The following is a 63,146-nucleotide window of genomic DNA, read 5'->3' as shown; positions in this document are numbered from 1 at the left end:
AATAATTTTTAGGTATTTTTTTTTTATTTATAAAAATTCTTGTTTTTATATTAAAAAAAATTAGTATTACACTTGATCTTAGCCAAAAGGTCGAGAAAGGTTAGCGAAAAGACCGAGAAAAGTGTGATTAATATTTCTTTAGGTTTATAGTTTTATAAGAGGTTTACATCTAATCCTTTATAACTCAAAACCGATCGATGTGGGACAAGAAAAATTAATTTTATTTGGTACACTTTGATTTTGAGGGTGAACCAAAACATGGTAGTAGTGCAACACTAAGAAAATGTTAGGATCACTACAGTAGCAAGCTACTCTAATCGATCGGACTAAAAAAAAATTAGTACTACACTTGATCTTAGCCAAAAGGTCGAGAAATGTGTAATTAATATTTCTTTAGGTCTATAATTTTATAAGAGGCTTCCATGTAATCCTTTATAACTCAAAACCGATGTGGGACAAGAAAAATGAATTTTATTAGGTAATTTGTAATTTGAATTAAACTCTTTAAATTAATTTTTATGAATTTTATTAGGTAATTTGTAATTTGAATTAAATTCTTTAAATAATTTTTAGGTAATTTTTTTTTTATTACAGGTACATTATTCTTTGAATTGCATTAATTATGTTGATTTATTTTTTGTGTTTGTTTAATTATGTCATGTCAGAATTTATTAACTAAACAAATAAGTTTTGTAATATTATATATTTTCTTCTCTATAATTTATTCTTTAATTATATACATATTATACAAATAATTGTAACCCCTTAAACTTGAGGTTTTACTCTGAAATTTTAATTTTGAAAATACATTTTGCTTTATAAATATTTAAAATTTTAATTACTCAAAAAATTTAATAATCAATTATTTGAAAAAGTGAATTTATTTTAATAATTTTTTAATTAAGAATATAAAATAAATAAAAAAATAATACTACACTTGATCTTAGCCAAAAGGCTGAGAAATGTTAGCCATTCTTTAGGCCTATAGTTTTATAAGGCTTTCATGTAATCTTTTATAACTCAAAATTGATGTGGGACAAGAAAAATAAATTTTATTAGATACACTTTGATTTGGGGGATGCACCAAAACTTGGTAGTAATGCAACACCAAGGAGATCCTAGGATCACTAAAGTAGCAAGCTACTCGAGTTGATCGGATAAAAAAAAAATTAGTATTACACTTGATCTTAGCCAAAAGGCCTATAAAGGTAAGCCAAAAGGCCGATAAAGGTAAGCCAAAAGGCCGAGAAAGATGTTATTAATATTTCTTTAGGTCTATAGTTTTATAAAAGGTTTTCATGTAATCCTTTATAACTCATAATCGGGACAAGAAAAATGAATTTTATTAGGTATTTGTAATTTGAATTAAACTCTTTAAATTAATATTCATGAAATTTATTTCGTGTTAGAATTTTAATAAATATTTTATTTGAATTTTATTAGGTAATAATTTTTAGAATTACTATAATTTGAAATATATTTTGTGTAGCAAGGCAAAACAAAAGACTTATATATAGAGAGAGTATAGATATTTTTAGAAACAAAAAATAGATAAAATAGATAATTTGGATTTTATTAGGTAATAATTTTTAGAGTTTTATGTTAGAGTTTTAACAAATATTTTATTTGAATTTTATTAGATAATAATTTTTAGAGTTTCTATAATTTGAAATATATAATTTAAATATTTATTAAAACTCTAACTTAAAACTCTTTAAATAAATTTTTATGAATTTTATTAGGTAATTTGTAATTTGAATTAAACTTTTAAAATAATTTTTAGGTAATTTTTTTTTATAATTTTTTTTTTATATTAAAAAAATTGTGTTAGAGTTTTAATAAATATTTTATTTGAATTTTATTAGGTAATAGTTTTTATATTTTATTTGAATTTTATTAGGTAATAATTTTTAAAGTTTCTATAATTTGAAATATATAATTTGAATATTTATCAAAACTCTAACATAAAACTCTTTAAATAAATTTTTATGAATTTTATTAGGTAATTTGTAATTTAAATTAAACTCTTTAAATAATTTTTAGGTAATTTTTTTTTTTTTTTATAATTTTTTTTTTTTTTCATACTTAAAAAATTTAGTACTACATTGGATCTTAGCCAAAAGGCCGAGAAAGGTTAGCCAAAAGACTGAGAAAGGTGTGATTAATATTTCTTTAGGTCTATTGTTTATAAGAGGCTTCTATGTAATCCTTTATAACTCAAAACCCATATGCGCTAAAACTTGGTAGTTGTGCAACACCAATAAGATGCTAGGATCACTAAAGTAGCAAGTTACTCTAGCTAATCGGACTCAAAAAAATTTAGTACTATACTTGATCTTAGTTAAAAGGTCGAGAAAGGTATGATTAATATTTCTTTAGGTCTATAGTTTTATAAGATGCTTCTATTTAATCATTTATAATTCAAAATCGATGTGGGATAAGAAAAATGAAATTTATTAAGTAATTTGTAATTTGAATTAGACTATTTAAATAATTTTTAGGTAAATTTTTTTAAAAAAAATTATTTTTTATATTAATAAATAAATACTGAAAAATTGAAAATTTTTACACATTTAATAATAATATAAATATAGATATATATATAAATGTTTATTTTTAATTGCCATTTTAAAATTTTAATTTATGTGAGAAGTAATATTACCTTTCATTTGATTCCGATTGATGAGGGTTGTGTGGGTCCATTCATAATTGGGCAATTACAAAAACAGGTCCAAACCTAAAATCTTGAAAAAAAAAAAAAAAAAAAAAAAAAAAAAAAAAAAAAAAAAAAGTAACTTTGGGTTGTTCGATTTCACTTCTTACATTAATGATATCTCATATGAAAATTTAAAACGTCTGATGCTGGTTGTCTCCTCCATATAATTGTACGTTACCATTAATTATTGCAGAGCAGAGCATTAATTTGTTTTGACAATCTGAAAAGGCCTAGGCCTATGCCATGCCCACGTACAATTCACTGAAATTACGCTTATCTTTGTCTTATGCCCCATCATTTATTAAATTTACGCTTATCTTTGTCTTATGCCCTACAATTCACCAAATGCAATAAAGTTCAATTAATACAAGAAAAATGCACCGTATATCGGGTTCGTTTGGTTAGTATGAAGTAGATAGAAAAAAAAAAAAAATCATAAATTTTTTAAATTTGTTAAGGGTCCGTTTGGTTAGCGTCAACTAAGCAGAAAAGAAAAGAAAAGGAAAATATTTAAATTTTTTAGAAATTTGATTAGAGGGAAAGTGAAAGTTTTGAAGAAAGTAGGATTCCTGCATTTGAAAATTTTCCTCAAAATTTTTCGGGCAAAAAATAAAGGGAAATTCACTTTCTCACAAAACTTGTGCACTTTATATATTACTTTCCTATTATACCCATGTTAGTTGTCTCTCTTCTTTTTTACTTAATTACATAGACTTCTTTGAAAAGGAGAATTTCTTAAATTGTTTTTTTATAAAATCATGTATTACTAATTAAATTGTTTGTATTTTTTTTATATGTGCATCCAAAATTAATTAATTTTTTCTTTTTATTACTGAATTATTTTTTTTCATTATTTTTTTGAAATGTCTTAAATAAGTAAAATATATATTTTTTCTATAATTGATAATGATTAAGAGTTATTATATATATACATAACTATTGGTTGATAACAAGAGTGTTAGGTGAAAAGTAGTCTACATTATCTTAACACAATTTGTTTCATACTTAGCATCAAACATTGTCTTGAAATAAATAATTGATAATTCCTAAATAGTTTACATAATCTGTCTATGACTTTATTTTCTCAGTGAGAAAGTTGTAATTAAATATATAGTATTCAGTTACATTATTTACAAATAAATAATAAATAATAAAATTAAAACTAATATAAAGAAAAAATAAATACTTGAACTTTGATAATCCACTTTACCAAAAACTTATTTTTCTTACCTTAAAAAATAAAACATCAAGAATTCAAGTTTACACGGGAACAAGTGAATATATATAGAGAGAGAGGAGAAAGCAAAAAAAAAAATTGTATTATGATATCACATACTATTCTATTCCATATTTCACTATTTCCTTACTAAAATAAATAATGAAGTATAAATAATATTTATCAAACATAAATTTATTTATTTATTTACTATTTAAAATTATAAGGGTATTTTCGGTAAGTAGAATCATTTTCTTTTCCTGCTATCCAAACTAATAAAATAATATTTTCTTACAACTTTCTTCAAAATATTTCCTGTTAACCAAATGCATAATAGAAACTTGATTTTCTTTTCTTTTACTTTACTTTCTTTCACTTTCCATAAAATTTTCTATCTAACCAAACAAACCCTAGGAGTTTAGTTGGCGTGAAAGAGAAAATTTTTAGGAAAGTAAATTCTCGCAACCGCTTAATTTTTCTCAAAATATTTCTTGCAAAAAAATAGGGAAATTTTACTTTCCCGTAAAACTGGTGTCTTCACATCTTAGTTTCTTATTATGCCCATGCCACTTTCTCCACAAACTTCATTAATAGGTCAGTTCCTTCTTGCTTATATGATAATGTAATATTAATTTAATTGTATATAGTTTTATATGTGTGCATACAAAATTAAAATTTTATTATATTTTTTTCCTTTCATAATTAATAATGATTTAGAGTGATATATATATATATAAATCTGAATATTTAGGAACATAATGTAGGGTAAAAAACTAGAATTAGTGTCTCAACGTAAACAATTTATAATTTAATTCATACATAGACTTCTCTCGACTTTAGGACTCTAAGTAAATTAGATATACCAAACTAATTTAGTTTTAATTCTACATATACTAGATGTATCAAACTAATTTAGTTGAAGCACTATATTTCGTTTAGACTCAAACTTTTCTTTCTTTCTAACTTGTACCTATAATCACATATATCAAATTATTAAATATCATATTCATAGTTTCATTTTGAACTTAAAATTTTAATTTTGTTCATAATTCAAAAGATAGAGTAATGTCTCAAAAGAGTGCAAAATAATCTCATAACTAAAAGGGTAGTTTTGATAACTACAATCACTTTCTTTTCACTTTCATACATTCCAAACTCACAAAATAATATTTTCTCACAACTTTCTTGAAAAAAATTCTTGCTAACCAAATGCACGATATAAACTTAATTTCCTTTTTCTTTCGTTTACTTTCTTTCACTTTCACTTTCCATCATAATTTCCGTCTAACTAAATGGACCCTAAGTAGATTTATGAAAAAATTTCTCTCCAGATACTCTTTCACTAGATTGATCTAGTGAGGGAGTGAAAATCCTGAGACTTGGATCCTCTAAATTAAAATTCTTCTAAGTCATCATAAGTTGAATTCTTTAAAATATATCTACGACATATGTTAAACCACTTCAGATAATTTAATAAAATTTAAAAAATTACATCATTTTAAGATAAAAAGTTTTACGAATACGTAAACGTCGTTCTCCCTCTCTCTTCTATAAGATCTCTCCCTTTTTCCCAAAAAAAAAGATCGTTCATTCTCTCTCTTTTCTGAAATAATAATATTGGCTTTGATGAAGAAGGTAATTTAATTAAAAAAACTTGAGTAGTACGTTTTCAATTTAATAGTACACCGTGTCTAATTAGATGAATCTTGTGAAATTTAAGTTTTGAAAATAGTTTGCCAAACTTCAAAAAGCTAACTTGACAGTTGAGTTAAATTCATATTTATCAAGCTTTTAATATATACATACAACTTCCGTATATAACATATACATTTTTTAATGAATTTGACTTTCACTTCATGGGCTTAGTTAATTGAAATTTGAACATCCCTAAAAGAAAGAACAAAACTCCTAAAAAAGAAAAAAAAAAAAAAAAACACAGGAAACGATGCAGATAAGAAGAAGAACAATTAAATAAGGAATTCTTATTTCGATCAAAAGATAAATTTGTGAATATTTTTCTTTGATATGAACAATCATTCAGCTTTTGATAAGATTTGGGGCCAAAGAAAAACAAATGATATACCAGTTAGAAGCATAGGCCTATGCCATGCCCCACAATTCACCAAATTTATGCTTATCTTTGTCTTATGCCTTACAATTCGCCAAATTTATGCTTATTTTTGTCTTATGTCCTAAAATTCACCAAATTTATGCTTATCTTTATCTTATGCCTTACAATTCACCAAATTTATGCTTATCATTGTCTTATGCCCTACAAAACACTAAATGCAATAAATTTTAATTAATACAAGAAAAATGCACCTTATGCATCTTTTATCAACAAATTGTTCGCCAGATCCATGGAAAAAATTCCTCTCTAGTTACTCTTTCGCTAGATTGGTCCAATGAGGGAGTAAAAAAGCTAGGACTTGGATCATCTAAGTTAGAATTCTTTTAAATTATCATAAATTGAATTCTTTAAGATATATCTACAACCTATGTTAAACCACTTCAGATAATTTAATAAAATTTAGAAACTACACCATTTTAAGGTAAAAAGCTTTACGAAGACGTAAAACGTCGCTCTCCCCCCTCTCTCCTATAAGATCTCTCATTTTTTCCCAAAAAAAGATTGCTCCCTCTCTTTCTTTTCTGAAATAATAGTATTGGCTTTGATGAAGAATGTAATTTGATTAAAGAAACTTGAGTAGTAGGTTTTTAATTTAATAATATACAGTGTCTGATTAGATGAATCTTGTGAAATTTAAGTTTTAAGCATGGTTTACCAAACTTCAAAAAGTTGACTTGACAGTTGAGTTAAATTCATATTTATCAAGCTTCTAATATATACATACAACTTCCGTATACAACGTATACATTATTTAACGAATTTGACTTTCACTTTATGGGCCGAGTTAATTGAAATTTGAACATCCCTAAAAGAAAGAACAAAAATCCTAAAAAAAAAAAAAAGCCCATATGCATAACAGTAAAAAATAAAGAAAACGATGTAGATAAGAAGAAGAGCAATTAAAAAAAGAATCCTTATTTCGATCAAAAGGTAAATTTGTGAATCTTTCTTTGATACGAACAATCCTTTAGCTTTTGATAAGATTTGGGGCCGAAGAATAACAAATGATATACCAGTTAGAGGCGTAGGCCTATGCCATGCCCTACAATTCACCAAATTTATGCTCATCTTTGTCTTATGCCTTACAATTCACCAAATGCAATAAATTTTAATTAATACAAGAAAAATTCACCATATGCATTAAGCCTTTTATCAACAAATTGTTCACTAGATCCATGGAAAAAATTCCTCTCCAGTTACTCTCTCACTAGATTGGTCTAGTGAGGGAGTAAAAAAGTTTGGACTTGGATCTTCTAAGTTAAAATTCTTTTAAGTTATCATAAGTTGAATTCTTTAAGATATATCTACAACTTATGCTAAACCACTTTAGATAATTTAATAAAATGTAAAAAACTACACCGTTTTAAGATAAAAAAACTTTACGAAGACATAAACGTCGCTCTCCCTCTCCCTCCTATAAAATCTCTCATTGTTTCCCAAAAAAAGATCCCTCCCTCCTCTCTTTTCTGAAATAATAGTATTGGCTTTGAAGAAGGGGATTTGATTAAAGAAATTTGAGTAGTAGGTTTTTAATTTAATAGTATACAGTGTCTGATTAAATGAATCTTGTGAAATTTAAGTTTTGAGCATAGTTTGTCAAGCTTTAAAAAGCTGACTTGATAGTTAAGTTAAATTCATATTTATCAAGCTTCTAATATATACATACAACCTACGTATACAACATATACATTATTTAATGAATTTGACTTTCACTTCATGAGCCCAGTTAATTGAAATTTGAACATCCCTAAAAGAGAGAACAAAAATTCTAAAAAAGAAAAGAAAAAAAACCATATGCATAACAGAAAAAAATATAGAAAACGATGTAGATAAGAAGAAGAAGAATTAAAAAAGAAATTCTTATTTTAATCAAAAGGTAAATTTGTGAATCTTTCCCTTTGATACGAATAATCCTTGAACTTTTGATAAGATTTGGGGCCAAAGAAGAACAAATGATATACCAGTTAGAGGCGTAGACCTATGCCATGCCCTACAATTCAACAAATTTATGCTTATCTTTGTTTTATGCTCTATAATGGACCAAATTGATGCTTATCTTTGTCTTATGCCCTATCATTCACCAAATGCAATAAATTTTAATTCATACAAGAAAAATGCACCATATGCATTAAGCCTTTTATCAACAAATTGTTCGGCAGATCCATGGAAAAAATTCCTCTCCAATTACTCTCTCACTAGATTGGTCCAGTGAGGGAGTAAAAAAGCTAGTACTTGGATTCTCTAAGTTAAAATTTCTTTTAAGTTATCATAAGTAGAATTCTTTAAGATATATCTACGACCTATGTTAAACCATTTAAGATAATTTAATAAAATTTAGAAAACTACACTGTTTTAAGATAAAAGGCTTTACGAAGACGTAAACGTCACTGCTCTCCCTCTCTCTCCTGTAAGATCTCTCATTTTTCCCAAAAAAAGATCGCTCCCCCTCTCTTTTATGAAATTATAGTATTGGCTTATTGAAGAAGGTGATTTGATTAAAGAAATTTGAGTTGTAGGTTTTCAATTTAATAGTATACACTATCTGATTAGATGAATCTTGTGAAATTTAAGTTTTGAGCATAGTTTGCCAAGTTTCAAAAAGCTGACTTGACAGTTGAGTTAAATTTATATTTATCAACCTTCTAATATATATGTACACACAAATTTCGGAGTCTGCAAATAAAAGAATAAAATAGAGAAGATATTCTTTACAAAAGAAAGAAAAATATCCATTGATTCAATCTCCATTGTTGGTTGGATTCAAGGGGTGTTGGAGCTTGATCTTAAATCGGGTTGTTGACAATCTTCTTCAAGTATTTGTATTTGAAGAAGATCGTCGATGATTTCTGATTAAGGGTTGACGAAACTTGATCTCGAACAGTGTTGTTTGGTGATTCTTCAAACTTGTTGAATCATAGAGAAAGAATGGCACGATTTTGATGTGTTTATTGTTCTTTGTTGAATTTAAGGAAGAACGATACGGCTTTGGTGTGCTTGTTGTTCTTTGTTGTATTTGAGGAAGAACGGCACGACTTTAGATTAGATGTGCTTGTTGTTCTTCGTCTTCAGAGAATTTGTGGAAGAATGGCATGACTTTGGTTGTGTTTGTTATTCTTTACCTTTAGAAGATTTGTTGAATTTGATGAAGAACAGCACGACTTTGGTTGTGCTTTTTATAGATCATCATGGAATTTTGATGAAGAACGATACGATTTGATGTGTTTGTTACTCTTCGCTTTCAGGTTTGGGGATGAATGTCGACAGAACTTTTGTATTTCTCTCTGGAATTCTAAGATTTCTAGAGTTCTCAATTTATGTCCCTCTCGATTTCTGAATTTCTCTCCTTCCTCTATGCCTCTATTTTATAGGCTTCTTGGATTAATAGGATGACGACATGCGTCCTCTCCTGATAAGGACAAAATCATAACTGGGCCGGGCCACCTATATTGTGATGATTATCTATAAAATAATTATTCCAAATATATTTTATTAGGAATAATTATCTTTTTATTTAATCATCTGGGCTGGGCTAATTAAATAATTTAAGTGGACCAAGTTTGGGCCAATTAAATAATTTAATTAAACATGAGACCCATATTTAATGGGTCAATTTGTCAAAACAAAAGTTCATAAAATTTTAGTGTCTACAATATACATACAACTTCCGTATACAACATATACATTATTTAATGAATTTGACTTCACTCTTTGGGCCTACTTAATTGACATTTGAACATCCCTAAAAGAAAGAACAAAAATCCTAAAAAAAAAAAAAAAAAAAAAAAAAAAAAAAAAAAAAAAACCATATGCATAATAGAAAAAAATACAGAAAATGATGCAAATAAGAAGGAGCACAATTAAAAAAGGAATTCTTATTTCGATCAAAAGGTAAATTTATAAATCTTTCTCTTTGATACGAACAATCCTTCAGCTTTTGATAAGATTTGGGGCTGAAGAAGAACAAATGATATACGAGTTAGAGGAAAGAACAAAATAATAAAGAAGACTTACCAGAGTTAAAATGATTTCTTTCCCGATGCAAAAAAGAAGAAGAAGTAAAAAAAAAGTATTTTAATTTCATTCAAAAGATAAAGTTAAATGATATAATAATATACTCTGTATAATATATTGTATAAAGTATAACGTATAGATAATAGAGTGGTATTCGTACATATGATAAAATAAAGTGTAGTTGAGTAAATTTTTTTCTTCATTTGCTGACTTGACGATGAGAGTAACTGAAGAGAATTTTTTTCCATGATTGAATGACGAAATGGATTTTAATTCATACTTTGTCGAATTTATCCGTAGCTGTATTTTTCATAATACACTACATTTCAAGCTTGTATAGTTTTTGTCAACAATTTTTCCATAAAATTGAAAATCCTTCCCTGGGAACTTCAAATATGTTATTGAAATTCGTATATTTGGCAATTTTTTGAGGGAAAAAAAATGACATGTTGCCAAAAAATACTCAAGAACATCGAGACAAATTAATGACAAATCAAAATATAAATAAATAAAATAAAAGGAGTGCCAGAGCAACGAAAAGGAATACATTCTCCTTCACTTACAGGCACTCTTTCTTTACAATGTTTTACATACATCACGTATTTCCTTGACCTCCCTTTTATATGGAGCACTAAATCCTTGTAGAAGGCCCTGTTTCAATTTTTATTTATTTATTATTTTTTTTTTCAAAAAAGGAGGTTTTGGCTAACCAACCAACCCCAGGTAGCTAGAAATTGAACCAAGAGTTGGACATCACAAAATCTAGAACAAATGGTGGTTTTACTGAGTGATTTTATTTTATTTTATTTTTAAATTTATAAATAGTGCTAATGGTCTATATTTAAAAATAAAGATATGAAAAAATACCGTTTATCCTCACTGAGGTACCACTTTTAAGCCTTGTTTGGCTTGGGCCTGTTTGGTTGGGCCTTTATTTTAAAATTGTGGCTTAATACTATCACTAATAAAAATTAAAATTAGTGATAGTATTAGCCCCCACTTGTCCCTATGTAGCTACGCTACTGTTCAAAACAAAAGTGGTTCCTATATGGCTAAGAGTGGTAACTTAGTAAGAGTAAGCAGTGTTTTTTCATATCCACATCAATATTTTGGTCAACTTTATTTTTTCGAAACTATTTGACTTTGACTCCATTAAATGATAAATATGAGTTATTAACACCATCTTCATTTGAAAAACCAATTGAACACAAATACGTCCATTTGAAAAAGAATAATGATAGGGAGACCGAATAATTAATCTCGAATAAATACCGAACCTGACGTGTTTTTATACACCTTATCTACTTAAATAGTTTCCAAAAAATAATTGTTTAAAACGTGATAAGAATGACCAATCACGTCAAATTCGATGTTAATTCGAAAATTCCTTTCCCTCATGATTACTCTTTGAAAAATTAAGGATAGAGAGATTCCAACACAAATACATCCATTTGAAAAACCAAGCCCTCCATCCATTAGACCATTGGGAATGCCCGTGATCCTTGACGTCACTGAGCATCACTTTACTACCAATCATAAGAGTAATTCCGGTTTAGTGTTTTTGTTCAATGATGGTTAAACTGTAGGTAAATTTGAACCACTACATGGTCTAAGTGTAGGAGCATGTGGGCTACTTTCAACAAAAAAAATAAGCCCAATAGCTTGAAGCCGAAGCAAGGGTGAACAAACCCAAGATAAAACAAGGCAAAAGCCCAAACCTATGTAAGCCCAAACAGAGGCCCAAATCCATCAATTGGGAGCAATTTGAACATCCCCAACGACATTTTCAAACCGGCTATTCAATATCTATTGGATTTCACCAAAATCTTGTAACTTAGTCGTACTTCTTCACTTTCTTTCAAAATAGAAGGTCAAGTTCCGGGTAAAAGTTGTTTGTTGACAGCAATTTCGGTTTCCAATCGTTCCAAGGAGGTCATTGACCTCAGTTCCTGTATGAGGCTGGCAGCTCCCATTCTTGGAGAAATGCAACAAAAAGAAATGCTCCTTTTGTTGCGTTTAAATGATGGATTTCATCATTTTTATGCAACCCTGTTATTTAGTAGATTTCGATTCATCTACTAAAATTCAAGCATATAAATTAAATGGCTAGACACTTCATAATAATATGAAATATAATGAAACAAGATCCAGTGAGGCCATTAAATAATTTCATGTTGCGTATCAGGAAAAAAAAATAATAATAAAAAAAATCATGAAGAGGGCTATTTTTCAAAATAATAAAATGTAACAAATTCTATCTCATACTTGCTCCATTTTCTGGTATATGACTGACACATACATAGTCACATAACCTATGTTATGTCTATTAGTAAGTAACTGGTTTGAGTTCATCCAATAGAGTACACTGTACAGTCTGTACTATTACTTTCAACCATTAATTTTATGTCACAAGAAAGATAAATGATAAATGATGGACTCAGATATTGCTGTACCATAAAATGGAGTGCAATTCTTGGTAGAATTTATTTTTTGCGGTATCATACCCACCGCAATTACTATTTTAGACAAGTCATAACTAATGGTAACGGTATTAATAACTGTGTCCTACCTTTTGAAACAACATTCATTTTTGTGAAAGTAATGTCTGCAGAAGCAGCTCAGATCAAACTGGCTTAGGAAAACGATATAACTTAGGGTTAAATTCGTACAACCCCTGTAATTTGAAATTTTTACACGTATCCCTCTTTATTTTTCAAAAAGGTATAAAGTTATCTCCTTTTCATTAATTTTCTGTTGAGGAACCCTAAGAGTTGGTAACATTCTGAACATTCCGGATTTAAAAAAAAAAAAATTAGAGTTCAATTTTGTCATTATACAACCTAATTAGCAATACTAGTAAAATGGAAGTAATAGGATGAAACACTCAATATTGAGATACAAACCTAAATTACCATATCAAATTTTGTCATTATACAACCTAATTAGCAATACTAGTAAAATGGAAGTAATAGGATGAAACACTCAATATTGAGATACAAACCTAAATTACCATATCAAAAATTATTAAGGGAAAATTAAATTTTGGTGACCAAAATTTTAAACTTTTGCTCTAGAGTAACCTTTAACTCAGAAGAAAAAATAAATAGTAACTGTACTTAAAAAATAATTATGGATAAGTGACAATTTAGAAATGGTGGATCACTTGCTATATAATTGTTTCGAGACGGTGAAATCAGTCACTAAGATGGGGCGATATGTTCGACTCACCTACTGGATGAATTTGGGTGGATCATTCTAAATTTTATATTTTAGTTATCAATCTATACTAATATCAATTCAATTTATAATTGAATTATGCTATATTTAGAAATACCGAATAGGCGGTTTTGAATTTGGAATCGAAAAAAATTTATTATAAAATTTTTCTTTTAATTCTAAATCCAAAGTACCTACTCTGTCTTAAAATTCTAGTTCTCATCCAACAACCTCAGAAGCAATCAAGACTTTTGTTTGGCATAAAGAAGGCTTTCACCATCCGCTGCTCTTTTTGGTGGTTTTTGTGATCAAAGGGGAATTTCAAAGGGTTGAGATTGATTACAATTCCATTTACTTTGCAGGGTTTTGTGTTGTGGCTGTGAATTTTTATTGGAAAATAATAAAATTGACAACATGGATGCCATCTATGAAGATTCGGCACCGTACTATATAGTTATTGTCTACTTGTACACCTTTTTTTCGGTGCTCATAATTTTGTTCAAAACGTGTTTACATTGTTAAGGAGTGTCTATATATATAAATGTCAAGAATTCTTTCCTCAAGTGATGTGAGACGTCATAATCATGAATCACCCCCTCTTGGGATTAGGTCCTTGTTGGCCTGGGCATGTACATGCCTCTCATTTTCGACTAGGGATTGACTCTAATATCATCTGTCATGCTCCACACCATGTAGAAGTGTTTTACGAAAAATTGTTAGTACCGAAAAAAAGTGTGTAAAGCAAATAATATTTATACAACGTAGGACAAGTTGCGCCAGAAATTGACAAATGTCTCTTGTGGAGCCCATGATAACTATTGTGCTTGTGAACTCACTTTGTGAGAGACTCTTTTTTATTTGCATGTGAATGAGGTGGTGGGGAGGACTAGGGAGCCAGGATTTCGCGCTAGGAAGGTAATATTTATCCGTTTCATAAAAAGTGTCATTTTTAAGAAATCGTGACTCTCACAAATTGAACTGACACGATTCCCAAAGCATGACACTATTTTTGGGACGAAGGTAATATATATATAGCCTATATATATATAACATGACAAATATAAAATATAAAAGAAGAAGAAAAAAATTATTCAAATATGTACATTAAAAAGAAGAATTTTAAAAGACAAATATAAAATATAAAAGAAGAAGAAGAATATTATTTAAATATGCACGTTAAAAAGAAGAATTTTAAAAAGTAAAAAAAAAAAATGTCAATTTTTTTTCCTTTTTTTTTTTTTTTTGGAAAAAAAAGTAAATTAAAGGAATTTGAAGATTAAAAGAGAGAGAGAGAGAAAAAAAAAGAAGAAGTTAAGAAATAATTATAGAAACTAAAAAATTTAGGCCCCTTCAACAAATTGCCAACTAAATATCGTCTGGCGTACCTAACTAATATTAATTTGCCATACTCTCCATTTAAGGTTCGTTTAGTTAGATGGAAATAAGCAAAAAAAAAAAAAAAAAGAAAAGTTATTTTCTAACATATATTTGGTTAGTGTCAAAATTTATTCAAGAAAATTGTAGGAAAATATTAATTTGTTAATTTGGGATAGTATGAAAGTGTAAAGAAAGTGATTGAACATACCAAAATTACCTTTATGATTTTAAATACTAAAAAGTAAATGAATTTGTATTTGTTGATGTCTATTTTCAGCAAATAAATAGTAAAATGATGAATTATTAAATTTAATAATATAATTATTTATATTAAAAATAAGACTTTATAATATTTTCTTAGGTATAGGTTTATAATATTTTCTTAGGTGTAAGTAGAACTAATTATTGGTTAAAGAGAAACAAAACATAAAGAAAAAACAGAGATGAAACAATTGATGGCAATACTAATACTAATTTTTAATAGAAATTTAATTGTATGTTGTTGTTTTCAATTATATATGAACTTGTGGAAAAATAAAGAAATACTCCGTAGTTGTTTTGCAAAGAACCTCTTTGAAACCTAGTAAAAAAATAAAGAAATAAATTGTTTTGCACAATTAATTTAATGGATAAAATATGAATGTCAAATAAAAAGGAATTTCTTTCACGTGAAAATATTTATTTTTGTGTGTTTTGTGCAAGACAAATTTTGAAAAAAAATAGTCAAAGTATGGAAACAAAATTTTTCATTACTTATTTATTTTTTTTTTTTCAAACTCCGAACAAATTTATAAATTTTTATAATGGAAACACGGTATGTTCATTGGTTGGGAGCATTATTCAAGTATTAAATATTAGAAAATGATTTAATTGACGACTATAAAACCTGATAAAAATAGATTCTTATAAATATTTAATGTGGCTATCTTAAAATTTCAACTCAAACACAGTTCTTTCCATAACGTGACTATACAGAAATCCTTCCAATTCAAGCACAATTATTTCCATAACTTTATTATCCTAAAATTCCATCTCATCATACATGATTCTTTCCCTCACTTTCTTTTTATGTAGTTAGAATAATACATAAACAAACTCTTTTCATATATATATATATATATATATATATATGTCATTTTCACAAACCGGGTTTGCATAACTATGAAATATATTGGAATGTTTTTATAAGAATTATATAAGAAATTAGTTTTGAATATCAACAAAAATCGATGATTGAAGAATTTAAATTCTTTAGTTTTGAATATCAACAAAAATTGATAATTGAAGAATCTAAATTCTTATTTTATTAATTTGTTTATGTTTTTTTTATTTTTTTATTTTTTTTATCATAGTTATTATTTTGTTAAATTTTCAAATGTTACTTTGTTTGAAAGTTATTTTTGTTTTTTTCATTTCAGTAAATAAAGAGAGTTATTTTTGTTAATTTATTTTGAAGAGTTTTTGTTTTGAAAGGTATTTTATATTTTAAATTTAAATTATCTATTTTTACACTGCCACGTAAAATCGTTGAAATATCAATTTTGTATTTATCGACCAAATAGTCTACTCTTAAATATTTTTTTGGCACCGGATGATGGTGAGTATTTTGGGCATAAACTTTAATGCTCTCTACATTTTTTTTTTTTTTTTTAATTTGGTAATTATTCATTACGAATTTTAATTGATGTTTGGACCAGTTAAAGATCTGGGTCCATGCATTATTGTGCAAAGGTGGTCAAAACTTTATATCGGGTACGTCAGACATACAGTAGAAAATCAATACTGCGAATAGCTGGCTGAGAGTTATTTTTAAAAATAAATAAAATTAATTTTATAAAATAATATATTTTTATTGGTGAAAAATATCAGTGACATGTACATATCAGTAACATGATATAGCAAACAAACGGAATATCTGGGCCATAACTAATTTTGAGAGGTTCAATTTTCCTTTCCATAATTGTACGTTTCCATTAATTGGTGCAGAAAGTTGCTTTTGATTTTGATACATCTGATTATCTTGGTCCACGACCATACAATTTGTAATCAATTCCAGAATGATGCAAGAAAAATGCACCATGTGAGTTTAGACTTTATCAACAAAGTGGCAAAATAGATTTTAATTCAAACCTTGTTTAACGATATCCATGATACTATGCATCGAATCGGTGATTTGTGTTTAAAATTAGAGAAGATTTAGTTAAAACTTTAAATTTAATTTGTTTCAATTTCAAATTCAACATGTGGATTTAGTGTTTCCAAACACAACATTATTATATTTTTCATAATTCGCCTTATTTAATAGTACGTCAACAATTTTTTCATAATATTAAAAATCCCATATCCTGAACATCAAATTCGTTATTGAAATTGGTATAATTTTGGAAAATTTTTGGCTAAAATGTGGGGAGATTAGCAATGTCACTATGTAGAGCGTACTGTCTCCACCATTTATGCACACTTGAAAATCACATGGGAGACAGTGAGACACCATTTATGCACACTTGAAGATCACATGGGGGAGTAAAGTTGAGAACAATATTTCAGTGTATTAAATGACTAAAAGGACAAGTTGCCAATATATAAGTAAGTAAAAATAATGATATATCAAAATATAAGAATACAAACAGTTTACACGATTCAGCTCGAAAACCTTGCCTCCGAAAAACACTAAAGCAGCCACCGAGACCTAACAGTAATCTCAACGGCGAATTCAAGAGTCGGTTTAATCCGACTTTGGCTAAATAAATACGATTGTACATACATTGGAACACAATTTTATTCATATATTAATTAATAAAGTTGGGATTACATGGTACTATCACACAAGGTTACAGCTAAAACAATAAAGATAATACCGAATGCTATATAGCCAAGTGTTATTTCCTCGGCTTTCTACAGAGGGTTTAAGTCTCATAGGGGCAAAAAGCCAAGAAAAAAAATAAAGATAAAAACATTGCCAAAGACCACCTGATCTTCCAGTGGTGTCTTGTTCATCAAACACTCCTTCTGGTAACCCTGACCTTCAGACCATGCTTCATGTGGAGTAACATTGAATTTTGGGGGGAAATGGGATGACCTTCTGCGACTTGAATTTGATAATTATGAATAATGGTAGATGCAACTATTTTCATTTGGATGAAAGTCACATCCTTACCTAAACAACTCCTCGGTCCTGCATTGAAGGTCGTGAACTTGTAGGATGGTTCATGTTTGACGACTCCTTGCGCTGAAATCCACCTCTCTGGCTTAAACTCTAAGCAATCTTTGCCCCATACTCTCTTCATCCTTCCCATTGAATAAAACAATAGCAACACTCTTGTATTTGGATCAATGCGGTGGCCGCTTGGAAGGATGTCTGGTTGAAGTGGAGTTTTATGCTCTGAAAATACTGGCGGGAACAATCTTAGAGATTCACACAAAGCTCCGTGGAGGTACACCAGTTTGTGCGACTCTTCAACATTGAAAAACCTCCATTTCTCGCCTTCTTTCACATGCAACTTTGCTTTGATCTCTTCTCGGATTTTGATTTCTGCTAAAGGGTTTTTTGAAATGAGCCAAAAAAACCAAGTGAGGGCAGCACTTATGCTGCCTTTCCCTGCAAACATAAAATTCACTAAGGTGTCTCTCAGAAACTTGCCAGAAGCACCACTCTTTCCTTTGTATGCTTTCATGAATCCTGATAACAAGTCATAAGTACCCTCCTCCTCTTGGTGCTCCACCATTTTGGCTTTGCTTTCACTTTCTTCGCGCTTCATTGAAATGCACTGATACACAAATTGATCAATGTCCAGCAAAGCATTTCTCAGCATCTTCTCTCTGCCAATTTGAAGCCATTTTTGCAACTTCCATAAGCTTACTGGCAATACATGCCTATAGAATACGGCTTCCTCAGCATCAAGAATCGCCTTCTCACATGGAATGTGCGGTAAGGCAATGGAAAGGCTGCCTGGATCATGGCCCAAAACTAACATGCAGATAATATCAAAAGTGAACTTTTGAAGTAACTCTTGCAAGTCAACCTCCGTTGCTAGGCCTGAGATGTGATCAAGAACCGGTATTAGCCCTTCTTTCACCTTCTGCCAGCTACTTCTCTCTAAGAGGTCGCGGAACTTGTCGTGGTTCATCATGGGCATGGTGGTTTTCCTATGGGCTTCCCACAACTCTGAATCAGTGTTCAGAATCCCATCTCCTAACATTTCAAAAATCATTTTGAATTCGGGGCCTTTGGGGTAGTTTGAGAAGTTTTTGCTTAAGATGTGATGGACATTGGCAGGATCAGCCGTGATCAGCATGTCCATCTTAGCAAACCAAGGGCCTTTAAACTCAACTGTACCTCTATTTTGCTTGAGAAACACGGTGGCAAGCTCATGGAGGTTGTTACCAATTCGAAGAAGCCCCGGCAGCATACCGACAAGAGGCCAATTTGTCAGCTGCAGGTAGCTTCTCAGCCTTCTCCTATAACAAAGAACAATAATAAAGCATAGTAGCAGTAAGAGTATCTCAGGGTATGAAAAGATTGCCATTGTAGCAGAGTGAGGTGTGGTTTTTTAAGGTTTCCATGCTTGGTTTTTATAGAGGATATGATATTAAAGTTCCACCTCCCCAGTAGTTTAAGCTTTTGAAGTAGATGGTTGTCAACATGGTATCAGAGTCAAAAATCTCGAATTCAAACCTCGCCGTCACCCTGATAATTAAAAATTGAAAAAAACACGTGTCGGACCAAAATAAGGTCACACGTGAAGGGGCGTGTCAAAGGATATAAATTTTACACCTTTCCAATAGCTCAAGTTTACGAGCCTATGTTGGCTTTGAGCGAGCCAGCAAGGATGTACACCAAAGTTAAGGAGTTAACATTGCACCACATGGAACTACATAATCATTTACTCTCCTTTCAATTTCCCCGCCCACACCCACACCCACACCGAGCCAAGTACATTTTTTTATTTTTTCCTAGTAAATTCACCAAATGCATCAGAAAAGTTTCAAATTCATTTAATTTATGACATATTATCATTGAACCACCTTTTCATAAAGTAAGAACTGGTACCGTTCCTGACTTGGCGGATCTATACAGGTCTTGAATGCACTCTCCCTAAGTTGAAGTAATTTCCTCCATAACCATGAGCATTGTCTAGAATCTTCAAATCCTAGAAGCTCTTATCCTTGAAAAAAATAATTTCTCACCCATTGAGCCCACAAAAATGTGGATCCATCTAAATATCATTTTATTATATGGACCAAGTGTATTGAAAAGGAAATTCGTAGACTGGATCATACCAAGTCTCATTTGATTTCAGTGTGTGAATCCCTGTTATTTGGCAGATTTCAATTCATCTATTAAAATTCAAGTATATATATTAAATGGTTAAACACTTCATAATAATATGAAATATAATGAAACACGATCCAGTGAGCCCATTTAATAATTTAATGTCATGTATCACAAAAAAAATAAAAAATGAAGAGGACCATTTTTCGAAACAATCAAGTGGCAAACGCCAAATTTGATACTCCTACTACTTTAGCAATAACAAGAACCAAGTGAGAGCTGGACATATGGTGTCTCTCTCGGCAAAGTGGCAAACGCCAAATTTGATAGGATGTCTCTGGAATTACCAACCAGACCCAAAATCCATCCAAAGAAGAAGAAGAAATAAACAAAAGACTCCAATCAAGAGATGATTAGCTAACCAACAAATGAATGATCATGAAGATGCAAGCAACAGGAAAACGGAAGTAATAGGATGCAACACTCAATATCAAGCCAATATATAAGAAAACGGAATCAGGAGAGGCCTAAATGGGCAGAAGAATATATATAGGATATTCACCCAATAAACATGAATGGAGCACCTATCCCATTTTAGGTTACCTCCCTAGCCTCTCTAATCTCTTATTACTGTATCTTAGGTTACCTCCCTAGCCTATCTAATCTCTGTGTGTGTTATGATTCGTGTTAATGACCCTTTCTGAGTTTTTTTTTTTTTTTTTTAAAAAAGCTTTCTTTTTTCCTCATCTAAATTTGCTCAACCAACACAATTTTGGAAAATTTATATAAGAGTAAATGGATATGAAAATTAAATACTACGTACTATTATTTCTAATCTCTGGTTAATTACCACTATAATTGACATTTGAGTTGATTAATTTGAGATCAGTTTACTTTGATCTGTGTCATATTAGCTTTAGCCTTTATGAGATGTGACTTGTAAGGTGGGGTATCTCATTACATGTTTGGAGCCAAAGTTTCTCTATATAATTAATTTGGGATGAGTTTATCATGGTATTGTTGAATCAAAATATTGAAGCAAATTGTTCTGAGAAACTAATTAATTACAGAATTTAGCAAATTAAGGCAGGTAAGAGTACTGGTCACTAGCATTTCATGCAAATTCTAGTAGGCTAGCATGTGCTTTTAGTCCCAAGTGCTTCAAAATAGATCCCATGCATGCCAAGTACAGAAAGCGAGGTCTAGACCCACTGCAAATACTGTGGTGCTATGTTCGGCTGCATGAAATTGATGTCTTGGAATTGGAGAAAAATTAGTTTAAAGTTTGAACTAAAATTTCTCCAATTCTAATTCCAATTTTAAACCACGAATTCCATACAACCGAACATAACATGAATAACTTTTATGGTTTTGAGAAAGTAACCCATGAAAAGCGGGTGGGTAGAGAGAGAGAGTGTGTGTGTGTGTTGTATGGGGCAAGAGAAATATTTTGCGGTCTCTCTAGTGAGCTTGGTAAACTAATGTTATTTGGTTATCTAGAAAAAGATCTGTTGATTAAAGAATTTCTACAATAGGGTCATCCTCCATTTTAATTTTTCTTGACCATGAAAGGTGTCTTCCTCCTTATCTGTGTCATTTACTGAGGCCATTTTGTTGTGATTAACATGTCGGCTTTCCTACATGTTAATTAACTAAATTCTGTTTTGTAGCCATCTAAATTCTGTTTGAACTGAAGAACGAACGTGGACAACAAGGGTATTAGGCATCTCACTAATTTGACTGAATTAATTAAGATCATTGAAAAAATTGATTAGTGAAACAAAAATATTCTCCTTTTTTTTTTTTTCAAAAGTTAAAGCAAACAAATACTCGTTACCCATAACATGCTCTTAATGGATCGGGCACGAACTCTTAACCTTTTCAAACATATCATCCGAGCTAGAGGCCCGGTGGTATGAAAGAAAAATGTTCTCTTCGTGAGATAATTAAAATTGTACTCCACAGAAGAAAGATTAAATGTAAATAATTCCTCTTGGATAGAGGGACTGCTTCAATCTTTATGGAGCAGAGCAGATGCCCATGAGAGTGCTCTGTGATAGAATTACTTTTTTTATCCAACCACTATTACAAATTAAAGAGTTGATATTGAAACTTAGTAGATGAAAACAGGGTCAGACAGTAATTATAAAAAATAAAAATAAAAAGGGTAATTTACAGTTACCTCCCCTGCAGATATGTCAAATTACGCCGGCATCCCCTCTAGTTTGGATATTCACGCTTACCTCCACTGCAAGTTACTGGTGTTCATATCCGGTCACGGGAGAAACGAATTTACTTTTCTACCCTTGTTATTTTAATACATTTTAATAATAATAAAAAAAAATCTTTAGTGTAAATTTACACTTATGCCCATAATACATTCTCCTATAATATTTGCAACTCTTCGTGGTTCTGTATAACACTTTGTGGCGCTGACGACACCTATATGGATCAATTTAGGGCTTACACAGTGTGTATATATATGGATCAATTTGAGGATTACAGTGTGTGTATATATATATACAAGGAGCACTCTGAATCTGTTCTTAGTTCTCTTGTATCAATTTGGGTATATAAGGAGAGAGCAAAAAAATAAAAATGATTGTCGCCGGAAGGGGGAGAATACGGATCAAAACCTAGATGGTGATTTTGTAATTATAATTTCTTAAGGAGGACAGGATTGTCTTCACAGAAATTTCAAGGGCAGTATAGTCATTTTGTGGTTGAGATGGTGATGATGTCAGCATTGACTGTCATTGACTACGCCGGAAGCTGACCGGAGGGTGTATTTGTTACAAAGTTTTAAAGTTACGGAGCTAAGCGTAAATATCCAAACTAGAGGGTATGCGGGCGTAATTTGACATATCTGCAGGAAGGTAACTGTAAATTACCCAAATAAAAAGATACACTAAAAAAAAATTGTCAGAGACCGTACCAAAAGACTCGATAAATGGCCGGACCATGCTCTGGACTCCGGCGATTTGCTGAACGCCGACGTGGGCGGGTACAGTTTCTGAAAAGGAGGAGTCAGATCGTCAGCACTCGACAAACCCACCTCGCACTCCGACACTCTGACTTCGTCGCCGCCTCTTTTGTATTCACCCATTTGCGATCACTTCTTTGCCCATCTTCCAATCTAATCCCGAAACAAGAAGTTTAGGGTTTTCTTCATTTTCAGTTCTTGTTCATAAACATTTGTAGAAATTTTGAAGAATCGGTTTGGGTTTTGACCAAATGTCGGAGATGAAATGTGGAAATAAATAGAGAGACGATCATGTGAAGGACTGAATCGATGGAGTCCATCGATGGATTGAATGGGATGACGAAGAATAAGAAAAAATACTTTTAACAAATAAGGGTATTTTCGTGATTAAAAGTTTTTAGTGGTACGAGACATAAAAAATTGGTTGAAATAGTTGAGAGGAGTTTTAATAATGAAGTCAAGTTTCTGATTTTTGGGCCATTATCAAGTTAAATTAAGGGTGCCAAAGATTGACATTACCAGCCAACACAATATGAACGAATTTTGATCATAAATGAGTTCACACGATTAATCAGTTTAGTTAATTGTGTTAATTTATTTATACTTGTTTAACTCTACTTGTCATATACAAATTTATATTTAAATTTCAAAATAATTATCTAAACTTGTGTTTTATAATTTACTCCTTATAAACTAGAAACTAGTTAATAATTTGATTATATAAACTAGAGACTAGTTAATAATTTGATTATATTGAAACTTATATCTTCCTAGTATTTGTTATTTAATTGAGTATTATTAATAATTTTACTAATATAATTTTTTATTTTAGTAAATAGGCCATTAAACGAGTTAGTATTGAGAGTTCATGATACAATTATTAAACGGGTCGTGTTCGGGTTAAGTTATTTAGTAGAATACCCTTAAATCGATAGAACATGATTATGACCCGTATTGGTGGAGCAAGAAATTAAATTGGCGAGGGGCAGAGTGTAAAAAAAAACCCCATGATAATAAATATAGATTCTTCAAATCAAGTGGCAAAGAAGAAAAATTAGTCAAAATAATATGTCAATTAATAAGTCGTTTAAGAAAGATAAATAGTTAACAAAAATTTTAAAAATGAAAGAAAAATGAGAAAATTTTGAAAAGGAAAAAAATTGTACTTTGATTCAAAAAGGAAAATTTGAAATTTTTTTTAAAGGAAATTAAATGAATTTAAAGAGTAAAAAAGAGAATAAATACAAAATTTAAGAGATAATTTTAAAAAATAAAAATTTTAGGAAGGGCATTATATGAATATTTTCACATATACATATAAAAATACATAAATTTAGTATATGTATTATAATAAGCAAGGTTAGGCCAGAGGGGCACGTGCCCCCCTGGGCATACACTAGCTCCGCCCCATTGACCCGTAAACACGAATTGCTACCCCTAAGTTAAATAATGGTATTATTTGATAATTCAATTTAACGTTTAATTCTAAATAGATTAAGTGTTTATTTAATTAAATGTGTTTGATAACCCAATTTGAATATCATTTAAAATTGTAAGCATCACTTAAAATGGGATAAAATTTTAAATAATAGGGACATCACTTATCATTGAATGTTGAACCCTCAGGGACCTATTTGGTTCGCATTTTATTTTTTGCATTAAGACATCACTTATCATTGAATATTAAATGCTCAAGGGGCTTATTTGGAACACATTTTATTTTTTTGTGTCAAGACACCACTTATCATTTAAGTTATTAAAAAATATATTTATTTTAATTACCACTTAAAAATTGAAGTGCTTAAAATTTTTAATACTTAATTTTCAGTTTTATTCACACCCCACTTTGCTCCTAAAAAGATTTGAACCCTAAAACTTCTATTTTAAATATAATAAAATATCACTAGAGTATCATCTTCAATTAATCGTAATTAATAAAGGATAAAATGAAAAAAATAAGGTTAAATGACCATTAAATGTTTATTACCGAAATGTCCTTAGAATAAATCATTTATTTCAAGCCAAAAAATCACTTTATTTATTAAATTTTTTTTTTTTTGAGGGGTGGGGGCTAAGTCACATAAAGCCGGATTGGTAGTGAGAGCGTATTCGAGAGTAAGAGCATGAGAGTGGCATAATTAAATCATAAATAGTTAAAATTTGAGTGAGAGTGCGTGCAGGGTGTGAAAGCAAAAGCACGCTCGAAAAGTAAGAGCAACACCTGAGAAAGATTGTATGACTTAGTATAAGGATGATTGGAAAGATAAACATCACTGAATTTCATTAAATAGAAACACTACAATCAGTTTGAATAAAATCAGAGTCATCGGAGGCCAAGAAATCTAATCACAGTTCCCCCCGCTCTTCCTCTGTTGCATGCATTGGTGGCATCCTTTTCAAAATAATCCAAACAAGTGTTGTGGAAACATCTTGACCACAAGTGAACCATTTTCCTTTTTGGAAGGTTAGATTTTTACTTCTTACATCAATCAATCATGACCTTTTTGAAAATTTTAAAATATGTTACCATAATTGTACATTACCATTAATTAGTGGAGAGCAAAACTTTATTTCTTTTTCCATTTTTTGAAGGTTAGATTTTCACTTCTTTGCAAATAAAAGCTGCAAAAAAACTTTAAGATCATAGAGAAAAATTAATAGACAAATCAAAATATTATACAAGAACACAAATAGTTTATGTGATTTAGTTCAAAAAATATAGTGATAAGTCACCTGCTATGGCACAAACAAGGGCCACACTCGCGAGTTAAAGATCGAACCCAACCCGTGTAAAAGGACTGAGGGAGCGACGATTACCTTAAAAAAAATAATAATAATAAATAAATAAATAATAAAAATAAAAATAAAAATTCCTTGGCAAAAGCCCTGTTAGGATGAGAGAGAGAGGAGGTAGTTTTGGCTAACCAACCAACCCAAGTAGCTAGAATTTGAACTATAATCAGAGTAAAAAAGACAATGCAGAGTGATTCTTGATATCAGTAAGTATTACTTTAATTACTACCAATACCAATACCACTGTAGCCTAACAGTACAAGGCCTCTATCTCCCTGTCAGGAGTTCGAACCTCAATGAAAACAATATGTGTGAATATCCAATTGGGAAAAAAAAAAAAAAAAATTACTACCAATCATAAGGGTAATTCAGATTTAGTGTTTTGTTCGATGATGCAGAAAACTGTTAAGAAAATTTAAACCACTAAACAGCATGCTGTTAATTTTTTGCATTACTGGTATACAGGGGTGGAGCCAGAATTGTAAAATAGGGAGAGTTAAAAATAATTAAACACATGATTGTTTAGTGTGTCATCCATACTCTAAATATAGAATTCTTATGAGTAAGTCATTCAATTAAACCCCACAATTTACAACCTTCAAACACATTTACACTTCAAACTCTAATGTATTTTCAAAGTCAAGAATCCATTAAAATATGTTTCATATAAGTATTAAAACAAACACTTGCAAGAATGCAAGATATATATATATATATATATATATTCCTTATCAATAAATTCACATTATAAAAATAAGACCTATGTGTTTCGCCCTTGACTAGTTATTAATCCATTATATAATAAATTACCCAATTTAACAAGAAACTAGTCAACAAAGTTTTTATTATTATTATTATTACTATTTTTTATTTTTTTTACAAGAATAAAAATTAATATTTCACTATATTAACAATAATAAAACATTGAGTCTAGGTCTTTTTCTATAGACTAACAATGTGTTTGGTTTGTTGAATTGGACCCAATTATATTTTATTATGGTTTCTTTTGTGATTGGGTTTGTCCATTGTTCGTTGAAAGAAAAGCATAGTAATTTGAAAATGGAACAATGCATTAGACAATTAATATATGATAGAGGGAGTAAGTATTTCAATCTTTATGGAGCAGAGCACTTGACTACATGATAGGGCTCTTGGATGGCATTACCTTTTTATCCAACTGCTATTACAAACGAAATAGTTGATACTGAAACTTAGGACCCGTAGATGAAAACAGGGTCAGAGACTATATATAAATAATATATATATATAAAATAAAATAAGTGTCAGAGACTGTACCAAAAGACTGGATGAATGCCTGATTCATGCCAACCATCGCCGACGTGGGCGAGAAAAGTTTCTGAAAAAGAGAAATCTCAGCACTCGGCGAACCCACCTCCCACTCCGACACTCTGACTTCGTCGCCGCCCTCTTTTGTATTCACCCATTTTCGATCACTTCTTTGCCCATCTTCGAATCTAATCCCCAAACAAGAAGTTTAGGGTTTTCATCATTTTCAGTTCCTGTTCATAAACATTTGTAGAAATTTTGAAGAATTGGTTTGGGTTCTGACCAAATGTCAGAGATGAAATGTGGAGACAAAATAGGGAGACGATCATGTGAAGGACTGAATCGATTGAGTCCATTGATGGATTGAATGGGACGACGGAGAATAAGAAGAAGATGAGTACAAAGCTTAAATACAGGATAAAATGAAGATAATAAGGTTATTTTCGTGATTTAAATTTTTTAATGGCACGGGACATACTTTAGTTGGAAAAGCTCAGGGAGAGTTTTAACGAAGTCATGGTTTCTGATTTTTGGGGCCTTTACCTAAGGATCAGTTTGGTAGAGTAGAAAAGGGAGGAAAGGAAAGGGAAGGGAAGGTGATGGAGGGGGATTAAAAATGTGTGTTTGGCAAAAATTGTTGGAAGGAAAGGGAAGTGAAGGGAAGGGTTTGGAGGGTTAGCTTGTGCCTTCAACAGTAGATTTCTTAACCTCCCAAAAATGGGAGGAAATGAAGGGAAAGGGAAGGAGAGGCTTGATGGGTGATTTCAGATGCTAATTTTACCCTCAAGATTGCAGAGAGAGAGAGAGAGACCGCCGGTGATTGAAGCTTGGAACGGCGACCCGAACTGGAACAGCAGCCATGGAAACTGAAGGATATGGGTTTTGGATTTTCTGAACAATCTGAAATGATACATCGATACGGGTTTGAACTTTTGATTCTTGCAAACAGATAGATAAACTGGAAATATATGGGTTTTGAATTTCTGATTCTTGTAGAGAGAGAGAGAGAGAGAGAGAGAGAGGCCAAGTTCAGTGTTGAGAAGGAGTTGCAGAGATGGAGCGAGATTGGGGAGGCTTTGGCCTATTTTTTTATTTTTCTTTTCTTATGGCCTCAAGTTAAAGATTTTATATATATATATATGTAATAGAGATGGAGGATTAGGGAGGCTGAAATGATTTGCCCTAATTTTTATTTATTTATTATTATTATTTTTTTTTGGCAAGTACATGAAACTATATATATATATATATATAATATAAATATAAAGGGGTATAATAATCTATATGTTAAAATAATTCCCTTTTATTTCTTTTCCTTTCTTTTCCCAAATATAATTATTGTCTTTCCCTTTCTTTTCCTTTATTAATCAACCAAACGCAATGGAAGTTTAAAATTATCCTTTCTTTTCCTTCCCTTCCCTTTCCCTCATAACTAATGTTAGCCTTAAAGAAGAAGTTATGGTTTCTGATTTTTGGGACCTTTACCAAATTAAATAACGGTGTTATCTCTTTTTTTTTTTTTTTTTTTTTCATTTTTTTAATTTTATTTTTATCAAACCAGTAGGGACAGAAAACTAAGAAACAAAAAGAACAATCACAGAAAAAGGGCGTCCCTTTCACACGCGAGGGTAGAAGAAGCCCCAAATCAGTGACAGAAGAAGAAAGAACAGAGTTAAGAGCAAATAACGGTGTTATCATTATTATTATTTTTTACTCAAATAATGGTATTATTTGATAATTTAATTTTACATTTAATTTTTGAATAAATTAAGTGTTTATTTAATTAAATGTATTTGATAATTTAATTTGAATATCATTTAAAATTGTAAGTTTAATTTAAAATAGGAAAAATTTTTAAGTGATATGGACATTACTTATCTTTGAATGTTGAGTGCTTAGAGGACTGTTTGGTACATGTTTTGTTTTTGACGCGTTTCATACACGTTTTGTTTTTGTTGTTAAAACATCATTAATCATTAAATGTTGAACGCTTAAAAATTAAAAAATTATTAAAAATATATTTATTTTTAATTATCACTTTAAAATTTTAACACTTAAAATTAAAGGGTGGGGGTGGTTGGAAAGGTAAACATCACTGAATTTCATTAAATAGAAACACTACGGTCAGGTTGAATAAAATCACAGTGCATGCATGAGTAGTCGCATCCTTTTCAAAATCATCCAAACAAGTGTTGTGGAAACATCTTGACCACAAGTAAACCATTTTCCATTTTTAAAAGGTTAGATTTTTACTTCTTTCATTATCATGTATGACCATCTGAAAATTTTAAAATATCCTACCATAATTGTGCATTACCATTAATTAGTAGAGAGCAAAACTTCATTTCTTTTTCCCTTTTTTGGTAATTTAGATTTTCACTTTCTTTGCAAATAAATGCTGCAAAAAAAAAATCTTTCTACAGTGATAAGTTATTTGGGCATGGTGTCTCATGAAATATCATGTTACTGATAAGGTATAAGATTTGATTTTCTTAAATACAAATAATTTTTTTGAGCCATGTGTGCGGGTGAAAGTTCGAACTTTACCCGACCATGTAAAAGGAGAGATACCGATTACCTTAAAAAATAAAAATAAAAACCTAGGTAAAAGCCCTATTTGGATGAGAGAGAGAGAGAGAGAGAGAGAGAGAGGAGGAGGTGGTTTTGGCTAACCAACCAAGACATGTAGCTAGAATTTGAACCAAAAAGTAAAAAAGACGATGCAGATCAGTGATCCTTGATATCAGTATCACTTTACTACCAATCATAAGGGTAATTCGGATTAGTGTTTTGTTCAATAATGCATAAAACTGTTAAGAAAATTTTAACCAGTAAACTGCATGCTGTTAATTTTCTGCAATACTGGTATCATTTTAGTTTGGTTTAGAAAAGATTGGGAACTTCAGCATGCACGTCTCATTTGCCTACCATTAATTAATGCAGCCACCGAGGCCTTAACAGTAATCTCAACGGCGAATTCAAGAGTCGGTTTAATCCGAATTTGGCTAAATAAATACAATGTGAATGTAGATACATTGGAACACACAATTTTATTCGTATACTGTATTAATTAATAAACTTGCGATTACATGGTGCTGACACATAATGTTACAGCTATAATAATAAAGATAATACCTAGGGTTATATAGCATAATGTTATTTTCTCGCCTTTTAACGGAGCAGGACAAGGGTTTAAGTCTCACAGGGGCAAAAGTGGGTGCGTCTGGCCAAGAAAAAAAATAAAGAAAAGACATTGCCGAAGACCACCTGATCTTCCAGTTGTTTCTTGTTCATCAAACACTCCTTTTGGTAATCCTGACCTTCAGACCATGCTTCATATGGAGTAATACTGAATTTTTGGGGGAAACAGGATGACCTTCTGTGACTTGAATCTGATAATTATGAATAATGGTTGATGCAACTATCTTCATTTGGATGAAAGTCACCTCCTTACCAAGACAACTCCTCGGTCCTGCATTGAAGGTTGCGAACTTGTAGGATGGTTCATGTTTGACTCCTCCTCGCGCTGAAATCCACCTCTCCGGCTTGAACTCTAAGCAATCTTTGCCCCACACTGTCTCCATCCTCCCCATTGAATAAAAAGATAGCAACACCCTTGTACTAGGAGCAATGCAGTGGCCGCTTGGAAGGATGTCTCGTTCAAGTGGGGTTTTATGCTCTATAAATATTGGCGGGAACAATCTTAGAGATTCACACAAAGCTCCATGAAGGTACACTAGTTTACGCGACTCTTCAACATTGAAAAACCTCCATCTATCGCCTTCTTTGACACGCAACTTCGCTTTGATCTCTTCTCGGATTTTGATTTCTGCTGAAGGGTTTTTTGAAATGAGCCAGAAAAACCAAGTGAGGGCAGCACTTATGCCGCCTTTCCCTGCAAACATCAAATTCACTAAGGTGTCTCTCAGAAACTTGTCAGAAGCACCACTCTTTCCATTGTACGCTTTCATGAATCCTGATAACAAGTCATAATTACCCTCCTCCTCTTGGTGCTCCACCATTTTGGCTTTGCTTTCACTTTCTTTGCGCTTCATTGAAATGCACTGATACACAAATTGATAAATGTCTAGCAAAGCATTTCTCAGCATCTTCTCTCTTCCAATTTTAAGCCATTTTTGCAACTTCCATAAGCTTACTGGCAATACGTGCCTATAGAATATGGCTTCCTCCGCATCAAGAAACGCCTTCTCACATGGAATGTGTGGTAAGGCAATGGAAAGGCTGCCTGGATCATGGCCCAAAACTAACATGCAGATGGTATCAAAAGTGAACTTTTGAAGTAACTCTTGCAAGTCAACCTCAGTTGCTAGGCCTGAGATGTGATCAAGAACCGGTATTAGCCCTTCTTTCACCTTCTGCCAGCTACTTCTCTCTAAGAGGTCGCGGAACTTGTCCTGGTTCATCATGGGCATGGTGGTTTTCCTATGGGCTTCCCACGACTCTGAATCAGTGTTCAGAATCCCATCTCCTAACATTTCAAAAATCATTTTGAATTCGGGGCCTTTGGGGTAGTTTGAGAAGTTTTTGCTTAAGATGTGATGGACATTGGCAGGATCAGCAGTGATCAGCATGTCCATCTTAGCAAACCAAGGGCCTTTAAACTCAACTGTACCTCTATTTTGCTTGAGAAACACGGTGGCAAGCTCATGGAGGTTGTTAGCAATTCGAAGAAGCCCCGGCAGCATACCGACAAGAGGCCAATTTGTCAGCTGCAGGTAGCTTCTCAGCCTTCTCCTATAACAAAGAACAATAATAAAGCATAGTAGCAGTAAGAGTATCTCAGGGTATGAAAAGATTGCCATTGTAGCAGAGTGAGGTGTGGTGTTTTAAGGTTTCCATGCTTGGTTTTTATAGAGGATATGATATTAAAGTTCTACTTCTCCAGTAGCTTAAACTTTTGGAGTAGATGGTTGTTAACATGGTATCAGAGCCAAAGATCTCGAATTCAAACCTTACCGTCACCTTGGTAATTAAAAATTGAAAAACACACGTGTTGGACCAAAATAAGGTCACACGTGAGGTGGTGTGTCAAAGGATATAAATTTTACACCTATCCAATAGCTTAAGCTTACGAGCCTATGTAGGCTCTGAAAGAGCCAGCAAGGATGTATACCAAAGTTATGGAATTAACATTGCACCACATGGAAATACAGAATCATTTACTCTCCTTTCAATTTCCCCACCCACACCCACCAGCAAGGATGTATACCAAATTTAAGGAATTAACATTGCACCACATGGAACTAAAGAATCATTTACTCTCCTTTCAATTTCCCCACCCACACCCACACCGCGCCAAGCACATTTTTTAATTTTTCCTAGTACATTCACCACATGCATCAGAAAAGTTTCAAATTCATTTAATTTATGACATATTGTCATTGAATGACGTTTTCAAAAAGCAATTACTGGCACCGTTCCTGAGTTGGTGGATCTATATAGATCTTGAATGCACTCCTCTAAGTTGAAGTAATTTCCTCCATACCCACGAAGCATTGTCTAGAATCTTCAAATACCAGAAGCTCTTATCCTTGAAAAAATACTTTCTCACCCATTGAGCCCATAAAATGTGGATCCATCTAATATCATTTTACTATACGGACCAAGTGTATTGAAAAGGAATTTCATAGACTGGATCATACCAAGTCTCATTTGATTTCAGTGTGTGAATCCCTGTTATTTGGCAGAATTCGATTCATCTATTAAAATTCAAGTATATATATTAAATGGATAAACACTTCATAATAATATGAAATATAATGAAACATGATCCAGTGAGAACATTAAATAATTTAATGTCATGTATCACAAAAACATAAAAATAAAAATGAAAAATAAAAAATGAAGAGGACCATTTTTCAAAATAATCAAGTAGAGTACTATTACTTTCAACCGTTACTTTCATGTTACAAGAAGAGAAAGGATGGACTGAGATATTTCTACACTATAAAATGGAGTGCAATTCTTAATAGAATTTAGTTCAAAGGACCAAGGTACGTCTAGCGAATGGTAACATCCTTAACCACCATAAGTACTATTTTAGTCAAGTTACAATTCGTGGTAACAGTATTGTCTGGGTGTCCTACTTTTGAAGCAACATTCATTTTTGTGAAGTTAATGTGTAATTGTAGAAGCAACTGATAAAACTGCTTAGAAAAACACTTCGTTTGATAAAAACTAATACTACTTTAGCAATAACAAGAACCAAGTGAGAGCTGCACATATGCTGTCTCTCTTGGCAAAGTGGCAAACGCCAAATTTGATAGGATGTCTCTGAAAATCCTTGGAATTACCAACCAGACCCAAAATCCATCCAAGGAAGAAGAAAAAATAAACAAAAGACTCCAATCAAGAGATGATTAGCTAACCAACAAATGAATGATCATGAAGATGCAAGCAACAGGAAAACGAAAGTAATAGGATGCAACACTCAATATCAAGCCAATATATAAGAAAACAAAATCAGGAGTGGCCTAAATGGGCAGAAACATATATATAGGATATTCACCCTCTTAACATGAATGGAGCACCTATCACATTTTGAAGGATTTGGACATTGGAAAAGTATGTATCTATGAGGGGACAGTTATTGTCTTAAATGGTCCTTAATTTTGGACATATTCACATACTTTTGGATTGTCCCAAACTTAAATTATTATTCCATGCACCATAACCGTTGTATATATATGATGGAGTAGTTTCTTGGCATGCATAATGTTTTACATGCAGAAATGTAGTAGTAAATACTCTCGTGCTATCGAATTGGAAGAAATTTAGTTAAAATTTTGAACTAAGTTTCCTCCGATCCCAAATTCAGAGCACCGATTTGGTGCTCCCAAACACAATATTACTGATATAACTTGGGCATCTGTCTTTTTTACATGCAAGTAGAAAATTTTTGGGTTGTATGCAAATCATCATAGTTACATACAACCCATGACTGCGAGACGTGGGATGATGTGTTGACAGAAATGTAGCAGTAAGTCTTATTACTGTATCTTAGGTTACCTCCCTAGCCTCTCTAATCTCTCTGTGTTATGATTCGTGTTAATGACATTTTTTTTTTTTAATAAAAAAAGAAGCTTTCTTTTTTCCTCAGCTAAATTTGCTCAACCAACACAATTTTGGAAAATATATATAAAAGAGTAAATGGATACGAAAATTAAATACTACTTACTATTATTTATATTCTCTGGTTAATTACCACTATAATTGACCTTTGAGATGATTAATTTGAGATCAGTTTAGTTTGATCTGTGTCGTATTAGCTTTATGAGATGTGACTTCTACGGTGGGGTATCTCATTACATGTTTGAAGCCAAAGTTTCTCCATATAATTAATTTGGGATGAGTTTTTCATGGTATTGTTGAATCTAAATATTGAAGCAAATTGTTCTGAGAAATTATTTAATTACAAAATTTAGTAAATTAACGTAGGTAAGAGTACTGGTCATTAGCATTTCATGCAAATTCTAGAAGGCTAGCATGTGCTTTTAGTCCCAAGTGCTTCAAAATAGATCCCATGCATGCCAAGTACAGAAAGCAAGGTCTAGACCCACTGCAAATACTGTGATGCTATGTTCGGCTACACGGATTGATGTCTTGGAATTGGAGTTGGAGAAAAATTAGTTTAAAGTTTGAACTAAATTTTCTCCAATTATAAAACACGAATTCCATACGACCAAACATAGCATGAATGACTTTTATGGCTTTGAGAAAGTAACCCATGAAAAGCAGGTGGGTAGAGACTAGAGAGAGAGAGTGTGTGTGTGTGTGTGTGTGTGTTTTGTAGGGGGCAAGGGAGAGATATTTTGTGGTCTCTCTAGTGAGCTTGGTAACAACACTCCAGGTTGTGCTTACATCTAAGTATCTAGATAATATATGACATATTGTCTATTTCACACACAAATATATCATATATATAAACTAACGTTATTTGGTCATCTGGTAAAAAGATCTGTTGTATAAAGAATTTCTATAATAGGGTCACCCTCCATTTTATTTTTTCTTGACCATGAAAGGTGTCTTCCTCCTTATCTGTGTCATTACTGAGGCCATTTTGTTGTGATTAACATGTCGGCTTTCCTACATATTAATTAACTAAATTCTGTTTTGTAGCCATCTAAATTCTATTTGAACTCAAGAATGAATGTGGACAACAAGGGTATTAGGCATCTTACTAATCTGACTGAATTAATTAAGATCGTTGAAAAAATTGATTAGTGAAACAAAAATGTTCTCATTTTTTTTTTTTTTCCTTTTCTTTTCTATTTTCCGAAAGTTAAAGCAAACACACACTCATTACCCATAACATGCTCTTAATGGGGCACAAACTCTTAAGCTCTCCAAACATATTATCTGAGCTAGAGGCCCGGTGGTTTGAAAAAAAAATGTTCTCTTCGTGAGATAGTTAAAATTGTATTCCACAGAAGAAAGATTAAATGTAAATAATTCCTCCTGGCCTTGGAGAGCCCATATCATCCATTTAATCTGGTACTCGAGTTGACCGTTTCTAGGTAATGGTCTTTTAAGGAAACCTATCCCACACTAATAATGTCTTCTATTTATTAATTTATTTAATTATTTTGAGTATTGCTATGAAGAGAGACTTCTCAATCCGCCGGACAATAGTTGAGCTCTATATGTTCCATATTAGTAGTCCCTCATTTCTTTTTGAATGTCCCAATTTAGTTATCTAATTTAAAAGTCAGTTTATCTTCTTTTCATTATTATCTTTCGCTAAAATCTTCCAACTTGGTGATATACTTATTTATACTTGAAAGAAAAACCTAGTAATTTGAAAATGGAACAATGCATTAGACAATTAATATATGATAGAGGGAGTAAGTATTTCAATCTTTATGGAGCAGAGCACTTGACTACATGATAGGGCTCTTGGATGGCATTACCTTTTTATCCAACTGCTATTACAAACGAAATAGTTGATATTGAAACTTAGTACTCGTAGATGAAAACAGGGTCAGAGACTATATATATATATATAAAATAAAATAAAATAAGTGTCAGAGACTGTACCAAAAGACTGGATGAATGCCTGATTCATGCCAACCATACTCCGGCGGACTCCGGCAACATGCCGAACGCCGACGTGGGCGAGAAAAGTTTCTGAAAAAGAGAAATCTCAGCACTCGGCGAACCCACCTCCCACTCCGACACTCTGACTTCGTCGCCGCCCTCTTTTGTATTCACCCATTTTCGATCACTTCTTTGCCCATCTTCGAATCTAATCCCCAAACAAGAAGTTTAGGGTTTTCATCATTTTCAGTTCCTGTTCATAAACATTTGTAGAAATTTTGAAGAATTGGTTTGGGTTCTGACCAAATGTCAGAGATGAAATGTGGAGACAAAATAGGGAGACGATCATGTGAAGGACTGAATCGATTGAGTCCATTGATGGATTGAATGGGACGACGAAGATGAGTACAAAGCTTAAATACAGGATAAAATGAAGATAATAAGGTTATTTTCGTGATTTAAATTTTTTAATGGCACGGGACATACTTCAGTTGGAAAAGCTCAGGGAGAGTTTTAAAGAAGTTATGGTTTCTGATTTTTGGGGCCTTTACCAAATTAAATAACGGTGTTATCATTTTTAATTTTTTTTACTCAAATTACGTATTATTTGTTAATTTAATTTTACATTTAATTTTTTAATAGATTAAGTGTTTATTTAATTAAATGTATTTAAAAATTTAATTTGACTATCATTTAAAGTGGGTGCCTCTGGCCAAGAAAAAAAAATAAGGAAAAATTACATATAAATGGAGTTAAAGTTCCATATTTACTTAGAAACTGAGTCAAAGTTCCATATTTCTCTAAAATGGATTGCTGAGGTGGCACATGATTTTTTACTGTTTAAAAAATTATGGTGCCTAAAATGCCCTTCCATAACAAAAAAGTAGTACCTTCAGTTAAAAAAAGTAATACCTTCAGTTCAAAAAAGTAGTACCTTCGGAGAAAAAGTAGTACCTTCGCGGGTGTTTAAAAAACATGGTACCTGGACACCAAAAAGTAGTACCTTCAGTTCAAAAAAGTAGTACCTTCGAAGAAAAAGTAATACCTTCGCGGAAGGGTATTTTAGGCACCACAATTTCTAAACAGTAAAAAATCATGTGCCATCTCAGCAATCCATTTTAGAGAAATATGAAACTTTGACTCAGTCTCTAAGTAAATATGAAACTTTGACTCCATTTATATGTAATTTTCCCAAAAAATAAAGATAAAACATTGCCGAAGACCACCTGATCTTCTGGATTAAACCTAAAAAAAAAAAAAAAAAAAAAACACTCCTTTTGGTAATCCTGACCTTGAGACCATGCTTCATATGGAGTAATATTGAATTTTTGGGGGAAACAGGATGATGACCTTCTGTGACTTGGAATCTGATAATTATGAATAATGGTTGATGCAACTATCTTCATTTGGATGAAAGTCACCTCCTTACCTAGACAACTCCTCGGTCCTGCATTGAAGGTTGCCAACTTGTAGGATGGTTCATGTTTGACTCCTCGATCCTCGTGCTGAAATCCACCTCTCCAGCTTGAAGTCTAACCAATCTTTGCCACCACACCGTCTCCATCCTCCCCATTGAATAAAAAGATAGCAACACCCTTGTACTAGGATCAACGCGGTGGCCGCTTGGAAGGAAGTCTCGTTCAAGTGGGGTTTTATGCTCTATAAATATTGGCGGGAACAATCTTAGAGATTCACACAAAGCTCCGTGGAGTTGCACTAGTTTACGCGACTCTTCAAGCCTTCTAGCTTTGACATGCAAGTTCGCTTTGATCTCTTCTCGGATTCTGATTTGTGCTGAAGGGTTTTGTCGAAATGAGCCAGAAAAACCAAGTGAGGGGACTGAGGGCACTTATGCCTCCTTTCCCCGCAAACATCGAATTCACTAAGGTGTCTCTCAGAGACTTGTCAGAATCGATCACCACCACTCTTTCCTTTGTATGCTTTCATGAATCCTGATTACAAGTCATAAGTACCTTCTTCCTCTTGGTGCTCCACCATTTTGGCTTTGCTTTCACTTTCTTCGCGCTTCATTGACATGCACTGGTACACAAATTGATCAATGTCCAGCAAAGCATTTCTCAGCATCTTCTCTCTGCCAATTCGAAGCCATTTTTGCAACTTCCATAAGCTTACTGGCAATACGGCCTATAGAATATGGTTTCCTCAGCATCAAGAAACGCCTGCAGGAGCCACGATTTCAAGTGGGCGCCATGCTGCCAAAAAAAAAAAAAAAAACAATACGATGTATATATATAATATAACCACCATAAAATTTAAAAGACAAAAATGAAGAAAATTATTTAAATATGCAAGCTAAAAAGAAGAATTTCAAGAATAGAAGTAAATAAAAAATAAAAAAAATAAGAGAACTTTAAAAAGAAAAAGTTAAAAAGTGACTCCATAAAGACCCAAACCCCTAACTTTCTCAATCTCTGTAGAATAGGGGCTTGTACTGTTCGGTCACTGGTGAGTTGGTCAATATTATAATAGTTACTCTTCTCTATGCAAGTATCCAAAAATTTTATTATTTAGATTCTTATATTATTTTTATTTTTTTAAATATAAAAATATTTATTAAATATAAATTTTTCTAGACCTATTGTGATATTTAATAAGAAATGAATAATTTAGGTAAATTATAATATTTTCTATTAATTTTCGTGCTATCCAAATTATGAAATGCGATTTTCTCATAAGTTTCTTGGAAAAATTTCATGCGAATCAAATGAATTCTAAAAAAATTATTTTCTTTTACCTTATTTTCACTTTTCATCATTGATTTTTATGTAATCAAACGGACCCTAAATAAAGGTAAATAAAGATGATCAGGGTAGTTGTCAACATAATTTTAAGTTGCCTTAAATTCAGGTTGGTTTTGACTAACCAACCAACCCACGTGGCTTAGGATTTGAGCCCAAAGACAACGTGACAAATTCTTGAACTAATGATGGCTCTACAAAGTCATCTTTTCAATCAATAAGCATTTCTTTACGGCCAATCACAATCACGATGGTACAGAATTGGAGTATTAAAATCAGGATTGGAATTAAGAAAAAAAAAAAGCAACTCAAAAAATTAGATTACTTTCAGCTACATAGAATTGAAGTTTCGAAATTGAAATTGAAAGGAATTGAAGAAAAACAACTCAAAAAATTAAACTAAAATTTTCTTTAATTTTAATTCCAGGATTCAATTTCAATATAGCCAAATATAGCCAGTGTTTTTTTTATTCAATAATGGAGAAAACTGTGGAAAATTTTGAACCATTAAACTACAGAGTTTAGGGCTAGTTTGGTGTGGTGAAATGAAATAAAAGAAAGGGGAATGAAATGATTTTTTTATTTTTATTTTTTTCTATTCTCGTGTTTGGTGCCAATTTTAAAGTTAGAACCATCATTTCTCACTATTCTTGAAGAATGGTCATTCCATCAAAATCATTCCACTTTCAAACAAAAGAAATGACCATTTTATTCCATTCTCATTTCTTTTCCACCTCTATTGTCATTCCATTTCACGACACCAAACTAGCCCTTAGTACTATGCGATACTACCATTTTAACTTGGTTTAGAATAGACTGGGAATTTCAGCATGTCTTGTATATTCTTACTTATCACTAATGCAGCCACAGAGGCCTTAATAGTAATCTCAATGGCGAATTCAGGAGTCAGTTTAATCCGAATTTAGCAACATAAATACTATATGGTTGTTGATAAATTGCAACAAACAATTTTATTCATGCATTAATTAATCAAGTTGCGATTACATGGTTCTAATTCAGAAGGTTACAGCTAAAACCATAAAGATAATTCATTGCCAAAGACCAACTCTCCAGTGATGAGTGAACTCTAGTTCAACAAACACTCCTTTTGAAAATCCTGACGTTTCAGACCATATTTCATGTGACGTAACATTGAACTTCTTGGGGAAATATCAACCCCCATCGGGTCGCGAAAAAATAAAAAATATATATAATTAAAAATAATAATTAAATAATTAATTATAGAGAAACTGATGTCATTCTCTATACTCTCAATCAAATATTAATACTCACACAACTAACAATAATAAAATTGATGATAATAAAAGTAGTTTTCTAAATTAAAAAAATAATAATAATAAAAATATAATAATGTTTGGTCGCAATACTCCTGACATGGTTGGCAAAACAGTGGTGATGATTTGAACTACCATATTACCCATATGGACGACAACACAATGGTGATGATATTATGTGGACACAAAAATAATACCCGGCCTTGACTACAATAAGGAAAACTACTTTAGACTTAAAAGATGCATGTATATAGAATCAAGAAGACAATGGTTATAACCCATGTGTGAATACTTTTAATAACAAATTGTTGAACTTGATCCAACCTATATACACACACACATATGATTCAAATATACAGTTTCATGAACATAGTTTCTAAACAATATATATGATTCAAATAAAAATTATAACCTTCATGGCCTCATTACAACCAATAAAAAAAAATATATAAAGTGCTGAATAATATTGTGAGATTACATGAGAAGAGATAAGAGAAAATTCTATCAGAAATCCAAAAGATACGTGGGTGATTTCTTAAGCTATTTCTCTCTTCTTGAAAATATATACATGTGTCATCAAATACATCATTCAATTACACCATGAGTCAAAATATAAGTCCAAAACTAAGCTACATAATGTATGTCACAATTATCACAAGTAGCTCAAAAACGTTATCAAGATCCCAATTAAGCTAGGGATGAAGAACCTTCTCTTGGGCAATGCCCTTTTCCTGAAAAATATAAGAATCAACGGGGTGAGCAACGAATTGCTTCGTAGGAATGTCTTATGAATATAAATTAGGTTTCTCAAAATTCTACAAACATAGCATGGCCAAACATATAAGGAACATGCTTCATAACGTCTAGTCCCAAGGGAAACCGAAATAGGATCATCCTAGTCTAGCATAAACAATATTAATCCATTCATTAAGACAAGCATAAACAGTATAGCGTACTTTACATAAATCCACAAGTTGCAATAACTCATAAATGTCAATTTGAAAATAAAAGTCGAAATCAATTAATGGGATAACTCGGAACACACCTGTTGAAATAATAATAATAAAATATATAAAAATTTCGGCATGACCTCCACAGAAAAGTCCCACTACAACCTGTTGGAATACATAAAAATGTAATGGCCTCACTGGGCCTTAAAACAAATATATCATGTCCCAACGCATAATACAAATATTATACTATATTCCTAAAATGATTACATACATATGAAAAGTCTCGTTTTTCCATCTCATCCAAACAAGGAATACACCTTAGTTACATCAAATTACATTCCATAAAACGTAGCTAAAATTTAAAAGTCCATAACTTACAACATTATACCAATTAAACTAAAGTTTCACAAAATAATTAAGATTACATTTACAAAATATTAGGATTCTACTACAAAAGATAGCAAAATAAAATAGATCTCCAAGCTCGTTTAAAATTGTGGTGGATCGTCGTCCGCCACATCTTTTTCGTGTCCTGAAAAATGTTAAAAATAATGGAGTGAGTATAAACTCAGTAGAAAGTATCTAAGACACACTTCTTATATCCCCGTGAATCTTTACAATGAATAGATAAAAAGTGAACGGGATCATGCTATAGGGAAACGCACATTCTTAACCACAACAACAAATATGTAACAAATATCAACCAATCACAAGTTTACCACAATATCATGAAGTGCAATATTATGCAAATGTCACTCCTTATTTTTTGAAATATTTCCGTTTCAACTTCTAAACCGTTAGTGTAATTCGATCCAAGGTACCTCCAATGCGTCACAAATGGAGAGTTGATTAAATGTCCACGACCACAGGGCACCTCTAAGGCGTCGCATCCGACCTAGTTAGCTCAACCATACTCCCTTCTAGACTACACTAACAACACGGACCACTAGGCGCCTCCTAGATGTCTGGTTTTCGCAAACACCTTTGAAAATATTTTTCCACAATTTCATTTATTTTAAAACATTTTTCCCCTTTTTTCTTTCCCAATAGATGCATGAATGCTTCATGCTTCATTTCATAAATTCAACCATAAATTTTCCACATACTTTTTCAAATAAATTTATAAATTACTAAAAATACACAACTCATATTCTCATTCCCCATTTTTGCTAGCAATTTAAATATACAATTCACAAATTTATTTCACATAAGCATGTTTAAATACAATATAATCAATTAACACCTTGTCATAATTTCATATATGGCATTTAAACAATTTTCAGGAACTTTTGCTAATTAAGCATGCAATTGAACAATTTATAAGAAATAGATTCACAAAAGTACAAGAAGACCATGAATTAGAGACCCCTACCTCAAAAATTGAGAAAAGTCCCAAATTCAGCCCAAGAACCCTAGAATTTCGAAATCTTTATAGTGCACCAAATGATGAATTGCTTGTACTCACACGTAGATCTCACTGAGCTCTTCGATTTGCCGCAAACGGCACCAAAAAATTTCAAGTGGTTGAAGAGTAATCAAAGATAGAAGTTGTAGAAGAAAAGGAGAAAAAATATATATATATTTTCTAGCAAAAGAGACTGGTCGTGAATCTGCCGAATGGTAATGGCTAAGCCATTTTATTTCTTTTCTTTTATAATTATTTTTAATAACATAAACTTACATATAAATTTATATAATAACTAATTCACCACCACACCAATTAACACACGACAAATAATTTATGTTCAAAAATAATAATGCAAGAAATGCAATAGACATAACCCTCGTACACAACAATCCCGGTAACGGGTCCTATTTGGAACCTCTCGACCCGAAAAATGAAAAATGCCGAAATGGCGACCATTACATTTTCACGAGCCCTGAACTCAAGAAAATGCCCCAATCAACTCTCTAACACACCTGGCACACCACATGGTGTCCGGCATATAAAACGAGAAAAGACTAAAATACCCTCGTAAAACAGAAAAATTCCGAAAAATGGAAAATGACAAAAATCATAAACATTACAACACCTACACTCCCGGTCACATAGCCATGATATGCGCCTAAATAAAAATAATCATTCTCGGATTACTAGTCCGCCGGAAACTAACCGAATGACCAATATAAAGTGGGGAAACTCATGTTTCACTCGCGAGCGTCAAGCCCTTGTATTCTCAAATTAACAACTCCCGAGTATCTCGCAAAATCAACAAACAAATCCACAAAATAATCGATATACCAAGATATGCCCAAATTGCACTCATAAGCGCATATAAATTATACTAATCACACAATTCATGTCCTATGGTCCAAATCACTATAATGGCATACTCTTTGATGCAATGTCAACAAATTAGGTATTTTAAGTCATATGATTTCATATTATCATTATATCAAATTTCAAGTATGTAAAAGTTTAATATCATCATAGAAATACACATCTTCAAAGTTAACCCTTACAAGATAACAAACATATGATAATTCAATGAATAACCCTAACATGTAAGGCACTTTAATTACAAGTAATTGCACACACAAAGATCTAGCACTTTAATAAATATCAATAATGTCAACAATGAAATAAATAACATGTTACACATGAAAATTAATATAAGAACTCAATGAAACATTATGGAATGCAATTAAATCACTATATAAGCTCTCTAATCCAACCCACACACACAAGTGTATGCACAACTCACACAATGGTCATAAAATCCCAAGAATTCCTAGGTTATAAGCACAATACACCACTACCTCAAGCTAGGAGCAAACCCTAGCTACTCCAAATGAAGAATGTGCTCCAAATCTGAAATTGATTAAGGGGTTTTGTAGCCACCAATGTCCCCGTTCTTTTTCTCTTCTAACACAAGGTGAGAATCATTAAGGAAGAATGCCAAATTGATGGTGGAAGCTTGAAGAAATAAGAAAATGGATATGGATATGGAGGTGAGAGAGAAAGAAAGTGATGGATGAGAGAGAGATAAAGGGGTCTGTTTAGTCTTGGTCCCTCTTTTTCTCTCTATACACACATATACATATCATACACATTCTTATCCACACATATCTCACCGACTAGTCAACCATAGGCCCCACAACATAACAAAATGCAATAATGTCCCATAAATAAAAATAATGCTTACAAGCATAATATAAACACTACAATTTCATGAATTATGGTAATGCAATTAAAAATAATTATAAGAAAAAAAAAAAAAAAAAAAACTTGGTCCTTACAGTTGATATAACTATCTTCATTTGGATGAAATTACTCTTGCAAGTCAACCTCAGTTCCTTGGCCTGAGACGCAATCAAGTACCGGTATTAGCCCTTCTTGCACCATCTGCCAGCTACTTTTCTCTGTGAGGTTATGGAACTTCCCGTGGTTGACCATTGGCATGGTGTTTACCTACGTCTTTCCCACAACTCTGAATCATTGTTGAAAATCCTATCTCCAAACATTTCAAAGATCATTTTGAATTCATGGCCGGCCTTTGGGATAGTTTGAGAAGTTTTTGCGCAAGATGTAGTGGACATTGGCAGGATCAGTAGTGATCAGCATGTCCATATTAGCAAACCAAGGGCCTTTAAACGTAACTGTACCACCATTTTGTTTTAGAACCTTGGTCCCAAACTCATGGAGGTTGCTAGCAACTCGAAGAAGTGCTGGCAACATACAAATAACAGGCAAATTTGTTAAAAAGGAGCATCTCCAATAATAAAGTGAAATGAAGCATAGAAGTGGCAAGAATATCTGGTGTGGTGCCGTCGTGTTGCACCAAAAAGTTTGCAAAGAGATGGACTAAGATGAGTGTGGCCAAGTTTTACATTTATAATTTGCCACTACTACTTTTCACTAAAAAAATAGTTAGGGCGAGTAGGGATCATCCCAAGCGATTGGTGGGTCGTATTAGGTTCTGGAATCGAGATTAGGGTTAGTAGGTCGAGTGATCAAAAGATTGGTTGGTGATTGAATTATATTAAGATGCAATTTAAACTAAAGTAAACAATTAAATGCAATAGAGAGAAAATAAGAGAGAGAAATCTTAGGGTTTAGAGATCACCACTAAACATAACTTTTCTACACCCTTAATGAATGATTAATGAGGGGAAAAACATGTATTGCAACAATAGTGTGTGTGTGTGGTTGTTTCAACAAGTATGGATGACTAATTAAGTATATATTGTCTAAGCAACATAGTGGATAACACAATATATCAAACTAAGCCATTAATCTTTTCTTTAAGCTCACAATTCAAACACATCACAAGGTTAGAGACATATGCTACTTGTTTTCATAAGTATGGAATATCAAACAACAAGCATGGATTGTCCTCCCATTTAACATCTAAACTACAACTACACTACAATTAAGCTAATGACACGAAATTAAACTAATTAAACTAAGGGAGAGGCACAATCTATCAAGAAATGAGTATGAACCATCAAATAAACCGCAAGAACATTCTATTAAGCACTATGTCTTGACAATCTCTAGATCTATAGCATCAATACACATAGACATGCATCAATAATACAAAATCTAGAGACAAACACATGAACATCTATTCTAGCATACATAGACATATGGATAGAATGAAATGATCAATTGGAAGCATTAAACCACACAAATCATTGAATAAACAAGATCTATGTATATAAAAATGTCAAAACATATATCACAATACAAATCCCCTAAAAAATACATAAATCAAGATGTAGAAAGCATGCTTAGGGCTAACTCTAGCCCCAAGAGGATGTCTAGCTACTCATGGATGTTGTCCTCCAATCCTCAAGGGCTAACTCTATGGTAGAAATTGTTCCTCTTCTTGGTTGATGGAAGAACTCTAAGCTTGTGTCTCTAGCCTCCTCTCTTCTTTTCTTCCTCACAAAGAATATGATATGTCAATTGTGTCCAAAATCTTTTTTTTCAAGTTTATCTCAAGAATGGCTCATATTCCTTATATAGGTAGGTTAAAATGTCACCCCCAATGACCTGGACTCGTACACCAATATTCCTCCCAATGATTGGATATGAGACAACTTTTAATGAGCTGGAAATTGAATTTTCTCGCACTTTGGAAAGTTCGATCGAACGAACATTCTCTGAGATCGATCGAACATAGCTGAGATTTATCGAACTTAAGCTGGATCGATCCTCTATGGCGGCGCCTTTTTGGATAAAGACAAATCTGAGATATTTTGGTATTTTTTGGAAAGAGACAAAAGTGGTAGGTATGGTGGTACAACTGGATAAGATGGAATCTTTTCGATCGATTGGAAGAAAGTTGGATCGATCGAACTTTGTGGGATTTTTAGATAAGGACAAAATAGTTCAGATCCATTTTGAAGTGCTGAAATCGATCAAAGTTGGATCAATCGAATATTTCCTGAGATCGATCGAACTTACTGAATTTCCACCACTTGCTTTCTTTTGCTCCCACTTTGCTTCCTTCTTTGATTCATCTCAAGATTGCTTCAATTATACTCTTATTTAGCTGAGTTAGCTTGTTTTGGGATAAGTACCTAAAAAGGGCAATAACACGAAATTAGTCTAAAACGGGAAAGGAAGATAGATAAAGGTCCTAGAATACTTAAGCTTAAGAGGTTTAAATGCACACTTTTAAGCGCTCATCACACCTCCAAACTTAAATATTACTAATCCCTAGCAATGAACTAGAAAGTAAGGAAATGAAATGAACAACTATACAATTATGAAGTCGAAAGCAATAAATGGATAACGCCACTTTCGTAGGGAACATGATTACATTTAGCGTATGCAACAAGCCTTTTAAACCCCTAGGTTACCCCTAGTGGACGAGTGAAGTCTCGTGAAGGTTTCCAAAAATGATACCCACAAACATTAAGCTCAATATCATAAAAAAGACACCAATATTGCAAACAAGCATTGGAAGAAAATTACCTCAAGTATACAATTTTTCAAACATTTCCAAGCAATCTCCCAAAATTTCAATATCAAACAAGCAAGTATGGTCCTCCACACATCAAGAAAATGAGCATGCAAATCAAAACAACTCTAGAATCCTTTTTAAGTGGACCGGCATCAAATATGTTGCTATTTAAGCCAACTAAAGAAATGATCACATTATTATCCTCAAACTAGCATACAAATTTAGTACCGATCATCAAGACAAAAAGTGGATCTTTTATTAAAGCTTTATTCATCTAGGTGCGCTTATTCTTTTCACTCGATTTTTTTTTTCTTTTCTTTTTTCTATCCCTAAGGATCAAAGATGGAAGCATAGTGCAATGTATTGATCTATTAAGCTTTCTAGCGATCCATGAGGTTGAGTGTTAGGTTAATGACTCCCAAACCGGATGGCTTTAGGGCATTAGGTGTTCAAACACCCTTAAGGACTTAGAAACTCAAATCAACTAGGTTACAAATCAAAATAACCTCCATCTAATTATTTCTCACTTCTCACCTTTTGGAAGAAGTCCTCACTTTTTTATTGCTTTTGTAACTTTTTTTTTTTTATATTTAGAATAACAACTTCAATTATTAACCTAGAGTTTGGGCCCTCCACCTTTCGGCGCGAGAAATTCAGTGCTTGATGAGACTAGAATCCCGGCTACTTAGTGAAAAGGGGTTGTTATCCACCTTTATTAAGAATGAAAGCTTCCAATGCACTACTAGCCCAATTGGGATATAACCAATTCAATAATCAACAAAGCATGTACCCCATAAATGAATACTAGTGTGCGTCTGTGCTAGTGTAGAATACTAGAATGAATCTCAAAACAATCACAAAATCAGGATGATGTGGACCACAAATGCAAGCAAGATATCAATCTTTTAAAAAATTTATTCCTAAATGGCATCCACAAGGCATACAAGGAGTATTGGACTCCCAAGTCAAGCAATTTTTAAATTTTAAGCAATATAGTCCTCAAAAGATTAAAATCATAGCTAGTTATGAACTAATCATAGAAAATTCCTCAAATACATAATTCATACTCAAAATTTTGAATTGAAAGCAAATACTGCAATTAATACCATTACCCCCCAAACTTAAATGACACAATGTCCTCAATGTGCAAAGAGAACAAAGGGAAAGAGTATACCAGTGCAATTAAGCAAGGAATGGCCGGGACACAAATATCCAAAGTAGGTGGCATAGCCCCCCCAAACTTGGGATTAACTGTGGTCCTGAAAAGATAGCACTAGCATAAAACTCATCAGATAACAAACGGGATAATAACAGTGTACAGTGGACATGCAAGTGTAAATGGGATAGTCAAATAAAGTAATGAGAGAGAAATAAAGATGGTCCTGAAAATTTTATTGCACTCTCTCACTGAAGTCACTGGGATGCACCTGATGGAGTCAGACAGATAGATATATCAATAGACAATATGACATCCAAAAAACAAAGCATGTATAAAATAAGAACAATATATGGTACATCGAAGTAATAAGGCCGACAGGCTGACCTCAAAAATAACAGTATCAGAAATATAACAGTCAAATCATAGATATAAAATAAGAAGGAGATATAAAAATCATGAAGAGGAGGTAGGACGGGCAGGGTGTGCTCCCCGGATGTCTCTGGATAGATCTCACAATGCGACTATGACGTCTGAGCAGAGATAAGCAATATCAGCCCGGATAGAAACCATGCCATCCTCCAGAGTCTGAAGACGCTCTTCGAAGCTGAGTATCTGAACTGGAGCCTCAGGTGCTGCTGGATCGAGAGAATGATGATCCTGAGCCTGCTCTTCATCATGAAAGGACTACCCAACCGGAGAGTGATGCTCTGGGTCCTCTGCGGGCTGCTCTAAATCAATATCCATATGCATGGCAGCCGGATCGACTGGTACATCATCCACTGCCTGCTCTGCTGCTGCTGCAAGTACTGCATGTTCCATCTCCTCTATCTCAAGCTCTTTAGCTGCCTCTGCAGTATCCTCCTGTAAACTCTTGATAAGAGCCTTATAGCTCTTATCCCAGTCCTTCTTCTTGAACAAGCAGGCCCCAGCCTCAATACGCTCCCAGTGCTGGAAGGGATAGCGCTGGTTCCGTAATATCTGTGTAATAAGATGGCCAAATGGGAGAAACTTAGCCCGTTTGGGCTTGGCCTTGCTGATGTGATCAACATATAACTTCATCATAACGCTGCAGATGAGTGTAGGAATGGATAGCCAATGCCTTGTATAGAAAGCGTACAGAGCTGTCAGATAGTCGCCGCACCTCTGTATCTTGTGGCCGGCCATGAATACATTTCGGAATAAAACCGAATCGAAGAACCACAGGTCGTCTGGCAGATAAGTGCGCATAGCAAAAGTCTCACCAGCTGTATAGTGACCTGTGAGTGCCACTGCCATGTCGACATAGGAAGGCCTCCATAGAGTAGGATATGTAGCCTTGAGATCAGGAGGGCAGACATGTGGACATTGGCAAGATCTGGATAGAGTGTCCACAGCGATACTGATAGGGTGGCCGTCAATGGTAGTCCACAGCTCCCTCAGGTTACTCGGGGCAGGTCAGAAGCTCTAGAAGAACATCCGAACTAACCTCGGGTACATTGGATAAGTAACAGAGGCTAATATAGCTGAAATGCCCCTCCGGTCTATGTCATCATATGCTGCTCTGGTAAGAACAGACTGGGAGAAGAAGTCTATATCGAAGACCGACTCATACGCCACCTGAAGGCGTGAGTATCTCGACAATGGCCGGTCTAAGTCCTGGGCTGGCTGAACTGGTGGTGGTGATGGAGATGGTATATGCTCAACCTCAGCATCAGCCTGTGAAGAAGATGCCTTAGTCGAAGACTATAATCTAGAGTCAGCGGATGGGGACTGAGCTGTATCTACCTCTGGTTGGTCCTGTATCTGCTCTTGCTCTGGCTCAGGAATGGGGTCCTGGACATGAGATGGACCTGCCTGGTCGTCTAATCTCCGCCTGACTCTGCGATGATAATGTCCACGGGCAACAGTCTTGACCCTAACCATGGCTTGCAAAAGAAAAGAAAACTCAAAAAGGAAGTTAGTGCCGGTATAACGAATTAAAGCAAAGTTTATAGAATTATGGATGTCAAATAAGATAGACAAAACAGATAAGGAACATGAATCTATGCAATTGACGAGGAATAAGTGACATGATGTGAAGTATGCTAGACAGTATAAGTATGGAATGCATCCAATGTGGAAAATACTGGCATTGGGCATGTATGAGATAGCATGAAACATAAGAAATGGTGTGTGAAGTGTGTGATGCAAATCTGTGAAGTTCGATCGATCACAAAAATGTGAGATCGATGCAAGTTCGATCGATCCTGAACAAGTGAGATCGATCTATTACAGACCGATCTGAGAAAAAGTTTGATCGATCGAACTGTGAGGTGAAATTCGAAAAGTCACAGATCTGTGACGTGGATGGCACGGGGGCCTCCCAAACAAGCTCGTGGGCCCCTCTACACAACAAATCAACAATGTTGGTCACTTTCCTTGGCTCGTGACCCCCAAAATCAAAATTAAAATCAAAAAATATATAAAACCGATATATACATATATATATATACACATATATACAGACGTTCAAAGCTTCATATATGGCAATAATCATCATTATAACATCGTAGATCTAACATAGAAAGTATTGATGCATGAAGATAAAGCTCGAATCAAAAGATGGAGTTCAAATCTTACCTAAACCGAGAGAGAAGTGGATCGAAGGAGTGAGAGATGAAATCTGAGATCCGAGATGAGGGAAAGAGATTTGGGCACGATAGAGTCGCCGGAGCACTCGCCGGAGATGGCAGGGAAGGTTGCAGCGGTGAGGGGAAGCTAGGGGTTTTTTGGATCGATCTGAAATAACCCTTGGCCTCTATTTTTAAAAACATTCCCTCTTAATATATATATTTAATTTTTGATTTTTAATTTTCAAAAATTCAAAAGCTTCAAAAATAATTTTGTCTTTTAGTGTTGGACATGACAAATATGTACACAAATAAAAATAAAAGGCAAGTAAATAAAAGTGTAAGGAAATAAAGAACAATTATTTTTTATTTTTTTTTAATTTAGAATAAAATATTTTTGGAGTTTTTTAAATTTAAAATTCAAAACAAAAGTCAAACTTAAAGTCAAAACAGTAAATCAAAGAACAGAGATCAATCTCAGAAAGAGTCAGATCGATCGAACATGTAAAAATCTGCAGACATCTTCAAACGATGGGACAGAGAGGTCTTTGGATGCAGGTTAAAAAAATTTCTAAGTGTTGAGACTGCAAATCGATCCAAGATGAAGTTGGATCGATCGAAGAACTAAAGATCGATCTAGGAACAAGTTCGAACGATGGGACAGAGAGCTAAAATATGCAGGTTTTCTTCGAATGATTGGACAGAGAGGTGATTGGATGCAGGTTGGATGCAGGTATGGAGTTCGATCGATCAAACCTCTTTAGAGATCGATCAAACAGGAACAAAATGCTCATTTTCAACATGAAAGTGCATGCAATCCTAATCACAGTTCCTAGCAATGTATATGAACCTAAAGCAAATATCTAGACTTCGCAAGAAATGAAATTTAAAATAGAAATGAGGGAGGAATAGGGTTGTGACACCCTACGAAATGCACTAATCTTTAACGTCTCTAGCAAGACGTTGGGCTCTTTTAGCCCGGATCAAACATCTTGTGGTGCATCCCCTCTTTGATGGGGTGATAAGTGTTTTGAACTCCACCCAACAAATGGTTCCCTAGAGAACTTATTGGATTAGGCTCAAAAGAAATTTTTGGTCCTTTGTCAAAATGATCTTTGGGCTTCCATGCCCTTTCAAAACAAGATTTTGAAACAACTTTCTTGGAATTCAAGGTTGAAGATAAACTTTTTGAAATTTTAGTTTCACACAAAGACTCTATTCCTTCACATTCATGGTCATGATATTTCTCTACAACATTTACTTCTTCATGCTTGTCAAATGAATTCGGGGTCGGATTGAAAATATTCAACTTCACCTTCATGTGGCCAAATGAGATCTTCATTATCCCCATCCTATAATTAATGTTGACATTCGCGGTTGCCAAGAAAGGACGGCCAAGGATAACAGTAATTTGGCTCTTAGGATTCGGAACCGGTTCCGTGTCAATGACAACGAAATCAATGGGGAAGAAAAATTTATCAATTTTAATCAATACGTCCTTAATGATAAACCTAGGCTTTTTGATGGGTAGGTCAGCAAGTTATAAAACCACCGACGTCGGTTTCAAGACTCCAAAGTCTAATTTGACATATACCGAGTATAGAAGAAGGTTAACACTTGCTCTTAAATCTAAGAGAGCCCGATTAATGATATGATCACCAATAATGCATGAAGTGGTAGGTGAACCGGGGTCTTTAAATTTTGGAAGAGTGTTATGCTGCAAAATTGAGCTCACTTGCTCAGTCAATACCATTTTCTTAGGTGCTTGGCTTTTGTTCTTCCTCTTTTGGGTGCAAAGATCTTTTAAAAACTTGGCATAAGCCGAAATTTGCTTGATTGTATCCAAAAGCGGAAGGTTAACCTTCACTTGCCTAAACACATCCATAATTTCATTTGTTTTGGCCTTTTGCTTGTCAATTGAAATGGATCCTTTTAAGGCATCCGGAAATGGAGCTTTTAGTTCAAAAACCTTTTCAAAATCCTTCTTTGAAATGTCATCAACACAAGAATTTTTTAAATCATTTTGTAAATCACTTTTTGACACTTTCTCATTTGAATGATCATGCATATGTAATGAAGGAGGAATAAAATGTGAAACGGGACGGGTGTCAACTTTGGGTTGCTCCGATTCACTCTCTTCATTGGACATGCCCACTTGGTTGTCCACAATCTTCCTACTTCTCAAGGTTGTCACCGCATTGACATGCTCTATTATAGGACTTTCCAATGAGGAATGAGTCTCTACAACACATTGTTGCTTTGGTGGGGCATTCAAAGGCATTTTCCTTTTCTTTCTAGCATTTAAAGTACTAGCTATTTGCCCTACTTGGGTTTCTAGTTTAGCAATAGATTGAGAATGAGAATGAAGCAATTGAGTGTTCACCTTTAGGGTGCCTAGAGCGGTCAAAACTTTCTCTTCAAAAGCAGGACTCCTAGAATTTCCTTGAGAATATGATGGTTGATTAGGAAAATGAGAATTCAAAAATTTATTACCATACGATTGAAATGATGATCTAAAACCTTGGGAACCTTGGCTTTACATTGGTGGCGGAACATACTTCCCTTGAAAACTACCTTGGGAAGGGTTTGAGCCTTCCCCTTAGTTTCTCCAAGAGAAATTCAAATGATTCCTCCAACTAGAATTATAGTGATTGCCATAAGGATTGTTCCCTTGATTAACAAAAGCTGCATTGACTTGTTCATGATGCTCACTTTGCACATGTCCATGGGGACAATTGGAAATAGAATGTAAAACACTTGAACAAGTCATACATGATTCATTGGATGCATGATGGGAATGGTTAGGGAAGGAAGATACTTGATTTGTCGAGTTTTGGTTGATCAAGAATTGATCAAACCTTTGAGATAAGGATTTTATCTTGGCAGTTATTTCATTGGAATGGTCAACTTGATGTAAGCCAACACTCTTTCTTTCACTTGAATTCCTACCATTCTTAGAAGATAAAGTTCGATGTAAAGAATTTTCACTCATGCTCTCATAAAGACGCCACACGTCATCCTCATGCCTGTCAATGTAAGAGCCACCCATGGAAGCATCAACCTGCCCTTATAATTGTCCGATAAGCTCTCAAAGAAATATTGAACTAATTACCATTTGGGCATGTCATGATGTGGATACTTCCTAAGCAATTCATTAAATCTTTCCCATGCCTCATGGAACGTTTCCCCATCCCCATGTGAAAACTCTTGAATTGAGGTTCTCATGGCATTGGTCTTGAAAACCGGATAGTACTTCTTCAAAAACTCTTGTTGCATTTCTGCCCAAGAAGTTATTGAAAAAGGCCTAAGATTGTTAAACCAATATTTTGCCTTGTCTTTAAGGGTGAATGGAAAAAGTTTAAGCCTTAAGACCTCTTCCGGCAAGTCCGTGTATCTCACTGGTGGAACATACTTCAAGAAACTCATCTAAATGCTTGTAAGGTTCTTCACTTGGAAGTTCATGATAGTTAGGAAGCATTTGAATGGTTTGTGGTTTTATTTCATAGTGGTGTGCTCTAAATGGTGGCAATTGAATGCATGTGGGTGTATTATATTCATTGGGCACATAGTTATCTCTTAAAGCAAGGGGAATGTTTACAATTGGAGGTGCAACATGGGCACCTTGATTGCCTTGAACTATGGGAGGTTGTGGAGCAAACATTGGCCTAGGCATTCCTAATGGAACTTGGCCTTATTGTTGTGGTGCGTGAATGAATGGCCTCGGCATGCCTAATGGTACTTGCATGTTATCATGATGCACATTGGGGTGGAGGATACCTTGTTGGTCTATATGACCAAGGTCCTCCACATGGTTCTCATTATGTACTTCCATTGATGAAATGGATTGACTAGAACTTCCTCTTCCCCTAGGGTTTCAAACAATGGATTCAAGATGAATATCAAGAGGGACAAGAGTAGGTTTCAATGATCTACGACCATGCATGCACAACAAAACACAACAAGCAACAAGCAATGAACAATCACTTTACCTTCGCAACAAATCAATTATCAAACTTCCTCCACATACAATGATCCCATACTCCCATGCTATCAATAATATGCAAAGAATAATAAAATTGCCTCCACGTGGACTCACGATTTATCTAAGAATTGAAAGAGATTGAGTTAAGAAAGAGCTCACAAATGGCCCTTTAGCACTTCAATTCAATTTTCAATTTTAGCCTTGCAAATTTTTTAGATTTTAGCTTTTTCCTTACTTTTGCTTAGCTCCTTACTTAAAATACTCCTTTGCTCACCTTCTACCTCAATGCACCTAGTCAAACAAGAACCAACACAATAAGTAACCAAAATGAAAATGAAAATAAATTAAAGATACGATCAAAAGAGTACTAATTCCTAATTGATTCCACAAATACAACGTTGCCTTCAATCAATCCCCGGCAACGGTGCTAAAAACTTGGTATGGTACCATCGCATTGCACCAAAAAGTTTGCAAAGAGATGGACTAAGATGAGTGTGGCCAAGTTTTACATTTATAATTTGTCACTACTACCTTTCACTAAAAATATAGTTAAGGCGAGTAGGGATCGTCCCAAGGGATTGGTGGGTCGTATTAGGTTGTGGAATCGAGATTAGGGTTAGTAGGTCGAGTGATCAAAAAATTGGTTGGTGATTGAATTATACTAAGATGCAATTTAAACTAAAGTAAACAATTAAATGCAATAGAGAGAAAATAAGAGAGAGAGATCTTGGGGTTTAGAGATCACCACTAAGCATAACTTTTCTACACCCTTAATGAATGATTAATGAGGGGGAAAACATGTATTACAACAATAGTGTGTGTGTGTGTGTGGTTGTTTCAACAAGCATGGATGACTTATTAAGTATATATTGTCTAAGCAACATAGTGGATAGCACAATATATCAAACTAAGCCATTAATCATTTTTTTAAACTCACAATCCAAACACATTACAAGATTAAAGACATATGCTACATGTTTTCATAAGTATGGAACATCAAACAACAAGCATGAATTGTCCTCCCATTTAACATATAAACTACAACTACACTACAATTAAGCTAATGATATGAAATTAAACTAATTAAACTAAGGGAGAGGCACAATCCATCAAGAAAATGAGTATGAACCATCAAATAAACCACAAGAGCATTCTATTAAGTACTATGTCTTGACAATCTCTAGATCTATAGTATCAATACACATAGACATGCATCAATAACACAAAATCTAGAGACAAACACATGAACATCTATTCTAGCATACATAGACATATGGATAGAATGAAATGATCAATTGGAAGCATTAAACCACATAAATCATTGAATAAACAAGATCTATGTATATAAAAATGTCAAAACATATAACACAATACAAATCCCCTCAAAAATATATAAATCAAGATGTAGAAAACATGCTTAGGGCTAACTCTAGCCCCAAGAGGATGTCTAGCCACTCATGGATGGTGTCCTCCAACCCTCAAGGGCTAACTCCATGGTAGAAATTGCTCCTCTTCTTAGTTGATGGAAGAACTCCAAGCTTGTGTCTCTAGCCTCCTCTCTTCTTTTCTTCCTCACTAAGAATATTATATGTCAATTGTGTCCAAAATCTTTTTTTTTTCAAGTTTATCTCAAGAATGGCTCATATTCCTTATATAGGTAGGTTAAAATGTCACCCCCAATGACCTGGGCTCGTACACCAATATTTCTCTCAATGATTGGATATGAGATAACTTTTAATGAGCTGGAAATTGAATTTTCTCACACTTGGGAAAGTTCGATCAATCGAACATTCTCTGAGATCGATCGAACATGGCTGAGATCTATCGAACTTAAGCTGGATCGATCCTCTATGACGGCACCTTTTTGGATAAAGACAAATCTGAGATATTTTGGTATTTTTGGGAAAGAGACAAAAGTGGTAGGTGTGGTGATACAACTGGATAAGATGGAATCTTTTCGATCGATCGGAAGAAAGTTAGATTGATCGAATTTTATGGGATCTTTGGATAAGGACAAAATAGTTCAGATCCATCTTGAAGTGCTAAAATCATCAAAGTTAGATCGATCGAATATTTCCTGAGATCGATCGAATTTACTGAATTTCCACCACTTGCTTCCTTTTGCTCCTACTTTGCCCCCTTCTTTGATTCATCTCAAGATTGCTTCAATTATGCTCTTATTTAGCTGAGTTAGCTTATTTTGGAGATAAGTACCTAAAAAGGGCAATAACACAAAATTAGTCTAAAACGGGAAAGTAAGATAGATAAAGGTCCTAGAATACCTAAGCTTAAAGGGTTTAAATGCGCACTTTTCAGCATTCATCAATATCTCAAGAAATGCAACAATTTCCATCGTAGCAGAGTGAGGTGTGTTGTTAAGGTTTCCATGCTTGGTTTTTATAGTGTTATGAAATATATAAAGGTATTAACCTAAGGACTTAGTGTTAGGTGTTGGCTTTAATATTATATGTACACTACATGCATCAAATAGGTTTTAGATGCATTTAATCTATTGACATATTGTCACAGAACTATCATCTCAAAATTAACTTGAATCACATGCCTAAAAAGCATGGATCAAAGGACCAAATGGCAAGAAATAATCAAAAAGCAGTCAAGTATTGGTACTGTTTCCCACTTGGTGGATCGATAAAGTTCTTGCATTTACTCTGTCAAAGTTGAAGTAATTTCCTTACCAATACCATGAAGCATTGCATGGAATCTTCAAGTCCCAGAAGCTCTTCTTATCCTTGAGCAACTATTTTCTCACCCATTAATTGATCCCATAAACCGATGGGTAAAATCAGCAAATACGTTCCAAATGTGTTTGAGAATAGTAGCTATCTTTCAAGTCTCAAAGTTTTGCAACCCCAAGCCACCTTCATTCTTTGGTTTGCCCACATTATTTAGAGAAATTTTAGCCCCATTTTGAGATAAAGAGGCCCCAGACCAAAGAAACCTTCTAATAATCTACTCCAACTAAAAAAGAATCAACCTTGGAAGGGATGATGAATAAGCTTGACCAAAATGATTGTAAGCAAAAGAATATAGATTTGACGAGTTATAAGCTACCAGCAACAGAGAGATATTAAGATCAGATAATTTAGTGGACAAAAGGGGAAAATCAAGATAACCAATGCGAAGTTGACCAATTTCAAACCCAAACACCTCTTTTGATAATTTCATGTCATTTATCATAAAGATCTTTCCATGAAGAGCACCATTTTCCCAAAATAATAAGATATAAGAAATTGATCGCAAACTTATTCTATTTTCTAGAATATGACTAATAGAGCCACATAAACTCTTTTATATCTATTAGTAAGAAAATGCTTTGATATTAACTTAAACCAATTAAAGCATTAAAATAGCTAAGGCAGTGTATAACCGACCAATAGTATATATATATATAGATATTAAAACATATTAAAACAAATAAAATAATTGAATATTAAGCTTGAATTAATAACAGAAATTACAACTGGAAATAACTTACAAATTAATGTAACTAATATATGTCTGAAGTATACAGCATACTGATGTTATATTACACTCAGAAAATAAAACTAGAACTGAACTGAATATTACAATTTGAAACTGAAAAAATGTAATAAAGCCTGAAATATCTCGAAATGAAGCCTGCCCAGTAATGAGATTGAGCCCTGCTTTTATAACCGGGCCTCTACACTATTAGGGGATGCTTTATCGCGAATCCTGGCTTTTGAAAAGTAACTTTTGCTTTTCACTGTAGATGAATAGTAGATTTAACTGTGGATGAATAATATCTTGTCGGGGTACTGTAGGAACAGTGATTCTGCCGACAATTACTATTGAAATAGTGACTTTGACTGTTTACGTAGCTTTCTTGACTTTTACTGTAGCAAATAGTAACTTTGACCATATAGTGACTTTTGACTTTTCTTTGATGAATCCTTAGAAAGGATCTTCGTAAGGATTTTGACTGTCTTGGAAGACAGAGTCATCATATAAGTTAACTTGGTGACTTGGAGTAGCAGCAGAGGAATCCTCTTCTTTTACTTCCTCATCTCTGGATAGCAAATTGAAGCTATTCTCAAATCCCTTGAAAAAGGTAAATCTAAAGTCAAAGAAGAAAAAGACGAAAAAATCCTCACTGTCATTAATAATACTGATAGTTCTGATAGTTTTAATTACCCTTCTGACATTCAAAAAATTGAAAATGTTTTCTCCAATTTGGAACTCAATCGTATTACCAACAAAAGAGTCAATCCCACTAGCCTTACCAAAAATTGGTATCCCAGACCAACACCTCCAGACCTCCAATTTGAGGAAAAGAATATTCAAAATCAATTCTCTGTTTCTTCATATAAACTCTATGAATGGAATATAGATGGCTTATCTGAACAAGAGGCTCTTAATAAACTTAGTCATATATCTATGGTCGCCAATAATTATGTCACTACCCATAACCTAAGTCAACCAGAAATTATTGATCTACTTACTTCGGGGTTCTCAAGAATGTTAAAATCCTGGTGGGAAAAACATCTCACTGAAGATTCTCGAATCCAGATAAGAAATGTTGTTCAAAAAGATGATAATGGTCTTCCCATCTTCGATGAAGCCATAGGTCGTGGTATCCCTGATGGAGTTAACACATTAGTGTATACCATAGTTGACCATTTCATAGGTACTCCAAGTAACATCACTTCCAGGATACATGACCAACTTATAAATCTTACTTATCCAACTATGAGTGATTTTAGGTGGTACAAAGATGTATTCCTTTCTCGGGTCATACTTATGGCAATATCATCAGCTTAATCCAAAAGGAAGGATTAAGAATATGTATTGACATGAAAATAAGTAACCAGTTACAAGATGATAGGAAAAAAGCTAAATATGAATGGGAACCTTTTGTGAACAATATGGTCTTCCCCCTATAGCTCCCTCAAGACAAAACCCCAAACCTCGTAGGAAAAGTTACAAAGGTTTTCGTAGACATTACAAAAATAGAAAACCAGTATTCCCCAAAAATGAGTATTATTCTCAAAAGTCTAAACCTAAGAAGAAATTTAACAGTAAAAAGATTTCTAAGAAAAAGGATAACATAAATACCACAGATGTTAGCAAAGTTAAATGTTACAAATGTGGTCGGTTAGGTCAATTTGCAAAGGATTGTTATGCAAAAAAGAAAATCAATCAATTACAAATTTCTGATGAAATTAAAGACTCTTTTTATCACATACTCCAGTTATAGTAGTAGTGACCTTGAAGTTAGTTCTTCCTCACAGTCATATGATGCTTCCCCCAGCTCTCCTAATATTACATTAGGATGTAAAGATAGTTGTTGTAATCATAATAAGTCACTTAATGTTCTCACCAAAACTGATGAACAAGAACATCTACTTATTGATTTAATCAGTAAAGTAGATAACCCTGAGTTAAAAACCTTATATCTTAAAAAACTTAAGGTATTATTAGGTAACTCAGAACCTGACCCCCCAACCGTTAGTAAACCCAATTTTAGTCTATATAAAACTCTAGAAAGGTTTAATAATAAGCCTAAAGAAGTCACTATTCAAGACCTCCAAACAGAGATTAACATAATAAAAACTGAAATTAAAAACCTTTAGTTAGAAAACCAAGTCATGACAAATGATATTCAGGAATTAAACACAAATCCTGCTTTTTCCTTCAAAGGAAAAAAATCCTCTGATGAAAAAGCCTCTGAACATTCCGACAATTCAGAATCTTCTAAAAAACTCCAAACTTTAAATCATATATCATTTCAGAAATGGTATGCTAAAGTTACCCTTATCATCAATAAAGATTTCAAGCTTGAAGTCGTTGCTTTGATTGATACAGGCGCTGATCTTAATTGCATTCAGGAAGGTCTCATACCCACTAAATACTATGAGAAAACCTCTGAAAAGCTAAGCTCGGCCAACGGAAGTAAAATGGACATAAAATACAAGCTATCTAAAGCTCATATTTGCCAAAACAATGTATGTTTTAAGACATCCTTTATCTTGGTAAAAAATATGACAGAAAAGCTAATTTTAGGAGTTCCATTCATTTACATCCTCTATCCATTTACTACTGATAATGAAGGATTAGTTACTCGACCTTTTGGACATGAAGTTCAGTTTAAGTTCCTTAGTCCTCCGTCCAGGAAAGAATTAAAATCCGTAATTGATTCCTCTGTGTCCAAGTCCATAAACCTACTTCAAAGTAAAACTCAGCAGTTAGCATTTTTAAAGGAAGAAGTTAATTACAAACGCATTGACGATCAGCTAGCTGATCCAGTACTCCAAACAAAAATTCAAGATTTTGAACAACAAATTAAAAATATAGTTTGTTTTGATCTTCCAACTGCTTTTTGGCACAGAAAAAGACATTCTGTGAAGTTACCTTACATCAAATACTTTAGGAAAAAACACATTCCTACTAAAGCAAGGCCTATCCAAATGAGCCCTGAAGTCATGGAATTTTGCAAAAAGGAAATCTCTGATCTTTTACGAAAAAAGATCATTAGAAAGAACAAGTCTCCTTGGTCATGTCCAGCTTTCTATGTCCAGAAAAACTCTAAAATAGAAAGAGGTGTCCCTCGTCTAGTTATCAATTACAAGCCTCTAAATAAGGTTTTATAATGGATTAGATATCCTATTCCCAATAAAAAAGATCTTATTAATCGCCTCAGTCAAGCAGTTATTTTCTCTAAATTTGATATGAAGTCAAGATTTTAGCAGATTTGCCTTCGAAAGAAAGATAGGTACAAAACTGTCTTCACTACTCCATTTGGTCATTATAAATGGAAAGTAATGCCCTTTAGATTGAAAAATGCTCCTAGTGAATTCCAAAATATCATGAATGATATTTTCAATCCTTATAGTCATTTTTTCATTGTTTATATTGATGATATTCTTATCTATTCTAAGTCAATTGATGAACACTGGAAACATTTGAAATCATTTCTGGCAACAATTCAAAAGAATGGTCTCATTGTTTTTGCTACAAAAATCAAGTTATTTCAAACCAATATCAGGTTTCTAGGTTACCATATCTATCAAGGCCAGATTCGTCCTATTGATAGGTCTCTTCAATTTGCAGATAAATTCTCAGATCATATTTTAGAAAAGTCACAACTCCAACTATTCTTAAGCTGTATAAATTACATTGCTGATTTTTAAAAAGATCTTCGCAAGCAATGTAAGCCCCTCTTTGATCGTCTTCAAAGTAACCCTCCTCCATGGACCTCTGTCCATACTGATATAGTTAAATCCATTAAGCGTTATGTCAAGTCATTGCCTTGTCTTGGCATTCCAACTACTAATTCTTTCAAAATAATTGAAACTGATGCCTCTGACATTGGTTATGGTGGCATCCTCAAGCAATGAGTCAGTCCAAATGCACTTGAACAATTAGTTCGATTCCATTCTGGTGTTTGGACAAAAGCACAAAGTAATTATAGTACTATAAAAAAAAGAAATTTTATCTATTGTTTTATGTATAAGTAAATTTCAAGATGATATTTTAAATCAAAAGTTTTTAGTGAGAGTTGATTGTCAAAGTGCCAAATATGTTTTAGAAAAATATGTTGAAAATATTGCTTCTAAACAGATTTTTGCCCGATGGCAAGCTATTTTAAGTATATTTGATTTTGATATAGAATATATCAAGGGAAGTAACAATTCTATTCCAGATTTTCTTACAAGGGAATTCTTGCAGAAATCTGATGGCAGACCAGCAGCCTCCCCTGAGGCCCCAACTAGTTAAACCATTTGATATTTGCTCTGGCAAAGCCCCAGTCACCAGATCCCAATCACAAGCACAATCTTCTGCACTAACAGTCACCAACAGATTTCAACCTCTTGCTTCTCCATCAACCTTTAAGTCAGCCCTGGTCAATCCTCCACCAGACCCTTTTTAAGTTCAAGTAAAATATCACGCCTAATCCCAAGTTCAAGTCACAACTACAAAGAAACCTTCAAGTCCCTATATTGAAAAACCCACTAGTTCCTTGTTCTTCATTGAGCCACACCTAAGTCACATTAAAGACCCACTTGAGTTAACTCGTTCCTATTTCCCAAGCAACCTACACTATGCTCCAAGTCATCCTTTTAAAACTCTTCGGTTTTACAGAGATATCATGTACAATACTAACTCCATCACAGTCAAGACTACTTATGATAAACATGATTCTTCCAAAGTCATTTACCATTCCCTGTACACCTGTCGGATAATTTCCATGGAAGAATGGGGCAGTCATCCTTCCCTACCCCAGCCATTACCTGATCACACTATTCAATTTACCTACTATGATTACATGACAGCCTGGTCATCGGTGCTCCTATACCAAAATGAGTCATTTACTCATTCATAGTTTTTTAATTTTGATAGTCAATTCAAAAGTCAGATCCCTACCTGGTTCCTGAGATGGTGGTCTCTTTATGGTGC

The 63,146-nt window shown here is 33.1% G+C and overlaps 2 protein-coding genes, 1 long non-coding RNA gene and 4 pseudogenes across 4 annotated transcripts; 1 reads left to right on the top strand and 6 right to left on the bottom strand.

Moving 5' to 3' along the window:
* Window positions 1-241: 241 nt before the first annotated feature.
* LOC132315117 (U2 spliceosomal RNA) lies at window positions 242-380 on the bottom strand (annotated as a pseudogene).
* A 693-nt stretch (window positions 381-1,073) lies between these two features.
* Window positions 1,074-1,212, bottom strand: LOC132315545 (U2 spliceosomal RNA; annotated as a pseudogene).
* Window positions 1,213-17,432: 16,220 nt separating this feature from the next.
* LOC132312357 (alkane hydroxylase MAH1-like) lies at window positions 17,433-23,262 on the bottom strand. Of its 2 annotated transcripts, XM_059810700.1 has the most exons (2): window positions 22,875-23,262; window positions 17,433-19,125 (listed from the first exon to the last, which is right to left on the bottom strand). In XM_059810700.1, the coding sequence occupies exon 2, from the start codon at window positions 19,074-19,076 to the stop codon at window positions 17,664-17,666; it is 1,413 nt and encodes a 470-aa protein (XP_059666683.1). In that variant the 5' UTR covers window positions 19,077-19,125; window positions 22,875-23,262; the 3' UTR covers window positions 17,433-17,663. The 2 variants fall into 2 exon arrangements, with proteins under 2 accessions (XP_059666683.1, XP_059666682.1); XM_059810699.1 differs by lacking the exon at window positions 22,875-23,262 and having other exon boundaries at window positions 17,433-22,868.
* Window positions 23,263-25,566: 2,304 nt separating this feature from the next.
* Window positions 25,567-28,225, bottom strand: LOC132312356 (uncharacterized). The gene is made up of 2 exons (XR_009483249.1): window positions 27,012-28,225; window positions 25,567-25,739 (listed from the first exon to the last, which is right to left on the bottom strand). It is a non-coding gene; the product is annotated as an uncharacterized LOC132312356 (long non-coding RNA).
* A 1,812-nt stretch (window positions 28,226-30,037) lies between these two features.
* Window positions 30,038-36,603, bottom strand: LOC132312355 (alkane hydroxylase MAH1-like). Its single transcript, XM_059810697.1, has one exon. The coding sequence runs from the start codon at window positions 31,823-31,825 to the stop codon at window positions 30,296-30,298; it is 1,530 nt and encodes a 509-aa protein (XP_059666680.1). The 5' UTR covers window positions 31,826-36,603; the 3' UTR covers window positions 30,038-30,295.
* A 412-nt stretch (window positions 36,604-37,015) lies between these two features.
* On the bottom strand, window positions 37,016-50,042 carry LOC132314439 (uncharacterized; annotated as a pseudogene).
* Window positions 50,043-53,849: 3,807 nt separating this feature from the next.
* On the top strand, window positions 53,850-53,948 carry LOC132315336 (small nucleolar RNA R71; annotated as a pseudogene).
* Window positions 53,949-63,146: the final 9,198 nt, after the last annotated feature.

The sequence above is a fragment of the Cornus florida genome, unplaced genomic scaffold, assembly GCF_030987335.1.
Source record: "Cornus florida cultivar Cherokee Brave unplaced genomic scaffold, ASM3098733v1 CherokeeBrave_3.0.0_Hap2_Chr06, whole genome shotgun sequence".
In the NCBI taxonomy this organism is placed as follows: domain Eukaryota; kingdom Viridiplantae; phylum Streptophyta; class Magnoliopsida; order Cornales; family Cornaceae; genus Cornus; species Cornus florida.
This window is presented reverse-complemented; position numbering and strand designations above follow the sequence as displayed.

What these genes read in the sequence shown, in the direction of transcription:
- LOC132312357 (XM_059810699.1), bottom strand. Translation starts at nt 19,193, where the DNA reads ATGGCAATCTTTTCATACCCTGAGATACTCTTACTGCTACTATGCTTT.
- LOC132312355 (XM_059810697.1), bottom strand. Translation starts at nt 31,825, where the DNA reads ATGGCAATCTTTTCATACCCTGAGATACTCTTACTGCTACTATGCTTT.